Source organism: Falco peregrinus, chromosome 15, assembly GCF_023634155.1.
Source record: "Falco peregrinus isolate bFalPer1 chromosome 15, bFalPer1.pri, whole genome shotgun sequence".
Taxonomy (NCBI): domain Eukaryota; kingdom Metazoa; phylum Chordata; class Aves; order Falconiformes; family Falconidae; genus Falco; species Falco peregrinus.
Window position 1 is genome coordinate 146731 of NC_073735.1, and position 69344 is coordinate 216074.

At 52.2% G+C, this 69344-nt stretch overlaps 1 protein-coding gene and 1 long non-coding RNA gene across 5 annotated transcripts; both read left to right on the forward strand.

Annotated features, from left to right (window-relative positions):
* The first annotated feature begins 17414 nt into the window (after nt 1-17414).
* Nucleotides 17415-24034, forward strand: LOC106112833 (uncharacterized). Of its 4 annotated transcripts, XR_008749908.1 has the most exons (4): nt 20980-20994; nt 21755-21930; nt 23174-23237; nt 23884-24034. It is a non-coding gene; the product is annotated as an uncharacterized LOC106112833 (long non-coding RNA). The 4 variants fall into 4 exon arrangements; XR_008749907.1 differs by lacking the exons at nt 20980-20994; nt 21755-21930 and adding an exon at nt 17415-17523 and having other exon boundaries at nt 23884-24008; XR_008749906.1 differs by lacking the exon at nt 21755-21930 and having other exon boundaries at nt 20979-21034; nt 23884-24008.
* A 12336-nt stretch (nt 24035-36370) lies between these two features.
* On the forward strand, nt 36371-50754 carry LOC101920621 (hydrocephalus-inducing protein-like). The gene is made up of 5 exons (XM_055819392.1): nt 36371-36507; nt 36963-37127; nt 40392-40544; nt 48550-48788; nt 50440-50754. Exons 1-5 carry the CDS (start codon nt 36451-36453, stop codon nt 50492-50494), a joined length of 669 nt encoding a protein of 222 aa, XP_055675367.1. The 5' UTR covers nt 36371-36450; the 3' UTR covers nt 50495-50754.
* Nucleotides 50755-69344: the final 18590 nt, after the last annotated feature.

A 69344-nucleotide genomic window follows, 5' to 3' on the forward strand; every position in this document is an offset into this window, starting at 1 on the left:
TCAAGGGGAGCGGAACCGAAGGTCGCTCGAGATGTTACCTCGCCAGGCGTGCCTCGTGCTTGCGAGTCGGACTGCTGACTACGGAGGGATCCCTTTTGTAGCCGCCGAGGGCCCGCGAGGCTCCGTGTGCCCGCCGCTTCCGAGTGCTGCGCTGCGGCTCGGGCAACGGCCGGGGAGGAACTGTCGGTCCCTGGTGGTAACGCAGCCGGGCCTGCTAGGCGCTTCAAGCAGCGCGTCCGGCCGGGCAGTGTTGTTTTCCGAGGCTGTAAAGGAGCCCGAGGTATAAACCCGCTTGACGTTTCCGTACGGCGGTGCGCTTTGTCGGAGGGCTCGGCCGTACTGACGGAGCTGGCACAGGGTTCCCGCGGGACTCCGGCTTTGCCCGTCTCGTGGAAAGGCTCCAGAGCCTGCTTGGGAAGCCGCTTGACAAGGCACGGCTTTGCCGTGATTTTTACGCCGGAATTCCGACGGTAACGCCGATGCCACGTGTTAGCCTTTCTCCAGCAGCTATGAAAAGCAGAGTGAGCCTTAAGAATCGGACTGCCTTGTAACGAAATTCGAAACAAAGCGGCGGGGTGAAGCGGCTGGAAGCGTCCTGCCAGTCTGCCGTGGGTATCGCTGCCGTGCGTGTTACCTGCCTGTCTGCCGATCGCTCCTGCCTCTTGTTGTGCCCCGGTAATTCCTCTGGGGAAGGCGTTGGGCTCTGACTGCGGCGCACCCCGACTCCCTCCTGACCCCGGCGAGACGTGATCGGTGTTTGCCTTCCTCCCCTTTCACAGGGCCTCGGCTGTTGCGTGCAGAGAAGCTGTCAGCCTTGTGAGAGAGCACGCCGCCGGCAAGCGCGTCGTGGTGCTTCGGTACCGAGCTGAGACCGCAGGCGTCCGTCTTTTGTTTGCGAAAAGGGATCGCGAGGAAAGGTGCTGACCTCGGAGGGGGAGAGGTGGCGGGGGAACAGGTAGGAGGCAGCTCTTTCAACCGGTTTTAGGCTTAACTCCTGGGTGCCTGAGCACGGTTCTGGGCTTCGGGGGGTTGGCTTTCGGCTTTTCGCCTTCAGCGCGTCCTCCGTCACCGCTGTCGGCGCGCGCTGAGCTGCGGCTCAGGGGACCGCGGCGATACAGGCCGTGTGCGTGCCAGCCGTCCTCAAGGCTAGAGCTGTATTCTGCTTGTTACCCTGATGAAAGCGTTTCTTTTTTTCTAGGGGGCGTTCCCACAAGGCAGTGGTGTGGAGCCGAAGGGGACTGCGATTGGACGGTGACGGAGCCCGTTTGGACCGAGTCTTGAAGATAGATCTCTCGGTTTTTTGTCCGAGGAAACTTCGTCTCGAGACGGTCCTATCGCTCGCTGGCAACGTGGTAGGAAACTGCTTTGTTCATCTTGACGGCGCAGTGTGTTGGGAGTGTTAAGATTCCTCGAGAGCTCAGAAGCGAGTAGGTTGTTTCTCTAAGGGAAAGGGGAATAGGCCTGTATCGTTAAAGGAAAGACTCAGAGCGGGTTTTGCTTCTCTTAAGTACAAAGCGCCCCATCTCAAGTGATTGCAAAGTCTGAAACGATGGTTCAAAAGCAGACTTGTGCTGTTTGCAAAGCGTCTGTTGCACTGCTCAAAGACAAAAGGCGCTCACCCGAGAAAGTTTTTGGAAACCGATGTCCGATAGGCACGGGGAAAGAGCTGGAGAGGTTTACGTCTCGTCTGTCGAATTCTGTTCTCTTTCGTGCCCTTCCATTTTACAATAAAAACTTTCGTGACCCCTTTTCCCGTTCAGGCACTGTTGCTAGTGTTTTTATAAGGGGGAAAAAAAAGCGTAAGCCTGGTCTCTCGAGTGATTTTTTTTTTTTTTTCTTTTTTTCTTTTTCTCTAGACTAGTCGAATCGAGAATGTTCGCTGTAAGAACTTCATCCACCGGGATGGGAAGCCAGGCAACTTCCGAACGGGCCGTGGGCAGAGTTCCCTTCTTGATGCCGTGCCTATATAATAAACTGTGCAGTCTCGTTAGCTAGACGGGCTGCAGTACCCAATTTTTTTCGCCAGGCGGCAGCACCGCGCCTCCCAGGCGGAGTAAGGGCAGCGCATGCGCAGACGCGGCCTGACGCCGAAGGGGGCGGGGCTTCCGGCCCCGTGCGTCCGGGCCGATGACGCAATCCCGCTTTGGCGCATGCGCAGAAGGGCTTTCTGGCCAAGTAAGGTCAGCGCATGCGCAGAAGCGGCTTTGACCCTCAGGGGCGGGGCTTCCGGCCCCGTGCGTCCGGGCCGATGACGCAATCCCGCTTTGGCGCATGCGCAGAAGGGCTTTCTGGCCAAGTAAGGTCAGCGCATGCGCAGAAGCGGCTTTGACCCTCAGGGGCGGGGCTTCCGGCCCCGTGCGTCTGGGCCGATGACGCACTCCCGCTTTGGCGCATGCGCAGAAGCCTTGCTGGCCGACGGAGGGCGGCGCATGCGCAGAAGCGGCTTTGACCCCCCCTAGGGGCGGGGCTTCCGGCCTCGTGCGTAGGGGCAGAGGACGCATCCGGCCCGGGAAAGGCGGGTTCACTGCCGGCCCGCGCGGCGCGCTGGAGCGGCCGTGGAGGTGCGGAGCCTTCGCCGGTAGCCCGGGAGACTTTCGGGCCGGGACGTGCGGCGGCGCGCTCGGGCTGAAGGGCGGCCGGGGGCCGGCGGGCAGCGGCCCGGTCGGGGGGGATGTGGCGGCCCGGCGCTCGGCCGCGGCAGGGAGCGCCTGGTGCCGGCGGCGGGCGGGCTGAGGCAGGCGGGCGGCCCGGCCCGGCACCGGCGGGGCTGCCGCCGGTTCTCGTCTCCCCGGCAGGGACGGTGGTCAGCGGGCTCCTCACGGGGCTGCCCTTGTCTGGGTGGGTGGTGTTTTGTTTTGGTTTTTTTTTTCTTTTTTTTCTCGGAGCCGCGCCGCTACCTCCGCGAGGAGCGGCGGCGGGGCGGCCCCGGTGCTCGCTTGTGGCGGCGGCGCCCGGGAGAGAGGGGTCGGCCCGCGCCGCCCCGCCGCCCACCCGCCGCCGCCTCCGGGCTGCCCGGGCAGCCGCCGCAGCTCTGCGCGGGGCTTTGTCTTTCCCCCAGCCGCTGGCCTGAGCCGTGGCAGCCGGCTGGGGCTGCCGGCTCCCGCGGGCCGCAGAGAGGCTGCCTCGGGGCCTGCGGTAACGCTGTCGCGGCCGGGGGGGGGGTGTGTGTGTGTGTGTGTGGCTCAGGAGCCTCTTCCCGCCCCTGCGAGCGGGCCAGAGCAAGAAAAGGCAGCCGGCAGCGGAATCCCCAGCCGTCGCCCCCGACTGCTGCTTTCTCCGCAAGCCTTTTAACTGCCAGGGAGGGCTGGGAGGCAGCGGCAGCTCAGGTGTCTGGCTGGTCTTGTGTCGTGACAGTCAGCTCCGGGGCCGGAGCAGCCGAGGGGAAGAGGCCTTTTGGTTTGCTTCCCAGCGAAACGGGGGTCTTTTGTTTTCCCTTTGTCCCTAGGTTCGTCCGGAAGCGTCCGTCGACAAGTCAAGGGGAGCGGAACCGAAGGTCGCTCGAGATGTTACCTCGCCAGGCGTGCCTCGTGCTTGCGAGTCGGACTGCTGACTACGGAGGGATCCCTTTTGTAGCCGCCGAGGGCCCGCGAGGCTCCGTGTGCCCGCCGCTTCCGAGTGCTGCGCTGCGGCTCGGGCAACGGCCGGGGAGGAACTGTCGGTCCCTGGTGGTAACGCAGCCGGGCCTGCTAGGCGCTTCAAGCAGCGCGTCCGGCCGGGCAGTGTTGTTTTCCGAGGCTGTAAAGGAGCCCGAGGTATAAACCCGCTTGACGTTTCCGTACGGCGGTGCGCTTTGTCGGAGGGCTCGGCCGTACTGACGGAGCTGGCACAGGGTTCCCGCGGGACTCCGGCTTTGCCCGTCTCGTGGAAAGGCTCCAGAGCCTGCTTGGGAAGCCGCTTGACAAGGCACGGCTTTGCCGTGATTTTTACGCCGGAATTCCGACGGTAACGCCGATGCCACGTGTTAGCCTTTCTCCAGCAGCTCTTCAAAGCAGAGTGAGCCTTAAGAATCGGACTGCCTTTTAACGAAATTCGAAACAAAGCGGCGGGGTGAAGCGGCTGGAAGCGTCCTGCCAGTCTGCCGTGGGTATCGCTGCCGTGCGTGTTACCTGCCTGTCTGCCGATCGCTCCTGCCTCTTGTTGTGCCCCGGTAATTCCTCTGGGGAAGGCGTTGGGCTCTGACTGTGGCGCGGCGCGCCCCGTCTCCCTCCTGACCCCGGCGAGACGTGATCGGTGTTTGCCTTCCTCCCCTTTCACAGGGCCTCGGCTGTTGCGTGCAGAGAAGCTGTCAGCCTTGTGAGAGAGCACGCCGCCGGCAAGCGCGTCGTGGTGCTTCGGTACCGAGCTGAGACCGCAGGCGTCCGTCTTTTGTTTGCGAAAAGGGATCGCGAGGAAAGGTGCTGACCTCGGAGGGGGAGAGGTGGCGGGGGAACAGGTAGGAGGCAGCTCTTTCAACCGGTTTTAGGCTTAACTCCTGGGTGCCTGAGCACGGTTCTGGGCTTCGGGGGGTTGGCTTTCGGCTTTTCGCCTTCAGCGCGTCCTCCGTCACCGCTGTCGGCGCGCGCTGAGCTGCGGCTCAGGGGACCGCGGCGATACAGGCCGTGTGCGTGCCAGCCGTCCTCAAGGCTAGAGCTGTATTCTGCTTGTTACCCTGATGAAAGCGTTTCTTTTTTTCTAGGGGGCGTTCCCACAAGGCAGTGGTGTGGAGCCGAAGGGGACTGCGATTGGACGGTGACGGAGCCCGTTTGGACCGAGTCTTGAAGATAGATCTCTCGGGTTTTTGTCCGAGGAAACTTCGTCTCGAGACGGTCCTATCGCTCGCTGGCAACGTGGTAGGAAACTGCTTTGTTCATCTTGACGGCGCAGTGTGTTGGGAGTGTTAAGATTCCTCGAGAGCTCAGAAGCGAGTAGGTTGTTTCTCTAAGGGAAAGGGGAATAGGCCTGTATCGTTAAAGGAAAGACTCAGAGCGGGTTTTGTTTCTCTTAAGTACAAAGCGCCCCATCTCAAGTGATTGCAAAGTCTGAAACGATGGTTCAAAAGCAGACTTGTGCTGTTTGCAAAGCGTCTGTTGCACTGCTCAAAGACAAAAGGCGCTCACCCGAGAAAGTTTTTGGAAACCGATGTCCGATAGGCACGGGGAAAGAGCTGGAGAGGTTTACGTCTCGTCTGTCGAATTCTGTTCTCTTTCGTGCCCTTCCATTTTACAATAAAAACTTTCGTGACCCCTTTTCCCGTTCAGGCACTGTTGCTAGTGTTTTTATAAGGGGGAAAAAAAAGCGTAAGCCTGGTCTCTCGAGTGATTTTTTTTTTTTTTTCTTTTTTTCTTTTTCTCTAGACTAGTCGAATCGAGAATGTTCGCTGTAAGAACTTCATCCACCGGGATGGGAAGCCAGGCAACTTCCGAACGGGCCGTGGGCAGAGTTCCCTTCTTGATGCCGTGCCTATATAATAAACTGTGCAGTCTCGTTAGCTAGACGGGCTGCAGTACCCAATTTTTTTCGCCAGGCGGCAGCACCGCGCCTCCCAGGCGGAGTAAGGGCAGCGCATGCGCAGACGCGGCCTGACGCCGAAGGGGGCGGGGCTTCCGGCCCCGTGCGTCCGGGCCGATGACGCAATCCCGCTTTGGCGCATGCGCAGAAGGGCTTTCTGGCCAAGTAAGGTCAGCGCATGCGCAGAAGCGGCTTTGACCCTCAGGGGCGGGGCTTCCGGCCCCGTGCGTCCGGGCCGATGACGCAATCCCGCTTTAGCGCATGCGCAGAAGGGCTTTCTGGCCAAGTAAGGTCAGCGCATGCGCAGAAGCGGGTTTGACCCTCAGGGGCGGGGCTTCCGGCCCCGTGCGTCTGGGCCGATGACGCACTCCCGCTTTGGCGCATGCGCAGAAGCCTTGCTGGCCGACGGAGGGCGGCGCATGCGCAGAAGCGGCTTTGACCCCCCCTAGGGGCGGGGCTTCCGGCCTCGTGCGTAGGGGCAGAGGACGCATCCGGCCCGGGAAAGGCGGGTTCACTGCCGGCCCGCGCGGCGCGCTGGAGCGGCCGTGGAGGTGCGGAGCCTTCGCCGGTAGCCCGGGAGACTTTCGGGCCGGGACGTGCGGCGGCGCGCTCGGGCTGAAGGGCGGCCGGGGGCCGGCGGGCAGCGGCCCGGTCGGGGGGGATGTGGCGGCCCGGCGCTCGGCCGCGGCAGGGAGCGCCTGGTGCCGGCGGCGGGCGGGCTGAGGCAGGCGGGCGGCCCGGCCCGGCACCGGCGGGGCTGCCGCCGGTTCTCGTCTCCCCGGCAGGGACGGTGGTCAGCGGGCTCCTCACGGGGCTGCCCTTGTCTGGGTGGGTGGTGTTTTGTTTTGGTTTTTTTTTTCTTTTTTTTCTCGGAGCCGCGCCGCTACCTCCGCGAGGAGCGGCGGCGGGGCGGCCCCGGTGCTCGCTTGTGGCGGCGGCGCCCGGGAGAGAGGGGTCGGCCCGCGCCGCCCCGCCGCCCACCCGCCGCCGCCTCCGGGCTGCCCGGGCAGCCGCCGCAGCTCTGCGCGGGGCTTTGTCTTTCCCCCAGCCGCTGGCCTGAGCCGTGGCAGCCGGCTGGGGCTGCCGGCTCCCGCGGGCCGCAGAGAGGCTGCCTCGGGGCCTGCGGTAACGCTGTCGCGGCCGGGGGGGGGGTGTGTGTGTGTGTGTGTGGCTCAGGAGCCTCTTCCCGCCCCTGCGAGCGGGCCAGAGCAAGAAAAGGCAGCCGGCAGCGGAATCCCCAGCCGTCGCCCCCGACTGCTGCTTTCTCCGCAAGCCTTTTAACTGCCGGGGAGGGCTGGGAGGCAGCAGCAGCTCAGGTGTCTGGCTGGTCTTGTGTCGTGACAGTCAGCTCCGGGGCCGGAGCAGCCGAGGGGAAGAGGCCTTTTGGTTTGCTTCCCAGCGAAACGGGGGTCTTTTGTTTTCCCTTTGTCCCTAGGTTCGTCCGGAAGCGTCCGTCGACAAGTCAAGGGGAGCGGAACCGAAGGTCGCTCGAGATGTTACCTCGCCAGGCGTGCCTCGTGCTTGCGAGTCGGACTGCTGACTACGGAGGGATCCCTTTTGTAGCCGCCGAGGGCCCGCGAGGCTCCGTGTGCCCGCCGCTTCCGAGTGCTGCGCTGCGGCTCGGGCAACGGCCGGGGAGGAACTGTCGGTCCCTGGTGGTAACGCAGCCGGGCCTGCTAGGCGCTTCAAGCAGCGCGTCCGGCCGGGCAGTGTTGTTTTCCGAGGCTGTAAAGGAGCCCGAGGTATAAACCCGCTTGACGTTTCCGTACGGCGGTGCGCTTTGTCGGAGGGCTCGGCCGTACTGACGGAGCTGGCACAGGGTTCCCGCGGGACTCCGGCTTTGCCCGTCTCGTGGAAAGGCTCCAGAGCCTGCTTGGGAAGCCGCTTGACAAGGCACGGCTTTGCCGTGATTTTTACGCCGGAATTCCGACGGTAACGCCGATGCCACGTGTTAGCCTTTCTCCAGCAGCTATGAAAAGCAGAGTGAGCCTTAAGAATCGGATTGCCTTGTAACGAAATTCGAAACAAAGCGGCGGGGTGAAGCGGCTGGAAGCGTCCTGCCAGTCTGCCGTGGGTATCGCTGCCGTGCGTGTTACCTGCCTGTCTGCCGATCGCTCCTGCCTCTTGTTGTGCCCCGGTAATTCCTCTGGGGAAGGCGTTGGGCTCTGACTGCGGCGCACCCCGACTCCCTCCTGACCCCGGCGAGACGTGATCGGTGTTTGCCTTCCTCCCCTTTCACAGGGCCTCGGCTGTTGCGTGCAGAGAAGCTGTCAGCCTTGTGAGAGAGCACGCCGCCGGCAAGCGCGTCGTGGTGCTTCGGTACCGAGCTGAGACCGCAGGCGTCCGTCTTTTGTTTGCGAAAAGGGATCGCGAGGAAAGGTGCTGACCTCGGAGGGGGAGAGGTGGCGGGGGAACAGGTAGGAGGCAGCTCTTTCAACCGGTTTTAGGCTTAACTCCTGGGTGCCTGAGCACGGTTCTGGGCTTCGGGGGGTTGGCTTTCGGCTTTTCGCCTTCAGCGCGTCCTCCGTCACCGCTGTCGGCGCGCGCTGAGCTGCGGCTCAGGGGACCGCGGCGATACAGGCCGTGTGCGTGCCAGCCGTCCTCAAGGCTAGAGCTGTATTCTGCTTGTTACCCTGATGAAAGCGTTTCTTTTTTTCTAGGGGGCGTTCCCACAAGGCAGTGGTGTGGAGCCGAAGGGGACTGCGATTGGACGGTGACGGAGCCCGTTTGGACCGAGTCTTGAAGATAGATCTCTCGGGTTTTTGTCCGAGGAAACTTCGTCTCGAGACGGTCCTATCGCTCGCTGGCAACGTGGTAGGAAACTGCTTTGTTCATCTTGACGGCGCAGTGTGTTGGGAGTGTTAAGATTCCTCGAGAGCTCAGAAGCGAGTAGGTTGTTTCTCTAAGGGAAAGGGGAATAGGCCTGTATCGTTAAAGGAAAGACTCAGAGCGGGTTTTGTTTCTCTTAAGTACAAAGCGCCCCATCTCAAGTGATTGCAAAGTCTGAAACGATGGTTCAAAAGCAGACTTGTGCTGTTTGCAAAGCGTCTGTTGCACTGCTCAAAGACAAAAGGCGCTCACCCGAGAAAGTTTTTGGAAACCGATGTCCGATAGGCACGGGGAAAGAGCTGGAGAGGTTTACGTCTCGTCTGTCGAATTCTGTTCTCTTTCGTGCCCTTCCATTTTACAATAAAAACTTTCGTGACCCCTTTTCCCGTTCAGGCACTGTTGCTAGTGTTTTTATAAGGGGGAAAAAAAAGCGTAAGCCTGGTCTCTCGAGTGATTTTTTTTTTTTTTTCTTTTTTTCTTTTTCTCTAGACTAGTCGAATCGAGAATGTTCGCTGTAAGAACTTCATCCACCGGGATGGGAAGCCAGGCAACTTCCGAACGGGCCGTGGGCAGAGTTCCCTTCTTGATGCCGTGCCTATATAATAAACTGTGCAGTCTCGTTAGCTAGACGGGCTGCAGTACCCAATTTTTTTCGCCAGGCGGCAGCACCGCGCCTCCCAGGCGGAGTAAGGGCAGCGCATGCGCAGACGCGGCCTGACGCCGAAGGGGGCGGGGCTTCCGGCCCCGTGCGTCCGGGCCGATGACGCAATCCCGCTTTGGCGCATGCGCAGAAGGGCTTTCTGGCCAAGTAAGGTCAGCGCATGCGCAGAAGCGGCTTTGACCCTCAGGGGCGGGGCTTCCGGCCCCGTGCGTCCGGGCCGATGACGCAATCCCGCTTTAGCGCATGCGCAGAAGGGCTTTCTGGCCAAGTAAGGTCAGCGCATGCGCAGAAGCGGCTTTGACCCTCAGGGGCGGGGCTTCCGGCCCCGTGCGTCTGGGCCGATGACGCACTCCCGCTTTGGCGCATGCGCAGAAGCCTTGCTGGCCGACGGAGGGCGGCGCATGCGCAGAAGCGGCTTTGACCCCCCCTAGGGGCGGGGCTTCCGGCCTCGTGCGTAGGGGCAGAGGACGCATCCGGCCCGGGAAAGGCGGGTTCACTGCCGGCCCGCGCGGCGCGCTGGAGCGGCCGTGGAGGTGCGGAGCCTTCGCCGGTAGCCCGGGAGACTTTCGGGCCGGGACGTGCGGCGGCGCGCTCGGGCTGAAGGGCGGCCGGGGGCCGGCGGGCAGCGGCCCGGTCGGGGGGGATGTGGCGGCCCGGCGCTCGGCCGCGGCAGGGAGCGCCTGGTGCCGGCGGCGGGCGGGCTGAGGCAGGCGGGCGGCCCGGCCCGGCACCGGCGGGGCTGCCGCCGGTTCTCGTCTCCCCGGCAGGGACGGTGGTCAGCGGGCTCCTCACGGGGCTGCCCTTGTCTGGGTGGGTGGTGTTTTGTTTTGGTTTTTTTTTTCTTTTTTTTCTCGGAGCCGCGCCGCTACCTCCGCGAGGAGCGGCGGCGGGGCGGCCCCGGTGCTCGCTTGTGGCGGCGGCGCCCGGGAGAGAGGGGTCGGCCCGCGCCGCCCCGCCGCCCACCCGCCGCCGCCTCCGGGCTGCCCGGGCAGCCGCCGCAGCTCTGCGCGGGGCTTTGTCTTTCCCCCAGCCGCTGGCCTGAGCCGTGGCAGCCGGCTGGGGCTGCCGGCTCCCGCGGGCCGCAGAGAGGCTGCCTCGGGGCCTGCGGTAACGCTGTCGCGGCCGGGGGGGGGGTGTGTGTGTGTGTGTGTGGCTCAGGAGCCTCTTCCCGCCCCTGCGAGCGGGCCAGAGCAAGAAAAGGCAGCCGGCAGCGGAATCCCCAGCCGTCGCCCCCGACTGCTGCTTTCTCCGCAAGCCTTTTAACTGCCAGGGAGGGCTGGGAGGCAGCGGCAGCTCAGGTGTCTGGCTGGTCTTGTGTCGTGACAGTCAGCTCCGGGGCCGGAGCAGCCGAGGGGAAGAGGCCTTTTGGTTTGCTTCCCAGCGAAACGGGGGTCTTTTGTTTTCCCTTTGTCCCTAGGTTCGTCCGGAAGCGTCCGTCGACAAGTCAAGGGGAGCGGAACCGAAGGTCGCTCGAGATGTTACCTCGCCAGGCGTGCCTCGTGCTTGCGAGTCGGACTGCTGACTACGGAGGGATCCCTTTTGTAGCCGCCGAGGGCCCGCGAGGCTCCGTGTGCCCGCCGCTTCCGAGTGCTGCGCTGCGGCTCGGGCAACGGCCGGGGAGGAACTGTCGGTCCCTGGTGGTAACGCAGCCGGGCCTGCTAGGCGCTTCAAGCAGCGCGTCCGGCCGGGCAGTGTTGTTTTCCGAGGCTGTAAAGGAGCCCGAGGTATAAACCCGCTTGACGTTTCCGTACGGCGGTGCGCTTTGTCGGAGGGCTCGGCCGTACTGACGGAGCTGGCACAGGGTTCCCGCGGGACTCCGGCTTTGCCCGTCTCGTGGAAAGGCTCCAGAGCCTGCTTGGGAAGCCGCTTGACAAGGCACGGCTTTGCCGTGATTTTTACGCCGGAATTCCGACGGTAACGCCGATGCCACGTGTTAGCCTTTCTCCAGCAGCTCTTCAAAGCAGAGTGAGCCTTAAGAATCGGACTGCCTTTTAACGAAATTCGAAACAAAGCGGCGGGGTGAAGCGGCTGGAAGCGTCCTGCCAGTCTGCCGTGGGTATCGCTGCCGTGCGTGTTACCTGCCTGTCTGCCGATCGCTCCTGCCTCTTGTTGTGCCCCGGTAATTCCTCTGGGGAAGGCGTTGGGCTCTGACTGTGGCGCGGCGCGCCCCGTCTCCCTCCTGACCCCGGCGAGACGTGATCGGTGTTTGCCTTCCTCCCCTTTCACAGGGCCTCGGCTGTTGCGTGCAGAGAAGCTGTCAGCCTTGTGAGAGAGCACGCCGCCGGCAAGCGCGTCGTGGTGCTTCGGTACCGAGCTGAGACCGCAGGCGTCCGTCTTTTGTTTGCGAAAAGGGATCGCGAGGAAAGGTGCTGACCTCGGAGGGGGAGAGGTGGCGGGGGGAACAGGTAGGAGGCAGCTCTTTCAACCGGTTTTAGGCTTAACTCCTGGGTGCCTGAGCACGGTTCTGGGCTTCGGGGGGTTGGCTTTCGGCTTTTCGCCTTCAGCGCGTCCTCCGTCACCGCTGTCGGCGCGCGCTGAGCTGCGGCTCAGGGGACCGCGGCGATACAGGCCGTGTGCGTGCCAGCCGTCCTCAAGGCTAGAGCTGTATTCTGCTTGTTACCCTGATGAAAGCGTTTCTTTTTTTCTAGGGGGCGTTCCCACAAGGCAGTGGTGTGGAGCCGAAGGGGACTGCGATTGGACGGTGACGGAGCCCGTTTGGACCGAGTCTTGAAGATAGATCTCTCGGGTTTTTGTCCGAGGAAACTTCGTCTCGAGACGGTCCTATCGCTCGCTGGCAACGTGGTAGGAAACTGCTTTGTTCATCTTGACGGCGCAGTGTGTTGGGAGTGTTAAGATTCCTCGAGAGCTCAGAAGCGAGTAGGTTGTTTCTCTAAGGGAAAGGGGAATAGGCCTGTATCGTTAAAGGAAAGACTCAGAGCGGGTTTTGTTTCTCTTAAGTACAAAGCGCCCCATCTCAAGTGATTGCAAAGTCTGAAACGATGGTTCAAAAGCAGACTTGTGCTGTTTGCAAAGCGTCTGTTGCACTGCTCAAAGACAAAAGGCGCTCACCCGAGAAAGTTTTTGGAAACCGATGTCCGATAGGCACGGGGAAAGAGCTGGAGAGGTTTACGTCTCGTCTGTCGAATTCTGTTCTCTTTCGTGCCCTTCCATTTTACAATAAAAACTTTCGTGACCCCTTTTCCCGTTCAGGCACTGTTGCTAGTGTTTTTATAAGGGGGAAAAAAAAGCGTAAGCCTGGTCTCTCGAGTGATTTTTTTTTTTTTTTCTTTTTTTCTTTTTCTCTAGACTAGTCGAATCGAGAATGTTCGCTGTAAGAACTTCATCCACCGGGATGGGAAGCCAGGCAACTTCCGAACGGGCCGTGGGCAGAGTTCCCTTCTTGATGCCGTGCCTATATAATAAACTGTGCAGTCTCGTTAGCTAGACGGGCTGCAGTACCCAATTTTTTTCGCCAGGCGGCAGCACCGCGCCTCCCAGGCGGAGTAAGGGCAGCGCATGCGCAGACGCGGCCTGACGCCGAAGGGGGCGGGGCTTCCGGCCCCGTGCGTCCGGGCCGATGACGCAATCCCGCTTTGGCGCATGCGCAGAAGGGCTTTCTGGCCAAGTAAGGTCAGCGCATGCGCAGAAGCGGCTTTGACCCTCAGGGGCGGGGCTTCCGGCCCCGTGCGTCCGGGCCGATGACGCAATCCCGCTTTGGCGCATGCGCAGAAGGGCTTTCTGGCCAAGTAAGGTCAGCGCATGCGCAGAAGCGGCTTTGACCCTCAGGGGCGGGGCTTCCGGCCCCGTGCGTCCGGGCCGATGACGCAATCCCGCTTTGGCGCATGCGCAGAAGCCTTGCTGGCCGACGGAGGGCGGCGCATGCGCAGAAGCGGCTTTGACCCCCCCCCCCTAGGGGCGGGGCTTCCGGCCTCGTGCGTAGGGGCAGAGGACGCATCCGGCCCGGGAAAGGCGGGTTCACTGCCGGCCCGCGCGGCGCGCTGGAGCGGCCGTGGAGGTGCGGAGCCTTCGCCGGTAGCCCGGGAGACTTTCGGGCCGGGACGTGCGGCGGCGCGCTCGGGCTGAAGGGCGGCCGGGGGCCGGCGGGCAGCGGCCCGGTCGGGGGGGATGTGGCGGCCCGGCGCTCGGCCGCGGCAGGGAGCGCCTGGTGCCGGCGGCGGGCGGGCTGAGGCAGGCGGGCGGCCCGGCCCGGCACCGGCGGGGCTGCCGCCGGTTCTCGTCTCCCCGGCAGGGACGGTGGTCAGCGGGCTCCTCACGGGGCTGCCCTTGTCTGGGTGGGTGGTGTTTTGTTTTGGTTTTTTTTTTCTTTTTTTTCTCGGAGCCGCGCCGCTACCTCGGCGAGGAGCGGCGGCGGGGCGGCCCCGGTGCTCGCTTGTGGCGGCGGCGCCCGGGAGAGAGGGGTCGGCCCGCGCCGCCCCGCCGCCCACCCGCCGCCGCCTCCGGGCTGCCCGGGCAGCCGCCGCAGCTCTGCGCGGGGCTTTGTCTTTCCCCCAGCCGCTGGCCTGAGCCGTGGCAGCCGGCTGGGGCTGCCGGCTCCCGCGGGCCGCAGAGAGGCTGCCTCGGGGCCTGCGGTAACGCTGTCGCGGCCGGGGGGGGTGTGTGTGTGTGTGTGTGTGGCTCAGGAGCCTCTTCCCGCCCCTGCGAGCGGGCCAGAGCAAGAAAAGGCAGCCGGCAGCGGAATCCCCAGCCGTCGCCCCCGACTGCTGCTTTCTCCGCAAGCCTTTTAACTGCCGGGGAGGGCTGGGAGGCAGCGGCAGCTCAGGTGTCTGGCTGGTCTTGTGTCGTGACAGTCAGCTCCGGGGCCGGAGCAGCCGAGGGGAAGAGGCCTTTTGGTTTGCTTCCCAGCGAAACGGGGGTCTTTTGTTTTCCCTTTGTCCCTAGGTTCGTCCGGAAGCGTCCGTCGACAAGTCAAGGGGAGCGGAACCGAAGGTCGCTCGAGATGTTACCTCGCCAGGCGTGCCTCGTGCTTGCGAGTCGGACTGCTGACTACGGAGGGATCCCTTTTGTAGCCGCCGAGGGCCCGCGAGGCTCCGTGTGCCCGCCGCTTCCGAGTGCTGCGCTGCGGCTCGGGCAACGGCCGGGGAGGAACTGTCGGTCCCTGGTGGTAACGCAGCCGGGCCTGCTAGGCGCTTCAAGCAGCGCGTCCGGCCGGGCAGTGTTGTTTTCCGAGGCTGTAAAGGAGCCCGAGGTATAAACCCGCTTGACGTTTCCGTACGGCGGTGCGCTTTGTCGGAGGGCTCGGCCGTACTGACGGAGCTGGCACAGGGTTCCCGCGGGACTCCGGCTTTGCCCGTCTCGTGGAAAGGCTCCAGAGCCTGCTTGGGAAGCCGCTTGACAAGGCACGGCTTTGCTGTGATTTTTACGCCGGAATTCCGACGGTAACGCCGATGCCACGTGTTAGCCTTTCTCCAGCAGCTCTTCAAAGCAGAGTGAGCCTTAAGAATCGGACTGCCTTTTAACGAAATTCGAAACAAAGCGGCGGGGTGAAGCGGCTGGAAGCGTCCTGCCAGTCTGCCGTGGGTATCGCTGCCGTGCGTGTTACCTGCCTGTCTGCCGATCGCTCCTGCCTCTTGTTGTGCCCCGGTAATTCCTCTGGGGAAGGCGTTGGGCTCTGACTGTGGCGCGGCGCGCCCCGTCTCCCTCCTGACCCCGGCGAGACGTGATCGGTGTTTGCCTTCCTCCCCTTTCACAGGGCCTCGGCTGTTGCGTGCAGAGAAGCTGTCAGCCTTGTGAGAGAGCACGCCGCCGGCAAGCGCGTCGTGGTGCTTCGGTACCGAGCTGAGACCGCAGGCGTCCGTCTTTTGTTTGCGAAAAGGGATCGCGAGGAAAGGTGCTGACCTCGGAGGGGGAGAGGTGGCGGGGGAACAGGTAGGAGGCAGCTCTTTCAACCGGTTTTAGGCTTAACTCCTGGGTGCCTGAGCACGGTTCTGGGCTTCGGGGGGTTGGCTTTCGGCTTTTCGCCTTCAGCGCGTCCTCCGTCACCGCTGTCGGCGCGCGCTGAGCTGCGGCTCAGGGGACCGCGGCGATACAGGCCGTGTGCGTGCCAGCCGTCCTCAAGGCTAGAGCTGTATTCTGCTTGTTACCCTGATGAAAGCGTTTCTTTTTTTCTAGGGGGCGTTCCCACAAGGCAGTGGTGTGGAGCCGAAGGGGACTGCGATTGGACGGTGACGGAGCCCGTTTGGACCGAGTCTTGAAGATAGATCTCTCGGGTTTTTGTCCGAGGAAACTTCGTCTCGAGACGGTCCTATCGCTCGCTGGCAACGTGGTAGGAAACTGCTTTGTTCATCTTGACGGCGCAGTGTGTTGGGAGTGTTAAGATTCCTCGAGAGCTCAGAAGCGAGTAGGTTGTTTCTCTAAGGGAAAGGGGAATAGGCCTGTATCGTTAAAGGAAAGACTCAGAGCGGGTTTTGTTTCTCTTAAGTACAAAGCGCCCCATCTCAAGTGATTGCAAAGTCTGAAACGATGGTTCAAAAGCAGACTTGTGCTGTTTGCAAAGCGTCTGTTGCACTGCTCAAAGACAAAAGGCGCTCACCCGAGAAAGTTTTTGGAAACCGATGTCCGATAGGCACGGGGAAAGAGCTGGAGAGGTTTACGTCTCGTCTGTCGAATTCTGTTCTCTTTCGTGCCCTTCCATTTTACAATAAAAACTTTCGTGACCCCTTTTCCTGTTCAGGCACTGTTGCTAGTGTTTTTATAAGGGGGAAAAAAAAGCGTAAGCCTGGTCTCTCGAGTGATTTTTTTTTTTTTTTCTTTTTTTCTTTTTCTCTAGACTAGTCGAATCGAGAATGTTCGCTGTAAGAACTTCATCCACCGGGATGGGAAGCCAGGCAACTTCCGAACGGGCCGTGGGCAGAGTTCCCTTCTTGATGCCGTGCCTATATAATAAACTGTGCAGTCTCGTTAGCTAGACGGGCTGCAGTACCCAATTTTTTTCGCCAGGCGGCAGCACCGCGCCTCCCAGGCGGAGTAAGGGCAGCGCATGCGCAGACGCGGCCTGACGCCGAAGGGGGCGGGGCTTCCGGCCCCGTGCGTCCGGGCCGATGACGCAATCCCGCTTTGGCGCATGCGCAGAAGGGCTTTCTGGCCAAGTAAGGTCAGCGCATGCGCAGAAGCGGCTTTGACCCTCAGGGGCGGGGCTTCCGGCCCCGTGCGTCCGGGCCGATGACGCAATCCCGCTTTGGCGCATGCGCAGAAGGGCTTTCTGGCCAAGTAAGGTCAGCGCATGCGCAGAAGCGGCTTTGACCCTCAGGGGCGGGGCTTCCGGCCCCGTGCGTCCGGGCCGATGACGCAATCCCGCTTTGGCGCATGCGCAGAAGGGCTTTCTGGCCAAGTAAGGTCAGCGCATGCGCAGAAGCGGCTTTGACCCTCAGGGGCGGGGCTTCCGGCCCCGTGCGTCTGGGCCGATGACGCAATCCCGCTTTGGCGCATGCGCAGAAGCCTTGCTGGCCGACGGAGGGCGGCGCATGCGCAGAAGCGGCTTTGACCCCCCCCTAGGGGCGGGGCTTCCGGCCTCGTGCGTAGGGGCAGAGGACGCATCCGGCCCGGGAAAGGCGGGTTCACTGCCGGCCCGCGCGGCGCGCTGGAGCGGCCGTGGAGGTGCGGAGCCTTCGCCGGTAGCCCGGGAGACTTTCGGGCCGGGACGTGCGGCGGCGCGCTCGGGCTGAAGGGCGGCCGGGGGCCGGCGGGCAGCGGCCCGGTCGGGGGGGATGTGGCGGCCCGGCGCTCGGCCGCGGCAGGGAGCGCCTGGTGCCGGCGGCGGGCGGGCTGAGGCAGGCGGGCGGCCCGGCCCGGGAGCGGCGGGGCTGCCGCCGGTTCTCGTCTCCCCGGCAGGGACGGTGGTCAGCGGGCTCCTCACGGGGCTGCCCTTTTTTGGGTGGGTTTTTTTTGGGGTTTTTTTTTTTTTTTTCTCTCGGAGCCGCGCCGCTACCTCGGCGAGGAGCGGCGGCAGGCAGGGCGGCCCCGGTGCTCGCTTGTGGCGGCGGCGCCCGGGAGAGGGGTCGGGCCGCGCCGCCCCGCCGCCCACCCGCCGCCGCCTGCGGGCTGCCCGGGCAGCCGCCGCAGCCCTGCGCGGGGCTTTGTCTTTCCCCCAGCCGCTGGCCTGAGCCGTGGCAGGCGCCTGGGGCTGCCGGCCCCCGCGGGCCGCAGAGAGGCTGCCTCGGGGCCTGCGGTAACGCTGTCGCGGGGGTGTGTGTGTGTGTGTGTGTGTGTGTGTGCGGCTCAGGAGCCTCTTCCCGCCCCTGCCAGCGGGCCAGAGCAAGAAAAGGCAGCCGGCAGCGGAATCCCCAGCCGTCGCCCCCGACTGCTGCTTTCTCCGCAAGCCTTTTAACTGCCGGGGAGGGCTGGGAGGCAGCAGCAGCTCAGGTGTCTGGCTGGTCTTGTGTCGTGACAGTCAGCTCCGGGGCCGGAGCAGCCGAGGGGAAGAGGCCTTTTGGTTTGCTTCCCAGCGAAACGGGGGTCTTTTGTTTTCCCTTTGTCCCTAGGTTCGTCCGGAAGCGTCCGTCGACAAGTCAAGGGGAGCGGAACCGAAGGTCGCTCGAGATGTTACCTCGCCAGGCGTGCCTCGTGCTTGCGAGTCGGACTGCTGACTACGGAGGGATCCCTTTTGTAGCCGCCGAGGGCCCGCGAGGCTCCGTGTGCCCGCCGCTTCCGAGTGCTGCGCTGCGGCTCGGGCAACGGCCGGGGAGGAACTGTCGGTCCCTGGTGGTAACGCAGCCGGGCCTGCTAGGCGCTTCAAGCAGCGCGTCCGGCCGGGCAGTGTTGTTTTCCGAGGCTGTAAAGGAGCCCGAGGTATAAACCCGCTTGACGTTTCCGTACGGCGGTGCGCTTTGTCGGAGGGCTCGGCCGTACTGACGGAGCTGGCACAGGGTTCCCGCGGGACTCCGGCTTTGCCCGTCTCGTGGAAAGGCTCCAGAGCCTGCTTGGGAAGCCGCTTGACAAGGCACGGCTTTGCCGTGATTTTTACGCCGGAATTCCGACGGTAACGCCGATGCCACGTGTTAGCCTTTCTCCAGCAGCTCTTCAAAGCAGAGTGAGCCTTAAGAATCGGACTGCCTTTTAACGAAATTCGAAACAAAGCGGCGGGGTGAAGCGGCTGGAAGCGTCCTGCCAGTCTGCCGTGGGTATCGCTGCCGTGCGTGTTACCTGCCTGTCTGCCGATCGCTCCTGCCTCTTGTTGTGCCCCGGTAATTCCTCTGGGGAAGGCGTTGGGCTCTGACTGTGGCGCGGCGTGCCCCGTCTCCCTCCTGACCCCGGCGAGACGTGATCGGTGTTTGCCTTCCTCCCCTTTCACAGGGCCTCGGCTGTTGCGTGCAGAGAAGCTGTCAGCCTTGTGAGAGAGCACGCCGCCGGCAAGCGCGTCGTGGTGCTTCGGTACCGAGCTGAGACCGCAGGCGTCCGTCTTTTGTTTGCGAAAAGGGATCGCGAGGAAAGGTGCTGACCTCGGAGGGGGAGAGGTGGCGGGGGAACAGGTAGGAGGCAGCTCTTTCAACCGGTTTTAGGCTTAACTCCTGGGTGCCTGAGCACGGTTCTGGGCTTCGGGGGGTTGGCTTTCGGCTTTTCGCCTTCAGCGCGTCCTCCGTCACCGCTGTCGGCGCGCGCTGAGCTGCGGCTCAGGGGACCGCGGCGATACAGGCCGTGTGCGTGCCAGCCGTCCTCAAGGCTAGAGCTGTATTCTGCTTGTTACCCTGATGAAAGCGTTTCTTTTTTTCTAGGGGGCGTTCCCACAAGGCAGTGGTGTGGAGCCGAAGGGGACTGCGATTGGACGGTGACGGAGCCCATTTGGACCGAGTCTTGAAGATAGATCTCTCGGGTTTTTGTCCGAGGAAACTTCGTCTCGAGACGGTCCTATCGCTCGCTGGCAACGTGGTAGGAAACTGCTTTGTTCATCTTGACGGCGCAGTGTGTTGGGAGTGTTAAGATTCCTCGAGAGCTCAGAAGCGAGTAGGTTGTTTCTCTAAGGGAAAGGGGAATAGGCCTGTATCGTTAAAGGAAAGACTCAGAGCGGGTTTTGTTTCTCTTAAGTACAAAGCGCCCCATCTCAAGTGATTGCAAAGTCTGAAACGATGGTTCAAAAGCAGACTTGTGCTGTTTGCAAAGCGTCTGTTGCACTGCTCAAAGACAAAAGGCGCTCACCCGAGAAAGTTTTTGGAAACCGATGTCCGATAGGCACGGGGAAAGAGCTGGAGAGGTTTACGTCTCGTCTGTCGAATTCTGTTCTCTTTCGTGCCCTTCCATTTTACAATAAAAACTTTCGTGACCCCTTTTCCCGTTCAGGCACTGTTGCTAGTGTTTTTATAAGGGGGAAAAAAAAGCGTAAGCCTGGTCTCTCGAGTGATTTTTTTTTTTTTTTCTTTTTTTCTTTTTCTCTAGACTAGTCGAATCGAGAATGTTCGCTGTAAGAACTTCATCCACCGGGATGGGAAGCCAGGCAACTTCCGAACGGGCCGTGGGCAGAGTTCCCTTCTTGATGCCGTGCCTATATAATAAACTGTGCAGTCTCGTTAGCTAGACGGGCTGCAGTACCCAATTTTTTTCGCCAGGCGGCAGCACCGCGCCTCCCAGGCGGAGTAAGGGCAGCGCATGCGCAGACGCGGCCTGACGCCGAAGGGGGCGGGGCTTCCGGCCCCGTGCGTCCGGGCCGATGACGCAATCCCGCTTTGGCGCATGCGCAGAAGGGCTTTCTGGCCAAGTAAGGTCAGCGCATGCGCAGAAGCGGCTTTGACCCTCAGGGGCGGGGCTTCCGGCCCCGTGCGTCCGGGCCGATGACGCAATCCCGCTTTGGCGCATGCGCAGAAGGGCTTTCTGGCCAAGTAAGGTCAGCGCATGCGCAGAAGCGGCTTTGACCCTCAGGGGCGGGGCTTCCGGCCCCGTGCGTCTGGGCCGATGACGCAATCCCGCTTTGGCGCATGCGCAGAAGCCTTGCTGGCCGACGGAGGGCGGCGCATGCGCAGAAGCGGCTTTGACCCCCCTAGGGGCGGGGCTTCCGGCCTCGTGCGTAGGGGCAGAGGACGCATCCGGCCCGGGAAAGGCGGGTTCACTGCCGGCCCGCGCGGCGCGCTGGAGCGGCCGTGGAGGTGCGGAGCCTTCGCCGGGAGCCCGGGAGACTTTCGGGCCGGGACGTGCGGCGGCGCGCTCGGGCTGAAGGGCGGCCGGGGGCCGGCGGGCAGCGGCCCGGTCGGGGGGGATGTGGCGGCCCGGCGCTCGGCCGCGGCAGGGAGCGCCTGGTGCCGGCGGCGGGCGGGCTGAGGCAGGCGGGCGGCCCGGCCCGGCACCGGCGGGGCTGCCGCCGGTTCTCGTCTCCCCGGCAGGGACGGTGGTCAGCGGGCTCCTCACGGGGCTGCCCTTTTTTGGGTGGGTTTTTTTTTGGGGTTTTTTTTTTTTTTTCTCTCGGAGCCGCGCCGCTACCTCGGCGAGGAGCGGCGGCGGGGCGGCCCCGGTGCTCGCTTGTGGCGGCGGCGCCCGGGAGAGGGGTCGGCCCGCGCCGCCCCGCCGCCCACCCGCCGCCGCCTGCGGGCTGCCCGGGCAGCCGCCGCAGCCCTGCGCGGGGCTTTGTCTTTCCCCCAGCCGCTGGCCTGAGCCGTGGCAGCCGGCTGGGGCTGCCGGCCCCCGCGGGCCGCAGAGAGGCTGCCTCGGGGCCTGCGGTAACGCTGTCGCGGCCGGGGTGTGTGTGTGTGTGTGTGTGTGTGCGGCTCAGGAGCCTCTTCCCGCCCCTGCCAGCGGGCCAGAGCAAGAAAAGGCAGCCGGCAGCGGAATCCCCAGCCGTCGCCCCCGACTGCTGCTTTCTCCGCAAGCCTTTTAACTGCCGGGGAGGGCTGGGAGGCAGCAGCAGCTCAGGTGTCTGGCTGGTCTTGTGTCGTGACAGTCAGCTCCGGGGCCGGAGCAGCCGAGGGGAAGAGGCCTTTTGGTTTGCTTCCCAGCGAAACGGGGGTCTTTTGTTTTCCCTTTGTCCCTAGGTTCGTCCGGAAGCGTCCGTCGACAAGTCAAGGGGAGCGGAACTGAAGGTCAGTCGAGATGTTACTGTTCCACGTGTGCCTTGTGCTTGTGAGTCGGACTGCTGACTACAGAGGGATAACTTTTGTACTCGCCGAGGGCCCGCGAGGCTCCGTGTGCCCGCCGCTTCCGAGTGCTGCGCTGCTGCTTGGGCAGCGGCCGGGGAGGAATTGTCGGTCCCTCGTGGTAACGCAGCCGGGCCTGCTAGGCGCTTAAAGCAGCGCGTCCGGTCGGGCAGTATCATTTTTCTAGATTGTAAATCTAGAGCCTGAGGTATAAACCCACTTACGTTTCCGTACGGCGGTGTACTTTGTCAGAGAGCTCAGCCGTACTGATGGAGCTGGCACAGAGTTCCCTTGGGACACCAGATTTGACTGTCTCGTTGAAAGGCTCCAGAGCCTGCTTTGGAAGCCACTTGACAAGGCACAGCTTTGCCGTGATTTTTATACCGGAATTCTGACTGTAATGCCAATGCCACGTGTTAGCCTTTCTCCAGCAGCTATGAAAAGCAGAATGAGCGTTAAGAATCTGATTACCTTTTAACTAAATTCAAAACAAAGTTGTGGGATGAAGTGACTGGAAGCGTCCTGCCAGTCTGACGTGGGTATCGCTGCCGTGCATGTTATCTGCCTGTCTACTGATCGCTCCTGCCTCTTGTTCTGCCGTGGTAATTCCTTTGGGTAAGGCGTTGGGCTCTGACTGTAGTGCATCCTGACTTCCTCCTGACCCCTGCGAGATGTTATCGGTGTTTGCCTTCCTCCCGTTTCACAGGGCCTCGGCTGTTGTGTGCAGAGAAGCTGTCAGCCTTGTAAGAGAGCACGCCGCCGGCAAGCGCATCGTGGTGCTTCGGTACCAAGCTGATACCACAGGCATCCATCTTTTGTTTGCGAAAAGGGATCGCGAGGAAATGTGCTGACGTTGGAGGGGGAAAGGTGGCGGGGGAACAGGTAGGAGGCAGCTTTCAACCAATTTTAGGTTTAACTCCTGTGTTCCTGAGAATGGTTCTGGGCTTCGAGGGGTTTGCTTTTGGCTGTTTGCCTTAAGCGCGTCCTCCGTCACTGCTGTCGGCGTGCGCTGAGCTGCTGCTTAGGGAACTGTGGCGATACAGACTGTGTGCGTGCCAACCGTCCTCAAGGCTATAGCTGTATTCTACCCTAAGAGAAGCTTTCCGTAATACTATGCTTCCGTTAGGACGCAATTTTCTCGAGTTCCCCCCACCTCAGGGTGATTTTCCCACACACCTGCAGGCAGCAGGACTAACGTCAACTCCTTTTGCCCGCTTGGGCTTGGACTAAAATCCCTTCCCTGACTATTCTTTAGCTTTTACAGCCTTTGAGCCTTCCCTTGGGCCTGGCTGATAGTCCTTTGCCATTTCACCCTGTTCACAGTCAGCGTGACTCTAGGTACCGACTATATCGACGAATTTCAGTTACACGATAAACCTGCTGTTTTGTAAATTAAATTTAGCATTTTAATTGCTTTCAAAGGGAACTACAGGAAATCCTGTCCGCGTGGTGGCCTAGCGTAAGCGATGATGGAAAGGTGCATCAGGTGTTACCTCCGTGTCAGCTCAGCGTGCCTCAGACAGACTGCATTTGGCACTCCGTGGCATGCTGCGCAGCTCCAGAAATTAATGCTAGGGGAAAAAAAATGGGCAAAAATAATAGTCACGTAGAAACACGAGTTGGGAAGAAATGCTATAAATTAGGTCTTTCTGTTGATGGAGGCAGTTGATCTTGCTTGTGGATCTTTGGGGTATGAACTTGATGCCAAACAGCTCGTTTTTCGTTTTGACATGCCTTGAATTATTTTCAAAGAGAGAGAAGAGAAGCTTATGAAATAGGATAGGTTATTGAGTCTTCCTAAAACGCTCACAACAATTATGTATAAAGCCGAAGTGAAGGACGATGGAATAAAGTTCTGTGCTTTATAAGTAAATACAGTACACTTAAAATGGATCTCCGTGCAGGGTCCTAGTTATTTCTGTTTTTAAAATCAAAAAGAAGTTTTAAGAAGTGTCTCAGCGGTTAGTAGTGTGGGAAATAACTGGCTCTTCCACAAAAAATTCCACATAAGCAAGGCTCTTTGAACAATTCTTCTCGAAATCGGTTCTAACTACAGCCAGTTAATGGTTTAATGTTGAAATGTATACTTGCTCTCCTATAAAGCAGTATTTCATTTGCATTTCAGTCCTGTTGGTCATGACGAATTTGGGAAGAACCCGAAGGAAACTTTTCATCCTGGGATACAGAAGGTAGGAGGTGACTTTTTTTTGTTGTTGTTGTTTGGTTGTGGCTTTTTATTCTTTTCTGGAAAAATAAGTCGTTACGTATAAATGCTAGTGGTTTGTTTTTTTCGGTAGCAGGATAATAATGAGGAGTAGTCGCAGTTAGAAAATCAGCTGTCTTTATCGGTTGAACTGGCTGCTTTGAAATTAAACAAATACAGGAGTACATTACAGGGGGCTTTGCGCTGTGTCTTCAGTACCGGTGTGCTAAAGACATTGCTTTGTTTACAGGATTTATTGGCTCTTGAAGAGCAAGAGGTAAATGTAAACTTTTCACTCCTAGCGCTCACTCGGTGACGTATACCGACTTAGATATCAATTGCTTATTGCAGTAAAAAAAAATGTGGTGTTTCTGTGCAACATCTGAGATCGAAAATCATTTCAGGCACTGGCATAATATATCCTATTGATAGACGACCAACTTAGTAATATCATAAAAAATTGTAATCTGTGATCAAAAGTAAAGTATTAGGTATCTGCTACTTGAGCGTGTGATGGAGCTGGTATGAAGCGTATATTGCCGTGTGTAGGTCGTATGCAAAAGATGTATATAAAAGTCCTTAGAGGAAACATTACTTTAGGTCTTTTGTTTGATTGTCTGTTTATCCTGTAGTATTTGGTTTTATTTCTCCGGGACCTGTGAATTTTGAATTTGGAGTCCTATATGCTGAGGACGGGCAGCTTACAGGTGAGGAAATGTTTGGCGCTGGCGAGTTTTTCACCTTTTTCTTGGCTGAGGGTTGCATAAGACGTTGAGCTTCACGGCGAGTACAAACATTCACAGGCCTGACCCTCTTAGAATTCTATCTTGGGAGCCTTGAAGATTTGTATACCAATCAAATTGTTACCCTGAATAAACTGTTTCTTTTTTTCTAGTGGGCGTTCCCACAACGAAGTAGTGTGGAGCTGAAGGGGACTGCGATTGAACGGTGATGGAGCCATTTGGACTGAGTCTTGAAGATCTCTTCGGTTTTTGTTGGAGGAAACTTCGTCTCGAGACAGTCCTATTGCTCGCTGGCAAAATGGTAGGAAACTGCTTTGTTGATCTTGACGGCGCAGTATGTTGGAATATTAAGATTCCTTGAGAGATCAGAACCAAATACGTTGTTTCTCTAATGTAAAGGTGAATAGGTCTGTATCATTAAAGGAAAGACTCAAAATGGGTTTTGTTTCTCTTAAGTACAAAGTGCCCCATCTCAAGTGATTACAAAGTCTGAAATGATTGTTAAAAAGCAGACTTGTGCTGTTTGCAAACCATCTGTTGCACTGCTCAAAGACAAAAGACGTTCACCCGAGAAAGGTTTTGGAAACTAATGTCAAATAGACATGGGGAGAGAGCTGGAGAGGTTTATGTATTGTCTATCGAATTATGTTCTCTTTCATGCCCTTACATTTTACAATAAAAAGTTTCATGACCTCTTTTATCGTTAAGACAATGTTGCTAGTGTTTTTATAAGGAAAAAAAAGTGTATGCCTAGTCTCTCGAGTGATTTTTTTTTTTTTTTTTTTTTCCTTTCTTTTTCTCTAGACTAGTTGAATCGAATATGTTCGCTCTAAGAACTTCATCCACCGAGATGTGAAGCCAGGCAACTTCCTAACGGGCCGTGGGCAGAGTTGCCTTATTGATTCCATTCCTATAATAAACTGTGCAGTCTCTTAGATGGACGGGCTGCAGTACCCAATTGTTTTCGCTAGGCGGCAGCACTGCCCCATGCGGACTAAGGGCAGCGCATGCGCAGACGCGGCTTGACGCCGAAGGGGGCGGGGCTTCCGGCCCCGTGCGTCTGGGCCGATGACGCAATCCCGCTTTGGCGCATGCGCAGAAGCCTTGCTGGCCGACGGAGGGCGGCGCATGCGCAGAAGCGGCTTTGACCCCCCCTAGGGGCGGGGCTTCCGGCCTCGTGCGTAGGGGCAGAGGACGCATCCGGCCCGGGAAAGGCGGGTTCACTGCCGGCCCGCGCGGCGCGCTGGAGCGGCCGTGGAGGTGCGGAGCCTTCGCCGGTAGCCCGGGAGACTTTCGGGCCGGGACGTGCGGCGGCGCGCTGGGTGAGCCTAACATTTATAGTGACAAAATGTTCGAAGGCACACCCCATGCACAACTCCACCGGGGCAGGTGCCAGAAAGGAGTTCTGTTGGTAGTTCTCACACTGTCCCGGTAGCCAGTGTAAAGACACAACAAAATTTGGGCTACCTGCTTTCTGGGCTGAGATGGGGAACCACTGACTTTTGGACTCGGCCGGAGACAAAATGTTCCAAGGCACACTGCATGCACAACTCCACCGGGGAAGGTGACAGGAAGGAATTCTGTTGGTAGTTCTCACACTGCCCTGGTAGCCAGAGGAAAGACACCAGAAAAGTTGTTCTACCTGCTTTCTGGGCTGAGATGGGGAATGGTTGATTTTTGAACTCAGCCGGAGACAAAATGTTCCAAGGCACACTCCATGCAAAACTCCACCGGGGAAGGTGACAGGAAGGAATTCTGTTGGTAGTTCTCACACTGCCCCGGTAGCCAGATGAAAGGCACCACAAAAATGGAGCTACCTGTTTTCTGGACTGAGATCCAGAACCGCTGACTTTTCTACTCGGCTGGAGACAAAATGTTCCAAGGCACACCCCATGCACAACTCCACTGGGGAAGGTGCCAGGAAGGAATTCTGTGGTAGTTCTTACACTGCCGCGGTAGCCAGAGGAAAGACACAACAAAAGTTGGGATACCTGCTTTCTGGGCTGAGATGGGGAACCGCTGACTTTTGCATACTTCATGCCCAACTCCAGCAGGGAAATGTGCCAGGAAGGAATTCCTTTGGTAGTTCTTACACTGCCCCGGTACCCTCCATCTAAACCTAGCAACCAATCAATAACTGTTGACCTTCCGTCAAACCCTAGCAACCAACCATCCAGTGTCGCCCCTCAGTGTACCCCTAGAACCATCCATCCAGTGTCGCCCCTCCATCTAAACGAGAAACCAACCAACCAGTGTCGCCCCTCCGTCTACCCTAGCAACCAAACAACCAGCGTCGCCCCTCCGTCTGCCCCTAGAAACCAACCAACCAGTGTTGTCCCTCTGTCTACCCGTAGTAACCAACCAACCAGCGTCGCGTTTTCCGTCTACCTCTAGAAACCAACAAACCATCGTCACCCCTCTGTTTACCCCTAGCAACCAACCAACCAGTGTCGCCCCTCCATCTACTGTAGACGAATGCTGAACTCAAGAAAAGATCCAATTCTACAGCGTTGGTCTGGTGATAATCGTGATGCTGTTTTGGAGGGAGAATGGCAGGTGACCAGCTCGTTAGCTTGTCCAGTACTGATTAATAATCTTGATGCACATAACTGGGACATGATTTATGGAAGATTAATGATCAGATTTTAGTGATGGGAGTATTGCAGCCTGCTCTTCCACCTTTTTATGATGATCCCTCAGATTTGGCAAATTGTTGTGATAGACTTGAAAGACTGTTCTTTTTCACGATTCCCTTACACCCTGATGACACACAAAGAGACTTACTAATGGTGATTTGCAACTTTTCTGATCCTGGTTGCATGGCACCGAAGCCAACAGTCCTCGAACTTGTTCACCAGAACAGCAGGCTGCCCTGAAAGTTGTATCCCGCAAGATTCAGACTGACTGGTGTGGTCACCGAACGGCAAATCATCCATTATCTTTATTGGTTTGTAATGTTGCCACTTCACCTTTTGCCCTTATTTTGCAATGGCAAAAGAAAAAGGGGGAAAATATGGCGATCATTTTAGAGTGGTGGTTTTTGCCATTGCAACCCAGACATCATATTTTAAGTCGCCCTGAAGCAGTAGCGGCCTTGGTGAGAAAAGGAAGAGACAGGATTGTTGAAATTGATGGGACTGAACCAGCAGATATCAATATTCCAATCCGTGGTGATGATTATGAGTGGCTTCTGAGACATTCAACAGCCATACAGGAAGCCTTGATGGGTTATGCAGGTGTTGTACGCAACAACCAGCCAAAAGGACCTCTCTGGAAGATGTTAGAACATTATCAGTGGATTGTGAGACCGTTATGCTCAAAAAGATCAGTTGACAGGGCAACGGTGTTTACAGATGCAGGACAGAAGATGAAGAAGGCTGCGTGTGTTTGGCAATCTGATAATCAGTGTCAGAAACAAGTGATCACCGGTGAACCACGGGACAACCTTCAAACCTTAGAACTGAAAACAGTTGTTGTAGAGGGAAAACCGTACCCTGAAGGATTATCTTCAGAGACAGAAAGTATCGCAGGACATAGACGTAACTAAACAGTCGACTAAGGTGTTATTTACCTTAAACTATCTCTCCCTTACAGAGGATAGAGAGGGACCACCTGTTGTTATACATCACCAAACAGCACGAGGGAACCAAACAACTACAGTTCCTGGTTTGAATGTTCTGTATAAAAATATGGCTTCAGGTGTATGGGAAGGACCTAATCCGGTGTTATTTATCGGTAGAGGTTATTTTTGTATCTCCACAGATAAAGGACTTATATGGGTCCCTAGCAAGTTTGTGCGACCTGTATGTCAAGATCAGAAGACAGAAGAGAAGACTCAGAGCGAGCAGACGGAATCAACTGTCTATGTTATAAGGGATGTAACCCACGGGTATTGTGCCGATGTATGCTGTGTGGGGTAAAACGGTTCTGTAAGCCAAAGCTTAAATGTAAATGGTGTAAAGAGTGTATGTGTTTGATTAGTAACTGGGCATGAAACAAGGGAAAGCATACGACTAGCGTAATACCATGCTGATTGGAGACAGCATACATCATCAGAATCTGTGAAAGCACAGATTTGTGGGGTGGAATGGAAAAAAAAAAGGGTGGAAATTGTAGGACTAAAGGTCAGGATCCAGAGGCTTTTGTTTCAGCCCTAGATGCACTGCGCCCTGGTACCCTGGCGGTTAAAAAGCAGCTGGAACAAACGTGTTGTGTTCCAACTCGAGTCCGTTGCAAACACCTTTCCGTGAAGCGCATCCTGCTGGTTCCTGGCGCCGGAGGGAAGCCGGCCAGCCTCCCCGCGCACAGCTGCCCACGCAGGCACCGGGAGCGCTTTCCCTGCTGACCAGCCTCCTGCCACCCTTCAGACCTGGTGCCCCTCTGGCTCTATGAACAGAGCAGGGCAGTTCTGGAAATGAAGCAGAGGAGCTTTCTGCGTATTTGCCTCCCCCCGCCGATGGTGGCAAGTTTTCTCAAAAAAAAAAAAAAAAAAAAAAAAAAAGATACAGACCTAGAAAATGAGGCAATACAACATGCCAGACACTTTCAAAAGCTTGACTGTTGCAGGGAAGGACACGTTAAGGTGTTTTCTTACCAAAATATTGTGCGCTGTATGCATTTTTTAATGCTGATTCTTTATTGATTCTATATATATCAATGTATTGGTTTCATTACTGGAGAAAATGTGAATAAGTAGATGATACTGTAAGTGCTGTATTAAGTAGCCAGACTGGAGGTAAACCTCAGTGTAGGATCCCTAAGTGCAATTTGTAATTAAGGTGTAAAACATATGAGTAGTTTCCAAGTTACCAGTGCAGAATTTGAATACATGAATGTTTTCAACAGCAGCTGCAAAATTAAAAAAATAAGGGCTGTACCTCTGCTTCTGTCTCAGTTTTTCTGACAGGTTTTGCGAGGACAAAAATTAGGGAAAATAACTGCCAAGCAGGTAGATAAGTCCACAGAAATGGCAGGATTTCACCTGCAGCCTTCAGAAACTGTAGAGCTTTGCTTTGGGTAGGTTTGGTGACCACCAGTGTGCTGATACTCACAGGCAGGTGTGGGCATTTCTTGCTGAATCTCAGCAAATGCTGCAGGATTGTGTAGCTTGTTGGAACAGTAAATAATGGTAAATTAGTAGATCGTGGCTGTGAATATGAAAGAGATTTTTTAGAACAGGTGGAGCTGCCATGCACCTCATTCTCATCCTTTCTTGACATGTCTGGTTGAGCAAAGACAAAGAGACTCTCAGATTAAAGAAGAGAATAAAATGTGCCCCACTGACGTACCCTAGCAGAGTCGGGGAGTGCTGCTGACGCTGGTTATGGGGCTGTCCCAAGGTATTTTCTACATCCAGTAAACTTGCTGGCTGTAACGGGAGCTGAATGTGTTTTGCCCTTGGCAGGACTGGGCTCATCTGGAGCGGGAGCAGTTAGGTGACGATTCGCTGTAATGCTGCGACCGCCCTTTGCTGCTCTTTGGGGCAGGTCTGCATCGCCTTGGTGATGCTGAGCACATCAGCCCTGCAAGTCCAAGCGGACTGCTCTGTGTCAGTGGAATAAACCCAGAGTGACTCTGTTTATGTGAAGTTATCACTGTTTTGCATGCAAAAACCCAAAGGCAGAAACTGTCCTGTTGTGTTTTCTTTGGCTTCAGCCAAGCAGCAGCACACAGCATCTTCTGCCTTTTGTAGGTGTTTAATTAGAAAACAAATCAGCTTTCTGTAAGGAAAGAAGATTCCTCATGTATTTTCATTTTGCTTTCTTGCTGCTGCAGGTGATCCTTTTTAACAAAGGAGTCATCGATGCCCCCTCCAAGTTGGTCCTTCCAGCGACCGCTCTGGGCTCCTGCTTCTCCTTTCTCCCCCAGGAGGGCATCGTTTTACCAGATGTCCTCCGAGTCATCCAGATCTCCTTCAGTTCCACCATCCTGGGGCAGTTCACAGAAGGATTCCGGTTCAGTGTGGATGGGTCCCCTGAGCCCGTGACCTTGACCGTCAGGTGAGGAGGGTTACAGGAGCCTGGGGGGTGCCTCCACAGTAATTCCCACTGCAGACTCCTCTCCTCGAGATGGCATCTGCCTCCTTGCTTTCTGTCTTGCCTTTGTTCCGAGGACCCCTGTCCAGCCCTTATCTCTCATTCTCCAGCCCCACAACTCAAGCTGTTTGTTTCAAATGCTTTTGAGATGCCCACCCACCGGGGCAAGCTGAGCCTCCCTCTTCAGGGGGGTTGTGCACTGGATTTAGTTCTCCAGGGAGGAAAAACTCCCAGTTCTTTTGAGTGGAGATGAGCTGGCTGGTGGGACACGGGGCTGCAGAGGAAGGAACAGCGGTGGGAGTGCAGGTGGTTCCTCTCCTACCTTGTGCTCCTTCCTGCTCTGCAAGGACCCCGATCTCCCTTCAGAAGCACTATTGGAAGATGTGGCTGTTGCCATAAAGACTGCCCTCTTCCCCCGTTCTCTTGCAAGCTGCGCTGTTACCGGCTGTAGCGCACAGGGCTCTGGGCTGGCTGCTTGGCCGAGCCCTCTGGGCAGTCCTTCAGGTCTGACTTCCTTGAGCACAGCTCCTGTGTGCTCAGCAGAAACGGCAGTTATTTCCCCCCTCGCTGCAAGGCTCACCCTTGGCAGTTTCCCAGTGTGAGACCCAGTTGTGGTTGGTTTGGAGGCAGTTTTCTATCATCTTTTGGCAAGTGCTATTACGGAAAGCATGTCTGCTCCCTTTGCTCCATCCAGAGTAGGATGCTGGGGCTTGGCAGGTTAAGTCTGATTACGTGAGGTCCTTGGAGAGGGAACCTCATTGTCAGAAGGGATTTGCTACCTAACTTGTTCTCAGGAACTGATTCAGCTCCAGGAATCGAGAATTAGCATGGGGTTGAAACTCCTGAAAGTCAGATTTTGAGTGCTTTTTGATTGTGCAGTCAGAAGATGCCCAAACCATAGGTGATCACTCTTTACTCGGAAACAGACCTGACAAGGTCCTGAGCAATTATTCTTTTGCTATTTAGAAAGGGCTGCTGGAACTGGGACACCACAGGTGAGTACAGGTCCCTCCTGCGGGAGGCTGGGGTCTGTTCATGTGTACGAGAGACCCGGTGGCAGTCCTGTGAATAAAACTAGGAGGCACGGGTCACTGTGCTTCTTGATTTGTATTTGGTTTTTTAACCAAGAGGCAGAGCTTGCATTGATTGGCATCAACCATGAAATTAATGAATGTTGTGCAGCTTCAAGTGATGATTTCAGTGGATGTTGGTGAGTTTTGGAGTTTGGAACCTCTCTGAATTTAGGGATGGGCGAGCTGGTGTGGTGGCTTCAGGACACTCATGTTCGGTGGTGCAAATAGTCTTGCTCTTGGATGTGTCAGCTGGTGCACTGGTGACAAGCTGATACTTTCCTCCAAGATTCCACCATCCACTGTGTAGAACTTGTGCTGCGTTTCTCAGTAGATGTCTGGGGCTCCTGTGGATTCGTGCCTCAAAATCCTGCACGCATAATGATAGTGTTGAATAAGGTCTGAGGAAGATGTCCATCTAGCCCGTGGAAAGGCCAGTTCCAGCAAAGAGATACCAAAGCAGGGAACCTGTGGCTGAGAGGGCTAGTTACAATGAACCTGCTTCTGCATGGACAGCTCTGCCCGTCACATGACAGATGGGGAAACTGAGGCACAGAGCCATCACTTGTTCAGGGTCCTTCACTGGGCCAGCAGCAACCTGGGGGTGTACCCTGCCTGCCCTGGTGCCCTGAGCCACCTCAGCAGCTGCCACCTGCTGACCACGTTGCTTTGGCTGCCTCCTGTGCACAGGGATGCTGTGCCGAGCGCAGGGGTGACGGGTTGATTTGAAACCCACCGTGCTGCTGAGACCAGCTTCTCTCCGTCCCGGTGGTAACGAAAGCCGAACACTTTGCAGCTCTTTTTGACCAAGCCAGTTCCTCCTCTGCCTTTGTCCTTACAGGGGCTGTGTCATCGGACCGACTTTCCCTTTCAATGCACCTTCCCTCCACTTTGGCGACGTCTCCTTTGGTGAGTGTGCCCTGGGCTTGGACCGCCAGTGGGGAGGTCTGTGCCTTACTGAAATGAAGCGCTTTGGGAGCGTCTGTCGCTTGTGTTCCTCCACAGCAGCCTTCAGGGTGTTAGAACCAGGGCTGCTGCTTGCTCAGGTGGTATTTTGCTGCCATGAGATCAAACAGGACCAAAGGAATAGAAAGTCAGTATTTTTCTGGTGCCCTCAGAGCCTGCTCAGCCCCAACCTCCCAATCCTTGGCGGCAGAATGATGGTGAAAGCCCTTGTCCCAGAAGGGCCCAGGGGATGGGGCTGCAGGAGAAGGGAGTTGGAGCCACACGCTAGCCTGTGGCTGCTCAGGGTGAACATTCCTGTTGCAAGGCGAGGACACCACTTACCCACTTGACCTTTGGTGTGAGCTGTTAATTTGTGCTGTGAGGGCTCCTCGTTATCACCTGCCCGGTAATAAGCCCAGGCAGTAGCTCGGCATTGGTTTGGGCAGTGATGTCTCCAGAGGTGTGGGCTCCTTCTCCTTCCCCAGCCGAAGCACTGCTCCACTGACGGAGCCGGTGGCTGAGCACCCAGAGCATCTCCACTGAAATGCAGATTCTGATTCTCCATCTCGAGTCTCAGAGAAAAGGCTTTGTACTGAGATGATCTAAAGTTTACATGTGAAATCAGTTGTGGATTGATTGAAGGGCCATGATCATTCTGTGCCCAGGATGCCTCTGTGTTTTCATGCTGTTCGTGGACTTTCTAGGAAATCTCAGTACTTTCCCTGAGCCACTTCCCCCTCTCCCTGCATCACCACTCGGCCACTTCTCTGCTTCCTTTTGAATAAATAGACCCACAAGAAGCGCACCAGCAGAAATGCGGTTGTGTAATAGGAGGTTCATCCTACTTTAATCTGATTTCATTAACAAGGCCTTTTCAGCTGAAGGCAGCTATTGTATTTTTGCTTCTTGTCACTGTGCTGCTGGGTGTTGTCTGCATCTGGTGACTTCGGTCCCATTTGGGGCTGTGCAGTGGGTCAGTCGGTGCATGTCCTTTCTGTGCCCCACCCCCGCCTCCCTGCCGGAGTAATTGCTGGCGGTGGGCAATGGTCACTGCTGCTGGGCACAGAGGAACTATCTGCTGTGCCTGCAGGTGGTTTTCCTCCCTGTCTGTATTCAAATAGCACTTGGTAAGCAGGGCATGGGAGGTGTCTTCTGGCAGAGCTGGTGTCCGCTCCAGACCAAGCTGCGGGCTGGTGTCCTGCCTCTGCAGAACAGCCACCCCCTCACCCAGTGTGGTTGTACCACTGGTTTTCCATTGTGGAAAGCAAGTGTCAGAGCTGAAGCGATGTCAGGCTTTGTGGGCAGTAATCAAAGGCAGTGTGGATGTGATGTCCCCATTTGTTAGGTAAGGTGAGACACAGTTCCTGCTCATTTCTAAGGAAGCATCAGGTTTGCCTGCAGTGAGGTGGGCTGAGTTGTCATGTGCTCAGTCTGGTTGCCCAAAACAGGAGGTGCCTTAAGGGTCCTGCCTAGAGAAACTGCATTAGAGTGCAATGCATCATGTTGTAGTGCCCAGTTTCATCCTTTCTTTTCCTGACATGACAATGCCCTACTTTCATATATTGAAAACTGGGGGAATGTTCATGGAATTAATGGGGGATTTTACAGACTGAATTTTCAGAATAAATGCTCTGTCTGGATGCACACTGATCAGTGAGAAAGAGTTGGGGCTGGTTTGGGAGCAGGTGAGAGAGCTTCTCACAGGTAGAGACAGCTCTTCAGCACCAACGGCACTGCCCATTGCCAAGGAAGCAAGCTGTGCCATCCATGGAAAAAGCAACTTCAGTCACAACTCACTCCTCCCTGAGCTTCTCCATTACCTCTCATTCACACTGAAAAGAGATAAACAACAAGCACCGGTCTATCCTAACAGGAGAGTCACACCAGGAATCATGGGATAATTGGTGACTTAACTGATATTTGTCTCATCTTCCCAGGCTTTCCTCGCACCCTGCTGTGTCGCCTCACTAACACCTCCTTGGTTCCCATGACTTTCAACCTTCGCATCCCTGGTGATGGCTCAGGACACCGCAGCGTCACCAGTTTTGCTCAGATATCAGACAACACTTGCCCGTCCTGGAGAAAGGGAGCCCAATGTCACATCAAGCCAACTGAATTCACCATAATGCCCTGCAAGGGGACCATCCGCTCCCAAGGAGCCCTGGGTATCCAGCTATGGCACGAGCCTGGCCATATGTGCTTCAACAGGTGGAGCTGAAGCTTCACTGGTGCGCAGGAGGGCTGTAGTGCTGCTGGCTTTGGGCATAACGCAAGTAAGAGATCGGTGTTCGTGTTAGGTTTTTGTGAGCTGGGGTACTCTGGGGCGGAGCACCGTTTTGTTTCCAAAGTTGTAAGCCAAGGATCATGTACCCTACGGTCAAGCACAGAAGCCATGCGTGTGTGTCTGAGCTGCTTAGAGCAATTTGATTTAAAGTGGGCCGAGGAAGGATGGGGACAGAAGGTGACTGTTAAAAGAAAGATGTCATTGCATAAAGCAGTTTGCTATTCTTCCCGCTCTTATCTTTCCTCTCGTGTTGAGCAGAATGGTTGCATCCACTGCAGCGAGGACTGGAGAAGCTCCAGCAGCCATGAGCTGCACAGCTGCTGCTGGGCCACGTTTTGCCCTCGGCTTCCCACTGTAAAGCTGGACTCATTCTGTGAAAGTCAACAGATTTCCTCTGGATTTATGTTATTGTAGTCGAGAGTAAAAATTGGTCCCAGTGGCAAGCAGAACATTAATTGTGCTTTAATTTAGCTTACATATGCCCTGGTATGCAAGGTGTACTTAATAAATCGGATATCGCCAGAAGAGTTTTGTTACTCGGAAAGACAGTGGTCTACACGTGGACCAGCAGGAGAACTAAGGCAAAATATTGCTCCCTTGCCTGACCGTGGGTGAGAGCCAGAGGACACCACGCATGGCTGATGGCTTCTGGCAGTGATTAAGTATCTGACGCTCTTCTCCTCTACCAGGTCACCCTGTGTTCCAGCACGGTGAGGCGATACGAGCTGGCGCTGGTGGTGGGCGTGGATGGTGTTGGCCAGGAGGTGTTGGCGTGCCTCTCACAGCCAGGTACCGGCGCTTTCCTTGCAGCTGGCCACCTTTCCCCGCGTACCCATGCCCAGCATGCTGCCTGGCGTGGGGTGTCCTGGCTTCAGCTCCAAATGAGAAATGTTGCTTAACGAGCTAGTTCTGCCCAGCTCGCTGTGAGCACAGCCGTGCTTTGAAAGCAGCCCATGTTGAGAAGCACCTGTGCTCAGTGCTCAGGGCCATGCCTCTATATTTTTTTTTTATTTTATATTTTTTTAAGGGAGCAGTGATTATATTCACTATTGGCCTGTTGTCTGGGACTTGAGGAGTAACGAATCTGCAAAGGGCTGCCCCTGCTTCTCCCTGCAAGCGGTGGGCTTGTGCTGGGTTGGCCCAAAATGCAGCATTTGTTTGGAAGGCAGCGAGCAGCCTGCTGAAAGCTGGGGTCTGGCTCAGTTAATGAAGGCGTGTGCAAATGGGAAAGGGGCTTACGGCAGGAGTGGTGAGGGGAAACTAGTCCTTAGTGTGGCAGGTGAGCTCAGGTTTCTCTGGTTCTCTTGAGCATGAATGTTCCCAGACTCAGGCCAAAAGCTGCTCTTGCTGCAGCCACGTTCAGTCCTGTTGCGCCGCAGCAGGTGCCAGTTTAATGACGAGAGGGACGCAGTTCGCTGGTGCTGTTCCCTCTCCCCGGCAGAGTCACCCACTGGGTGCCTGGGCTGCAATTTTGTAAAACGAGTGGGAATGGGAAGAGTCAGTGTGTGAGCTGGTGGGTGGAGGACCCAGGCAGCTGCAGGAGCTGGGAGCGGCTGGTCACCCACTGCGAGAGGCAGGCGGTGCTGGTGCCCTCCATCGCGGGGGCAAGTGGCTGAGGTTTCAGGCAGGGCGAGAGCGGTACGGGAGAGGAGGGAGGTGCTTTTACTGAGATGCGGGAGTCTTGTTTTCCTTGAGCTTTGGGGAGCGCTGGTCCTCAGCGGGAAGGCTCCCGCAGAGCTCGTGCCTTGCTGGGACTGTGGGAGGGTCCTTGCCGGCCTCCTGGGGCAAGGGAGGGGCAAAGCTTGATGAGAGAGCACTGGGGCAGGGCACTGGGCAGCCTCTGCCACGGGAGTCTGGGGCTGCCCCTCCTTTACAAGAGGCTGTTGAGTAAAAAGAAGTCAGAGGTGATCAATTGCCGTAGAGGTAGGAAATGTCTATCTGGCAGAGACAAATGCGTTGTGTCTGTTTCATGCTGTTTGGGGAGTAAACAACTTCTACATTCTCTCAGTGTCTCTAATTCCCTTTGGTCATCTCTTCACCCAGATGTGTCGTTCCTCCGCTGCACGTGCTCAGCCCTGTTCTGAGATTCGGACGGTGCTTTCTGAAATTCCCTTACGAGCGGATGCTGACCCTTGTGAACGACAGTGATCTTCCAGGCTGCTATGGAGTCCTTCCTCAGGTTTGGTTGTGTTTGCCTCCTGCCTTCAAACGTCATTATCGAGGGGTTTATTAGGAAAAAAACGTGGTTTGGATAAGACCTTGCTGTTTTATATTCAAACCTAAAGTTTTGGAGAGAATGGGAAGCTACCTGAATATGAACTTCAGGAGTGGTTTGAACTCTTCAAAAAGCAGTTTCGGTTCTAGTCTTTGGGGTGCTTTCATGCAGGAGGGTTGTGAAAAGCTGCTGCAAGGAGGCCGCCAGCACCGGAGTGGGCGTTTGTGGGTGCAGCAGCTTTTGGACCCTGTGAGGATGCTAATTAGGCCCGTATAAATCTTGCACCTTGTGTTGCACCTTTCTGCTTTCTCCTAGGGATTTTTAAAAATGTGGGTGAATTGCTGTTGTGGTAGATGTTAAGGAGCTTGAAGTTTCCTCAGAGGTCACTCTGAAGTTGTCTTTGATTCTGTCCCTTATAGGAGCACAAGGAGGATGCTGCTGTGTGGTACTCCAGCCCTGTGCCGTGTGGGATTATCCAGCCTCACAGCTCGGTGGAGATCCCGTTTACGCTGGAAGCCCAGGCGATAGGAAGGCAGGACACTGTGGCTAGTGTCTCAGTGTCTGGGAATGAAAGATCCCCGCTGGTGAGTGCTAGGCCAGATGCGTGCCTTTGTGTGACTCATCTTGGTGGGGCATAAAGTGTACAGGGGTTCTGCCAGGGAAAAGGAGAACATCATAATATGTGGCTGGTATGGACACGGAAAGAAGGGATTCATGGCATAAGTAACAGCTAATGCCTAGAGAAGGGTGGTGTCCTCTTAGGGGGAAATCTGAGTGTCTGAGATGGTGTTTAATTATGGACGTGTGAGGCGGGATAACAAGCCCAGCCTGAAACCCGGAACAATTCCTGGGTCTCTCGCTCTCCTGCATTATTAGATGAGCAGCAACTGCTGCTTCATTAGAACTCTTGTTCGGGAGCGCACGGGGACATCGCTGAATGCCGCTAAAGCAAGAGCGGTGTAGGGCGCCGTGCTGAAATGATGATTTCTGTAAAGCTGGATTTAAGCTTTCCTGAAAGTCAAGTCCATCCCGCCTGAGAAATATCCATCGTATCTCTTTGCCAAAAGCCTCAGCCAAAGACATATGAGACTCCACACTACTTGCATCTGGAGCACAGACTTTTTTTTTTTTCTTTGTTTTTTTTTTCCCTACCAAGCTTGGAAAGGGGTGAGGCAAAGCATTCCTGGACTAAAGCCTCCTGCAAGACATTTGCATTCAGGCATATACAGCAGCAACAACAAAGTGTAGACAAGAGAATGTTGTATGTGGTGTCCTGGCTTCCACTGGCTGAAACCGAGAACAAATTTAGTTAATTCAACTTTAATTTAAAAGGATATTAACTTTTGAAGCAGCTGTTTTAAAATGTCTTGTCCTCTCTCTGAGCACAGAAGGGGATATCAGAGGATTCCTGAGAACCTGAAGCTTTCTGTAACAGAAAGGAAGGCTGACATTTTGAAAGCAAATGCAGGGATATAAACTTTTTATAAAATGAATTGAAACGACGATGCCAAATCCCCTGGATGCCACTGATCATCTCAACCCAGGCTGCTGGGGATGTGCATGTAAACCAGTCAACAGCAAGGCCAGGCAATGCAGGCTTTGCAGGGAAGTCTTAAGTTTGACAAAAGAGTTGCTTGCAAACAGAAGGCATGCTTCCCCGAAAGAGGAGGGTTTCTCCCCACTGGAATAACCAGTCAGCTGGTTTTTGAACTACAGGTTCCTTGAAAAACTTTTACCCTTGGGCTAACAATTTATAAATTGAAAGTTGACCTTACCTTAATCTTTTCTATTTGGATGTGAATGTGTCAATGTTTTGCCCAAAGGGTGAGCATTTCAGCTGGAAAAGCGTAGCTGTCCCTAAAGAAAGGACTAGATGCGTTGCATTTTCTATAGGTCTGTCTTCTGGTTGCAGTGCAGTTCCAGTAGTTCCCTGGTAGCTGACACACCCAAAGCTTTCCAGGCTGGCAGAAGAGCTGGCTGTCTTGTTACATGTCCTGCGCTGGTGGCAGATCCTACCCGTACGGCTGCAAGTCTGACCTTGGGAATCGCTGCAGCGTGTTCCAATAGAACTTCAAAGCTCGTTCTTGCCTTCGGCTGGGGTGCCCAGTGTCGATGCCTGGTCTTTACCACCGTTTCAGGTGGAACGTGGTACAGATCTTTCATCCAGGTTGTGCAGAGTCCCTCCACAGCTCTGTTGTTGGGTATTTTGTTTGCAGGTGACCGCGTGCCAGCTCCAGTCTGGCGTGTGGCATCTGCATGAAGGAGCTGGTAAATCCCAGCGCTGGCGTTACTGGTGCAAGGCAGCCTCGTGTGCCGCGGGCAGGGGTTTGGCAGCTGGCTGCTGTCGGAATAAGCAGGCACTCGAGCACAGCTGTCCGCCAGGGTCAGATGCTCTTCGTTCCTAAGTGATCAAATGTGACATGACCTACCTATTGACAAAGCCAGCGGTGCTGGGGGGGGGTGGCTGTGTCTGTAGCTGTGGCGATAATGCCGATGGCAGAGCTGCCATCGCTTCTTGCTGCCTTTCCCTGTGCCATGTTGCCTGTAACACTGTTGAGTGGCATTTTCCTTGTCCCTTTTAGAATCCTGTAGATGAAGGGGTTGGGGTTTTTGAAGCCCTCTCCTTGGCGGTGAGGATGCGTCGTGTTAGTACACAGTCTGACAGAAGGCAGCTCTCCTGGGCATCCTCCAGATATTGTTCTGCTCATCTCCAAAGGGCTCTGCCCTGCTTTTTCTGCTGCTGTCCCGTTGTCACCGGGAAGCTGAGCTGGCTGGCGAGGCGCAGCTCTTCCCTGCAGCTCCTCCTTCCTGGGAGCTTTGGGCAGCATCGCCCAGACATGCATCATCGTGCATGGCTTCAGCTCCTTATTTTGGAGGCCCCAGCCTTGGTAGGTGATGTTTTTTGGCTCTTAGTTGCACACAGCAGTGCCCTGTCAAGGGATGAGCATTTCTGGATGCTGCTGCTTCTGGCTGAGTTGGGCTGGTGATTCTGACAGCGGTCAATACCACTTCCTTGAGCCAGACATCATTAAAGGTTTTACATCGTGGAGGCTGGTTTCTTTTTCGGTTAAATCGTACTCTGTGCCCTCCAGTGAATCATATGGCGTCTGGTCAGTGTTGGGAGTTTTGTGCATTCAGATCCTGTTGAAGCATTGAGGTGTTTGGAACCAGTGAAATCCACAGCAAGACTGGACAAATTCTCATTTTTAATGACGTGGGAAGGTGGTTTAGCAAAGGGATCTGTGTTCCTCCTCCAGTAGTCTGTGCCAGTTCTGCAAGGAGAAAGCTTTTGGGTCTGACTGTTAAGAGAAAAAATACCGCTTGAATGATGTAATTAATAATTAATGCCTGTTGTTCATGTCATACCAGGAATACACCTAGGCACACATCAGAGGCAAGTAACTTGCACGATCTCTGCTCTGAAGAGCCTGATTCACTTCTGGCTTGTGCTGGTTTTCAGAGGTGCATTTTTGGGAATGTCAAAGAAGTAACTGTCCAAGTGTCGCTGTGCAGCAGCAGCGGTCAGGGAGGTTTGGGGCTCGGCTGAGTGGCAGAAGGAGCGGGAGCAGGCACAAGGCAGAGAAAGGAGAGCTAACTGTGGAGGAGGTCTGGAAAGGAGAGCGTGGGACCCAGGGTTTCTCTGTCCCCTGAGAACGGGAGCTTGAGGCTTTCAGATGGGGTCACTCCCGAGCCTGCACTTGCCCCAGGCCTTCTGTTTCAGCCTTGCAACACTGAAAACTTCCAACAGCCGTACTTATCGCCCCGTCGAGGAGGACCCTTATAGCTGTCTCATATTTTTTAACTTCCCCTGTTTTTCTTTTTTCTTTCCTACCTGCTTCCTGGAGCAGAATGTCTGTTTAGTGAGCGTTGGAGAAGGACCGATTGTCTACGTGCATCCGAGTGAGATAAATTTCGGCAGTATTGAAGTTCTACAAGATGCGTCCAAAACTCTCCACCTCTCCAATCAGGCTGTCATCCCTGCTTCCTTCTGTGTAGAGATGGTAAGTATCTGTGGGGCTGTTTCCCAATGAAAATTGTCTGGTCTGTAGCGGCCTGTGGCCTGATTTTTACATGCAACGTTTCCATATTGCTGTCTTGGAAAGAAAGCAAGATATTCCGTCCCAACGCAGCGAGAGGAGCCTGGCTCTGGGGGCAGTTTTAGCTGGGGCACCCCTCAGTAAAATAGACAGCTTGCATAGACGTTTGTGCAGAAATGAGTCTGGATCATCTTTACAAGTTTTCCCTTTGTTTTTTGGATGGTATTTAACGGAGAGTCGTGTCTTTGGAGCTCTGAGATCAAGAGGCCCCTGTGGCCCTTTGCTCCTGGAAGGGCATGGATTTCCCGACACTTTCCCCATTAGGTCTGCGTTTGCTTTGTGTCAGACTGCTGTTTGTGACAGAGTCTGGGGTGTGAAGTTTGTCCTCAACCTGCTTGTGGTGAGGTGAGTTTCACACCTGCTGGGGGCCCAACCAGCTGTGGTGTTGCACAAAAATATAACTGTAAGGGTTGTGTAGCTACGGAGTCTGTGGGCTGTGTCGCATTGCAGAGCATCTCCAGAGGCCAGCCGCAGGGAAAGGCTGTTTAACTGATGGAGGCTGCAGCTGACAAGCTGCGTGTCAGGAGGAGGTTGGGTCGCTGCCCTGGCAGGGGGGGGCAGGGCTGGTGCAGCCAGGGAGGGCTCCATGTGGAGGCTGGGTGGGATGTGCTGCTCACTGGAGGTGGGATCTGTGAGGGGCTTAAGAACAGGGTTGGGAGGAGGTTTGTTCTGCTCCACGTTAGGTGGGTTGGATTTGTGGAGCTGGTTCACCCAGGCCTGGCTCTGTGGGCTTGGTTGGGTCTGCGGGTAAAGCATCAGGCAGCGTGCGAGAGGCCAGGCTCAGCCTCCTGGGCCAAGGAGGAGGGGGGCAAATTTCTCCCTTGCTGCTCTTCCAGCTGTTTGGGGGACAAAGGTAACCCCCAAGTGGGGGAGGGATTCCCAGGGCAGCTTTCTTTGAATCCACCATGAAAACCCGCTTTCCATCTGTGGCGAGAGCAAGCCACCAGGGATGGCTGGTACTGGTGTTGAAATGATGGGTTTGCATGCCTGTCGCAGGCAGTGACCCGCAGAGCTGTTCAGGTCCTGCTGTCCCGGTGCAATGCCTCCCTCCTCCCCGGGCAGCTCGCGGTGTAGCCGGGGGGCTTGCAGGGTACATCTGCCCCTCCGTTGCCTCAGGGCCCTAACCCATGGGACTGGGCAATAAAGCCTGTCGTGCTTCACCGCCATCTCTGCCAGTCCTGGGGCTGATCAGTCACTAGAGCAGTAATACGAGGCGGCTCAGGGACGGTTTCTTTCCCTGCAATAAAGACGGGCTCTGCTTGAGCCGTGGCTTGGACCAGATGATCTCCAGAGGTCTCGCCAGCCCCAGCCGCTCTGTGACTGTGTGTGTGATGATCCCCCCTGCTGACTCCACGGGGCCGAGTTCCCCCATGGTGAGCATCTCTGCTTTTCAGGGCAGCTGCTGCTCTCATGGAGACGTGCCAGGAGGCAGGTCCTGGGAACCTGCTCCATCAGCCGCTTCACCAAAGGCTCTTCAGACAGACTCCGGGCACGGTGCTGCTGAGGCTGCCTGATGGGAGCAGCGCGGGCGTGGGCGAGATGTGCCCGAGCTGCGCCCTGGCCCTCAGCAGCTGCCTGCTCTGCTGCTCTTTTGCTGCCCCAGTTGAAGTTTTGCCCTTGGCTGCCTTACGCTGCCTGGCAGCTCCTTGACGGGAAGCAGAGGGGACTGAATAATTGTGGAGATAAAGCCTGGGATGCAGTCGGGCGTCAGGGTGACGCGCATGTGTACATCTGAGAGCGGAGCAGGCTGGGCTGTGCCTTAGCCCAGCTGATGGGTGACACGGGCATCCTTCATTCCCCCGTGTCCCTGAACCCAAGCCTTGTGTCCTGTAAAGCGCCAAAGCCGCTGCTCTGATTCCTGCTTGGAGGTTGCTGCAGGGTGGTGAGCCGTCATTTCCCTGTCTCCCATTTGTTGGCCAATCTGCAAACGGTGGCTGTGAGGCTCAGAGATCATGGTCTCCAATTGAAAGGGCGAGTTATCGACTGAAATCTTCACAGGAGCGTTGCATCGGGAATGTTATGCAGACTGACGGACAGCTTGACAAACTGAATGAGGTTAATTTAAGGGGCAGCAACTGGGCAAATGAAAGGCTGGTGTCTTGTTTGAAACAGAAAAGGAAAATGCTGTAATGCAGGTGGCCGTGCTGCCACCTCAATGGTACTCTTAACTGTCAAGTGAAAATTGCTCTTCCTGTTAAGGCAAGCTTGCTGCTCGCTTTGGGGGAGACAAGATCATTACCTGAGCACGCCAGGATGATTTGTGGTGAACTTCACTTTGGGATAGTGACTTCAGGAATTACTTGCAGTTCCCCTCAGGCACCAGCTTCCCTCTCCTCTCTGCTGGGTGAGTTGTGTCTGTTCTATTCTCAGTTGCAGGGAGCAGCAGGGAGCATCTCTGCCACCAGAAGAAAATAAGTAAAAACCTGCCAAATCTGTCTGTTGAGATGGGGCTTTTTGGGTTGGAAGAGGGGTGTAGGGACTGCATACCTGCGTCCTCGGTTGGCTTATCCCTGCTTGCCAGGGTGTCTGCAGATCTGCGACCCTTGGGACCAGTGTGCTGTCCTGTGCTCACACTGTCAAATCCTGTGTCTGTCGGGTGTGATTTTCCCTGTCAGATTTCTTTCCCAGCTGCCATCCTCTGGATCCAGCAAGGGGAGGATTTGCGTCTGTCTTGGGTAAAAAAAGACTGGAGGAATGGGTCAACATGAAGAAGCTGTTGCAGCTTAGCTGAAGGCTGATGTAACCTGCTGACAAAAGTGGCTGTTTCTCCTCCTTGCTCCACTGTCATCTTCTTTTCCTGCCTCCCTAAGTGTCTGATTTTTGCCATATTGACAAGTGCCAAAGGCTTGTTATGGACTGATGGAAGTGTTTGCTCTCCCTGCAGAAAGGAAAAAGCATCATTTTTAGATCATTTCCTACTTTTTCTTTGTCATGCTGTCTTCTCGGAGATCTTTTATGTGGCTGCTAAGATTGACATCTCTTGGCATCACAGAAGGCAGCTGCATGTCACGTCTCTGTGATCAGGAAAGAAAAGACAGGCCTAGGGTGTAAGTTTTCTTAATCAGTGGCAGCTTTTTTCTGCCTGCATAAGCCCCGTGCTGGGTCTGTTATGTGCTGCCACAGGGCGCAAATGGTTTCCCAGCGCCTTGTAACGAGGGAGGAGGCAGAAGACCTTCCTTGGGATTTCCTCTTCTCATGACAGTCGTAATGCGGGGTCCTGTCTCCTTCAGCCTGGTCCCTGACCTCCCTGATCCAGAGCCCTGTGCTCCAGGTGAAGCTCGCTGCTGCCTGGTTTCCAGCAGCGGTCGTACAGCCAGCTGCTTCGTCTTCAGGAGGGTGCCTGGTGGCTCAGTGCAGATCCCCTTCGGCGTTCCCAGGGATGCGCTGCTGCCACATTCAACTGGAGCTGACCTTGCAGAAGAGACCAAGTTTTGTTTGTTTTTTAAAAAAAGAAAAAAAAGCTGTAACTATTTATCTTGTCACTGGGATTCACAGCAGATAACTGATTTTTCAGGCAATGTATAAAGGCTCTTGGTCAGGTGTGGTGTAAGCAAGGGCAGAACACGCAGTTCCCATTCCCATACTGGCTTCTCCCCTCTAGCACACAATTTTTTTCATTTACTAATTTAATTGTTTATTACCTCAAGCTTTTGGCAACACTGCCTTTATTAACAAAACAGCCATATGGAGAGACAGCAAAACATGGAGGAGATAAACTTAAAACCAGTGCCGATGAGGGGATGCTGCTTTAGTGGTTCTGTTCCTTGTTCTGGCTGATGGACGATTCTGTTGCTCTCTGAGCAAACCGTGCAGGCTGCGGGCAGTGAAGGCTTTGAAGAGCATGTCAGCATTGACTGCAGTTCTCCCCAGCTGCTCTCACTGAAGTCTGGGCAGACTTGAATTGGCAAGAGGGTGGTTTTTAAATCTACTGCAAATTACCCCCACCACCACCCCCAAAGCAGCTGAATAATTAGCCAGCGGGTCAGTGTTTGCTCATAGTGAGACAGAGGCAGACAGTGCTGTGCCCTTCAAATGGTATCTGCAGTGCTATTTAGAAATTAGGGTTAAATTAACCTTCCAGGGTACGGGCAGCGCTAGCCCTGCATATGTGGCCTCTTCCAAGGTGAGCAGAAGTTTTGAAGATGGATAGGCTTAACTCTTTCCTGAGCTGTCCCACCAGAGCCTCATGGTGCTCCAACAGCTGACCTTTAGAATTAAACCCTTGGTTTGGGTTTAAAGGCTGTGTTGCTTATACAGCAGTACCAGTTTCTGATTTCCACCTGGTTTGGTTTTGCCAGAGCTGTAGGGAGCTAAAGGTTTGGAGGAGACCTTGGAAAAGGTGCCTGAAACTTGGCCACAAGGAAGAGTGGCCAAGTTTTTATCGTGTCCGGTATCTTCTACGAGTTCATGGTCTTTCAAAATTGCTGTGTTTCAGTAATCAAAGAAATTGTTATTCTGCTCATCTAGGAAAATGAAACTTGTCGTGCTGTGCTGCACCTGCTGGCCCACAGCATTAAAGAAGGGTAGAAGTCTTCAAGGCAGTTATGCTGCTACAAGCAAGAGTGACTCAGCTGAGCTCTCTTCCCAAAGGCAAAGCAGGAGGATTTTGGTTATTAAATATTGCGCTTGGCAGCAGCTGGCCAAGCTGTGGCCATGTCCTGGCTGGAGAGCCCCTGTGTGCAGAGTGGTGGCACTGGTCTCCCCAGCCCAGAGGGGAGGGCAGATGGGATCTGGAGGGCTGAGCGATGGCCAGGGGACACAAATGGAGACAAACTTCATCAGCTCACTGAGCAGCCTGCTGTTAGCTGAACCAAGGGTGACAAATTAGGCTCTGCTGTCAGTGGCAGTGAGTGCCACACTTCTATTTCTCTCTCTCTCTCTCTTTTTTTTTTTTTTTTTTTAATGGCTTTAAAGGCTCTGCCTTGATTTCATAAAACATCTCCTTGATGGTGCTCTGGGGCAGAGGCTCAACCAAAGTAGTGCCCCTGCTTTTGCCGAGGAGATGCTGGTGCCGAGGTGCCAGGAGGAGGCTGGTTGCTGGTGGGAGCATCCATCCAGCCTTGTGCTCTGATCCCCACCCTGTGGGCCTTAGGGTGCTTCTGGGCTCTTTCTGCCACTGGCAGTTTGCGCGGATGAAGAGTAACTTTGCTAATGAAGAACACCGGTTCCTGCCCCTTAGGACAGCTAAGCCACCTGGGACAAGGCACAGTGCACAGCCGATGTGGCAGGGGGTTATTGCCCCTTCGTGCATGACCTCCGCAAGGCACGGTGGATCCACCTGACCGGGTGTGAGCGTTGTCTCGCTAGAGCTATGGCTTGGTAAGTACAGCTGCATTTTTAATGTTGAGTTCTGCTGCTTCTTTCCTTGCATTCTGTACAAGGCCAGAATGACCAGATCACTTCAATTAACTAGCTTTAAGTAACTTCAAGATGGCAGTGTGGTCGCCTCTCAGTCATCCCTTAAAGCAACCACCCCTTTAGCCATCCATCTCTGATGCATGCTGATGTCTGCTAGAAACCAGCTTTGGCAGCTCTTATTCACAGTGAAAGTCTGTCCCAGGAGAAGCTAACAGTCTCAGCGCTGAACTTCTCGAAGCGGTTGATGCCATCCCTTGCCTGGCGCTTGGATCTGGCGTCCAGCGGTGCAAGCTCCTGCAGGGACAGAACTGCCCAGTGCGTGCAGCTATTGCATCGTGTTCTGGAGCATTCAAGCCTAAGCAAGGAGCAGGGATGTTATCAGAAGTTAGGTTTTGGTCTTCAGAGCTGGGGAATGGATTTCTTGTCTCTGGGACACAGCCTGGACTGGTGTAGGCAGAAGCTGACCTAAAAACCTGAGCAGAGCTGGTCCAGCAGAGCCTTTTGGTCCTGGCAGGTCTCCAGTGGTGCACTGTGCTGCCCCTTGGACCCATCCCAAATGCTAATGGAAACAATGAGGAACGATGCAAATTGTGCTCCTCCGGAGTGGGCTGTTGGCCTGGCAGGGCACGGTGGGTCTGCGCTGGGTCACCCTGGGACACTGAGAGTCTGGCTCCATCAAGACAGCCTGTCATTATTCCTCAGTAATAGTTCCTTGGGTACAATTTACTGCCCGGCTTGTTGCCAAGGTGTGATAAATGGGCTTTGGCAGATAACAGACTTGCATTTCACCTCTGGAGCAGAGCTATCGGGTCTCCTTTTGAAGCAAGCTACCCTGTGTCAGCGTGAATCGGAGGAAAAGTTGTACATTAATGTCAGTGAAAACCTAATGCCCACTGTCTCAGTGTGAATGTGCTGGCTGCGTAGCCCTTGGCTGGCGGCAGCGCAGCCGATGCCCCCGAGGCCAGCGACCAGCTGCGCGTGGGCTTCAGGGACCACAGGGGAGGGTTGGTGGAACTCCTGCGTGGTCAGTGAGGGCCCCAGTGTTTACCCCGTGCCAGCCACCTGCCTCCATCCCAGTCTCATCTTGATTTTTGCTTCTTTTTATTTTTTTAAGACTTTCTTTTAAAGCCCTAGAGGACAAATTAAATGGAGCTGAGCGTATTAGTTTTGCCAGTGCTCAGAAACATTTTGATGCCTTTGGCATGCTCCATTATGGGATGCAGGTATGCAGCCCTGACCTGCTCTACACGGAGGGCACAGCCAGCCTAAGGAGTTATCATAGCTGGGGCACCTACGCTTGCTGCTGGGACCTTGAATGCTCAGCAAATTATTGCTTCCCTGACTTTCAACTAGCCTTAACCTTGTCAGCAGAGGTCATTTTTGGGGGGTATTTTAAATGCTTCCCGTGACTTTGAAGTGCTGCTTGGTTTGCTCTTCTCCCTTGGGCTGGCTGGTGTCCTGTTAGAGCTGTTAGTGCTGCCAGCCTGATGGACAGAAACATGAGCTAACTTCACCTGGATCGAGCACTTGCTTTCATCATGTCAGGCCTCCAAGCACGCTGTTGTTTTCTATTTTTAAAAAAATAAAATAGGGAAACAAACCCTCTTCTCTTACAATACTGTAGAGTTTTGGATGAGTGGTGCCTGTTGTCCCAAACACAGCACTGAACTGCAATGCGTGTCGCACTGACACTGTGGTGGACACTTCGAAGCCATGTGTCTGCCTCCTAGTGCATTTCCTGCTGGCCAGGGAGCATTGCGTGCATTTTTCTTCTGCAAGCTTGCACCTTGTGCATGTGGCTTTGGATGGGCTGGAAGGGTCCAGCACCTTTATTGCATCATCTGTAGAGGGAGGCCCAAGGAACTGGAGGAAAAGAGTGCTTGGGAAGCCCAGGCCATGCCCACAGGGCACGTCTTGTGGTTTTCTTTCTGCTTATTGTTTTACTGCCCTGCTATGAACATTTACAGCTGACTTTGCCAAAGCAGAGGGCCTTGGGGCACCTCACTGCGGGTGATGATCAGTGGGAACAGAGTGCTTCATCCCTTCAGGGGCTGTTGGGAAGCACTACCTGACTCTTGGAAAAGAAGACTTCGGGGTTTTGATCAGCTGCTTTTGCAGAGTTATTCTTCAGGGTCTCAGCAGTATTCCCCAGCCGTGTGGCTGCTGTGGGCGGACTGGAGCAGTCCTGGCTTCCTCTGGCCTTGAGCCTTTATGGCAGAGCCGGCCACCGTTGTCGGGAAGCCAGGGGATATAAAGTAGCTTCCCTTGGTGTGCGCTCCAAGAGGGAGGCTGGAGGGACAGTAGCATTCTCCTGGGAGTGAGCATCCCTTGGGTCAGACAAAGCTGGGTTAACAAAGTGAGTCTGTTGAGGGAGGGTAAAATAGAGGCTGTATGAGCTCCTGCACGGGTGCTGTTACCAGGCACTGCAGCTTAGAGTTAGGGAAATTAAGCCTTTATGGTTTTACCCTTGTCTCTTTAGTCCTTTCTGCATCCCACAAGAGACCAGGGCCCATGGTTTCCATCCTAAGTTACTCTTTGGCTCATCTTACAGGCTGGCAAACGCTCGTGCTGGAGGATTGAACACAGTAAAGGAGTGATCCCCCCTGAGAGTGAGGTGTCTGTGGCCGTCATAGCGAACTTGGACAATGCTGAGAAATTCAAGGATGAGGTGAAGGTGTTCATAGAAAACAGCCACACCTACATCATCCCCATCCAGGCTGTCGGCACTGGCACAACAATTGTCATCAACAAACCTCTTGCTCCAGAGCTCAGCTGGGGACCCCGCTTCAGGTACGGATCTCTCAGCTCCCGCTTCCCACGTGGGCTCGGCAGGGAGGAGTTTTGCTGTAGTCCTTCAGGTTACTTCTTCTTGAGTGCTCAAGGTCCTGGCTGTGCTTCACTGAAGCCACAGAAATTCCTTTAGGAATATTTTATGGCCTATTGAAAGTCATTAGATACCCTCAGAAGACACCAAAATGGAAACCAGTTGCTAGATTGTCACTGAATTGTCTTTAGTTGGAATATATTTATTTCCTTACTTTATCAAGTAAAAATTTGGAGGAAAACAGCAGGTCCCAGAAGCCTCCTGCTGGAAGATGCTACGTTACAAGTATAAACATATTTCTGCTTGCAATAACGCTGCTTGCTTTTCCATTCGCTATGGAATATTATCTCACAACAGCAGAAAACCTTGGTGGTAGCTTGTTAGGAACTCCGACTAAATCAATGGTGCTGGTTTATTTCCCTTCTGCCTGGGAGTCCTGGAGGAGCTGCAGTTTCTTTGCCCTGTATCATCCATCACTTTGCTCGTCTTCCCCGGTTCCCCTGCCAGACTGCTCTTTATTAGAGGCAGTCGCTCTTTCCTCGTTTCCTCTGCCTGCTTGCCTTGCTGTCTCTGCTGTTAGTGCCATGGCGGCAGCCCAAGGCACAAGCAAGCGAGGGTGCCTGCAGGACCAGCTCTGAGTGGGAGAGGAGGAGAAGCTGGCTGAGGTTGGGTGGGATAAATTGAATGGGCTGTGTGAAAGAGCTTAGCTTGAAAGACGGGATTCGCGGATCCTGATGCATGTGTCTGAAAGTGGCCACGTTCTTATAAATGGGAGAAAAAAATAAGGCTTTTTAAAGTGCTGTTGATGTCAGAGACCTCTTGGGATGAGAATAATATGTTTCTCCAGGTGCCTGTTCCTTTTGCTGGCTGCAAAGAGGGTCCACAGTGCTCTGATACCCAAATTTTGGGGTAGAAAGAGCAAGTTTCTTAATGCCTACCTTAAGCGTTTAGGCTAGATTAGCAGGGAGTTACATATGCACCCACAAGCCATCCAGCACCTGCAGGTCTCGCTGCATCAGGCACTAAGCTGGTCTGCCCTGGCTGCAGGTGGGCGCAGGAACAGCGTGCTGCAGCACACGTGCATTCTCTCTATTTCAGACACTAGGTAATATATTGCCATGCTTTTTTTCTTCTGTTTATTCACCTTTATTATTAAAAATGGAAATTGATGAACCACTCGGGGGGGGGGGGGGGGGGGGGGGGAACAAAAAAACCACACACAGCCCCCGACCCCACTTTGGATCAGCTTTCTCTTTTGAAGATAATTATGAGAGGGAAAGCAGTTCTGAAACAATGGACGGCAAAGTGTAATGCTTATAACTACAGGGCACAACATACTTTTCCACCCCACGGTTCAATATTGCAATATTCCTCTTCTCTTCTGTTTTCTACTTCCTGTACAAAACATGCTTCCAAAATCAATTTTTTTTGCTCTGAACCGCTGCAATGCACAGCAGGATGCCTGTCAGAGTAAAGCATCACTAACAGAGGATACCTCAGAGGATCCAGATAGCAAGAGGAGTTCAGACTGCAACAAGTCTGGAGTGAGAACGCAGTGCCTGAACCCTGGCTGGTTCAGCCACGCAGGGCAGCTCCCATCTCCCCTTTTCTTCACAGGAATGGCCTTGTTCCCTGCCTGGGCAGGTGCGCCAAGAGGATTGCGGTTCTCTGAAGGCAGTGTTGGAGGATGAAGAGCAGCTTCGTTCTCATACTGTACCTGCAAGATGTTGGGGACTCTGACCCTAATGCACCAGAACCAGCACACCGCTTTGGACCAGCCATGTACAGAAAACCCGCAGAGGTGCTACACTGCCCACATAGACTGAGTGCAAATTTGCTCTGCATGTAACTTTTAACTACTGCAGCTGACAATTAATGTGTAAAGGCGTGATTCCCATGTTCCATTTGCAGAAATAAAATCGTCAAAATTAAACATTAAGGCAGGTCTTTTAACTTAAAGATGAAGAATATTTCCTATGGAGCTGCTCAAAATAGTAAACAGCACTCATCCTGTCCTGCAGACCATGCAAGGCAAGAGGAAAGCTCTTCTGGACTGAGCAGTGTTGAGGTCTGTTTCAATCTCTCACAATCACTGGACAACATACTCAATAAATTCAACTATCTTTTAAAAACACAAAGGGACACCACAGAAAAACACCTGGCAAACAAGGGCTCAAGCCCCTTCACACACACTAGTCTAACACGTGAGTTCACTGTGTCATCACTTAATTCATTAGATTTTGAATTCACAGCTTATCCAATTCATACCTGGCAATCTGTAACTCGTAACTTGTGCATGTTCTGCATGCAGAGCTTGCTTTGTCTGAGCAAAACAGCTATCGAGCCAATGGTGACAGTGCTCATCCACCCTCCTCCGTCACGGTGCTGGTGTCCACCGGGTACACCAGGATGCACCAAAGCCTCAGTAGCCCAGCTCCTCTCTTGGAGCCACTTCAAAAACTTACCTTTCACTGTTCCAGGGTGACCACATGCTTTATGCAGGACCTTCGCTGATGTTGGGAATAAACCCTTTAACTCCAACATACCATTAAGAAGCAGGCTTTCTCTTCATTGCAGCGCGGGATGCACGGGGGAATCACTCCACTCAACATGCACTGTATTGCACTTGAGCAACCCACTGAGCTGGTCATGGGTATGCATTATATGCGGTAAGTGTATCTTATTTTATTATAATTACTGCAGTAATTTCCATAGTGCATTACATGGTCATTTTACTGACAGGATCGGGGGACCCATGGAGAGGGGACCCCATACTGGAGCAGTTTTCCTGGCAGGACTTGGGACACCATGGGGATCCCATGCTGGAGCAGTCTGTTCCTGAAGGACTGCATCCTGTGGAAGGCACCCACACTGGAGCCAGGGAAGAGCGTGAGGAGGCCTCCTGGTGAGGAAGAAGAAGAAACAATGTGTCATCAACTGATTGTAACTGTCATTCCCTGTATGCTGGGGGTGGAGGGAGACAGGGAAAATGGGAGTAAAGTTAAGCCCGACAGAAGTGAGGGCTGAGGATAAGATGTTTTGAAGATTTGCTTTTAGTTCTTATTCTTCTGCCACGATTGAGAGATGGGACACAGCTTGATGCAAGCAAATGTCACTTAATTAGCCTAGTAGCATGATTATATACACATGAGCAATTGTTACATCTTATTCTGATTGGTCCAAAAACTTACTTATGCTATAACTATGTGGCAACTCCCGCAAAGATCTCACGCTAGCTATTTAGCAATTCAGCAATAGTTAAAGACAATGTCTGCAGCTTTTGCACCACATCCTTGAGCAAGCTGACAAATCGACCACCTTATTCCTTGTATAGTCTCAACTTGATACTTAGTCCCTGTTTCTATACCCTTCAGTAATTTCTCATGTCCCTTATCACCAGGGCTTGTGGCCCACAAGCTGGAGCACATTCCTTTCAACTAACTGTTTGTTATTTGTGGTCCTGCTTCCCAGGCCCCCTCCTGCATTCTCCTACTCTGATTTGACTGCTAAACAGTTGAAATGATTTCTCAAGTTCAGCCTCAAGTTTTCCCCGTTTCAGTAATTGCTGAGTGATCTCCCCATCCTTACCTCAACTCATTAGATTTTCATTATATTTTCTCTCCCCTGTCCAGAAGAGTGATTAGAACAGCATTGGTCCAGCCAGGGTCAACCAACAACACCAAAATAAACCTCACAGCAACACAGGAAAGAGAAGGGGCCAAAGGAGGGGCAGGGAAGGCCTAGGACACACAGGAGGAGATACAGGGCTCCAAGGACCCAGGACTCACTGCAAATCTTACTCTTGGCACAGCTGAGAGAATTTGACAGTTCAGAGGACTTCTTCTCCCCTCCCTTCCTCCTCTGTAACTAACCCTGACAACAACCCCAAACCTAAGTGTTGCACAACAGGGCTTGAGCTACCTTCTTTCTGAGCCAAGGGAACAGCCTCGGCACAACTCCTGCCTGGTGCCTCGCCTGCGGGACCAGGGGACAGACATTCCCATCTGTGGCCAGGGTGCCCCTGGTAGAGATGAGAACACACTGGGGCCATTCCCTCGGCTCAGAAAGCAGGTAGCCCAAGTTTCCCTGGGTCCCTCCTGGCATGGTAAGAGCCAGCAAGAAAGTTCCTTCCTGGCACCCTCTCTCAGTGAGAAGTGGCTGGACATTTCCAATGTGGCCAACAGGCTCCTTCAGAGTGGGAAAATGAGGTATCTTGAAGCGGAGAGCTACCATAGTATTTATGGAAGGTCTGCTTTATTTCTGGAAGATTGTACTGCATACTGCATAATATTTGGGTACTTTTTTGACAAATAAAAAAACCCCACAAATCCAAACACATAGTTTTATAACAGATGAGGTGCACGAGATCAGGCATCCTTATACTATATGCAGGCAGATGCCTGTCTTCCTCTCTCAGCTCTGGATTTGACACCATAAGGAAGGCAGACTTAAGAGCTGGGATCAGCTTCCCTTACTTAACTATGCTGAAAGGGACTTCTGACACTGAATATTGTATGGAAATATTTTCCAGTCATGTCTTTAAAAGACTGGGAGTTGCACTGCTGAAATTTATCTGTCTCTGTGCTGAGATGCAGTTACCTGTTCAGCAAATGTTCCTCTAGGGCATTCAGGTATGGACTTTCTTTCTATTCTTGTGTGAGAGACCATATGTCAAACTGACTGTCTCAAAGCTTGTTTGCTGAGCTCCTGCAAGACTTAACAGTTGTGAACAGATAAGGAGCCAACAGCTGCCTGACATCAGTTTTCAACCAGGGTCAAGGAAAGGCCATGCCACTGTGAGGGATGTGCCTAGACATGGATGATCACCCCTACCTATGCAGTAATCACATGTGCCCCATGGAGGGATGCAGTACATGCCATTGTCTGGGAAATGACCCTCCTGAACACCCTATAAAAGACTGTGCCACCAAACACTAAGTGGTGATCCAGAGACCCCCACCACTGACATGAAGGGCGATTGAGGACCAGAGGGATGCCGCAGGATCCATGGTGGTGACTATCTCTTGCAACTCTATCCCGACTGCTTGCTAGATTTCCTTCTTTCCTATCTTTCCCTCTCCTTCCTCTCACTATTTTCTTACCACAACACATGGATGTTTTGTTTATATAAGCGCACAATAAATTTACTTAATTAGTGGCATTTGACCTCATTTGTGTTTCAGTCTCACTTTGGGCATAACAAAGAATCTTCCTGGCTTGAGTCTTCCCACACTGGAACATCTTCCGACACAAAATAGGTTTGCTTGATGCTATTTAGTGTGCACCATTCTGCTCTCAGCTATTGATTTGGAGAAGGGCCGAAGAGTAATTTTCCAGCAGGTCAGGTAAAGAGAGATGAGATAATTTGATTTTAATGCTGGCCTCAAATGACTAGTTTCCATTTATCCTTCTCCTTGAATGCCTGGCAATTATTTATTACAAAACAAGGAAGGGAAAAAATGAATCGAGGTACAGTATCTGCAGGCCAAATGTGTGACTGAAGATGAGGTTTTCAGACATGACATGAGACTTTTAATGCGATTCCATTAGTATATTTAGCTGGAGTGGATCATAAGCCACATGCTGCCTCTCAGAGTACTACAAGGTGCTTTGGTAGTGGGGGAGAGAGAGCTGCAGCTTGTTAGCAATGAATTGCCATCCTTGGAGGTACATGAGAGCTTTCAGCATAGAAATAAGGAAACCAAGCTAGTCTGAGCCACAGGCAAGGCAAACTAAATTAACTGGCTTCATTCATCTGTGCTCTGATTCAGTCCTGGGAGTAAGCCTTCAGCCTGTTTGTCAGTCCCACTGAGTTTGGACTGAACATTCTTATTCTCTGCCTTAAATTTATCCTTAATAAAAAGTTAGCGTACTTCTGACTAGGAGCAGCTGCATTTCAGTAGTGAGATGTACAGGATTACAGTGAGTCAATTTGTTCTATTTTGTATGTGAATGCATTGTTTTCAAAAAGTCTGTTTGAAGTGATGAGTCACTGCAGAAGGGGGGTGAAGGCACAAAGCAAGTTGAAGGAAGTAAAAAGTTAACTGTGGTGCCAGGTTTTGCACAGGTGTTCAGTATAACAATAATGAGCAATCAGGCATCCAGCAGAGACCAGAGCTTTGCTATAAAAAGAGCTTCAGGGACACAGCAAATGTTTTAGTAAGTCAGATCTTTTTGGCTTTGGAGAGTGGAAGGTCACTCAAACTGAGGGTTTGTTCATAGAGATTTGTCAAGTTTTATTTCATTTCTTTTAAAGTGGTCTTGTTAAAGCATGAAGAAGAAAAGAAGCATTTTGAGGTGTGAAAATTTCATTAATCAGCTGCTAATTCTGGATGTGGCTTGATGGCCTTTCCATTGGAGACTATGGTAATTGAAAAGCTCATTTATAGTATGTGGTTATGTTATTTAATTATGTACAGACTGGGGGTCAATGGCCACTCTAGGTGTTGCAGGAATTGCTAGGAGGAGAGAGAGATGGGATGAGTGTGCCTGTGAAGGCTTGATTACTGGTCTGGGACAGTAGGGTTTGGAGTTACGGTGCAACTGGTAATGGGATTTCAGCTTGCAAAGCCTACCTAATCATCATCTTCCAAGTGTTTTCCAGAAAGATTTTGGGAGAAAGGACCCTCCCAGTGTGTCAGCAATCTTGAGTTTCTTTCTGGATGGTCCATGGGAGATCAGTGAAAGCTTATCCATAATTCTTACTCATTTCTAATAGGCTTTGGATCAGGATTGTGTGCTCTGTTTTGTGGCCTCCCTGAGTCATTGCATCATTTGTTGACATTGTTGTGTGTGAATTCCTGTGTCCTGCAAGTATGAAACCTGGAGGAGGTTGCTTGCTTTGGCAGCGTGTTAGTGAATATATGTAACCTGTTCCTATTCTGTACCTGAAGTTGCTCTGACTAGAGTATCGTGATCACTCTGTGAAAGGCAAATATAGGACAGCTGTGATGCTGAAGGGGGAGAAATGCAGCTTCCGGAGCAATTGCTTATGAAGCGGATCATACTGAGACCCTCAGCCAGGGTCATCAGTATAGTTCCCCTGGGCGTGAAGAGAGTTACTCCATACACGCTGCAGCTGAGCATGAAGCCCAGCCTAAAAACATTTCCCAACACCAACATTTTCTAGACAAAAGGCTTTCATATTACCAAAGCAGCAGGGCCTTAAAATGAAGGCAACAGTCCAAGCTCAGCAAATGACTTGCCCCATCAAGCTATGTAAAATGTTTGTGAGGGAGGGAAATGTTAGGCAGGGGATGAGTTGAGGTCCTTTAGTTTCCCCCAGCTACTTTCAGCTTCTTTGGAGCCAAGGGTTTGGGTGGTGTTCATGGCATTTATAACAAAGTTGTCAGTTGGGGCAGTAATTTGTTGTGGACCTACACTTCTTCAAAAGATCATGTCCCTCCTTCCTCGGCAATGTCACAGCAGTGCAAAGGAGCCCCCACGCATCAGCCTCATTGGAGGATCCCTTTCCTAAGTGACAGCTTTAACATGGAGGCTGGGTTTGGCCAGGTTATTTAATTCCAAGCTGTAGTCGTTCAGGCCTGGCAGGTCAGCATGGATGTGGGGGGTACGGGAGCACAGCCAAGGCACTGGGCTGCCTCAGCCTGGAGCAGTTTTAGAAGCACAAAAAGCAGTTTAGCACCCAGAGCTCTTTCTGCCCTGGCCTTCTCCTTAGTCTTATGGGCAGGTGAGACTGTGGTGAAAGGAGCACCTGGAGAGCTTTTTTAAACATAATACAGCTTTTTGCCCCATCTAGTGGGTATGCTATGTATTGAGCCTGAAGTTGTGTTTTAATTCTAGCATTCAACTTACCTAGTGCAGCTCTCGGCCCCTGATCTTAGTTTTGCCTTCTGGCTGTTTGAGCAATACTTGTACATGTTAAATACACAGAGAAAGTTACTTCTCACACAGAGAAATAGATTAAACATTAGTTATTGAAAGGAAGCAGTGAGTGAATAGGACACATTTTTTGCAGAATGAGATTACAAAAAGAGCAGCTTGGAAAATGTCAAGGTTTTCTAGGTGAGAGCACGGGGTTAAGAGGATAGGCATTCAGCAATGGGAAAGAACAAAACAAAACTTAAAGAATAGAAAACATGCCAATCTGAAACCCAACACATTTCTAAGGAAGAGTTCTCTCGGGTGGATTTTTTAATCAAGAATGTTCAAATGGCAAATTCTTGGTGGCTGTGGTTATAACCTTGCCAGGGTGGCAACACTCTGGTGTGTACCACATTTGTATGTGTTCTGCTTTTGAAGAAATAAGGGTTTGCTGTGCCTCAGAGTGGAAGGCAAGACAAGGTGAGGAAAACAGGGACTTACTGTAGACATGAAAAGTGTATTACATGTCTTTCCCTGCCCTCCTGCTTGCAGGGGAGATGAGAACTGCGACCATGAGGCCGAGACTCCTGGATTTTGGCCAAGAGGGTGAACAAGCAGGGTGTGTGGAAACCTTTCCATGTTGCTGACCTCTGCCCAACTGTGAAAGAAGTGCAGCTGAGCTCTGATGCTCCCTTGGCCTTGGTAGATGTCATGTGTGACATGACAGTCCTGTTTATTTACTACAAGTATGCGGCTTGTTGAGGAGGAGCTAGTAAGTCCCAGGAGACCCTAGTGAAGGACAGAAAGGGGAGAGGACAAGGTAGCTGTTCCTGGGCTGGTTTTTGTATCAGTGCTGCATGTTCTCCCTAGTGTGATGGATTGGAGAAGTCTTTCCCCTTCCTCGCTCCTTTGCCAGAACAATTTCTCACATGGAGAAGCTCCCTTCCTTGAAAAGCTAATGCTAAGGTCTTATTCATGTTGCAGTTTTAAATGGCACAAGGGGACTCTTCAGGATGCGATATAGCAGATTCTATGGCATATATGAGAATAAGAATAAAATGGTTTTCTTAATTGTTAAGCAAATTCACTTGGATCTGACATGAGGTATTAAAATGCTGGCACAAAATCAGCCTTGCTTTCTTGGGGGTGCCACAACTGTGCTTAATGTCTGAGATACCTATCTGACTTCAACATTGTTTGGTATTTTTCAATACCATTATGGAACTGACATCTGAGACCTGAAGGCTCCTCCTTATCTTCTGCATCACTGACTCCCTCTAAACTTCTCTGTGAAGCTTGTAATGGTCCTGTGCTCCAGGAAACCCCTGGCAGGGCCAGCCTGTAGCAGTGCCAAGATGTGAATTGTATGGCAGCTCTGCCATCTGCCAGGAGGGAGAAATAAATTTCAGACCTCAGTAGAGAGCAAGATATTTTGTAAGAAATTTTGTTGACACGTTTAGCTACTAGGCCAAAGAAGGCAGTTTGTAGTAAAGGGACATCTGGTTTGAGGATCAGTAGAAGGGTTTAGATAGAAGAAACTGCATAATCAGTGTGGTACAAGAGTTGAGGGTAGTGACTGTCTTATAGGTGGCTGTGGGTTAGGAGTACAGCTTCGCTTCGAAATGCATGTTAAGGACACCACTATCACTGGATAGTAACATGAACTGCAAGGTCTCAAGACATTCTGAGAACAGAACTGAAGCTCCTAGTTCAGCTGTGTGCTTTCCAAAGTGTCTCTGCTCTGCTAATGGCTCAGTAACACTTGCAAATTTGGCATATTTCCTACCCAGCAGAGTGCATAGAGGATGTAGTGTTGTGTACAGTGGCCAACTCTTTGTGTCTTGACTCCGAGTGGGATTATCTCCTACCTGGTAGATATTGAGTCCTAATTTAATACATGTAAATTATTATTACAGTTCTTGGATTTACAAGTCAGAATAGTAAGGGAACAATTATTATTTCATTTACTCTAATATGCTAAAAGAGATAAGTTTTCTTCCAGGCTCACTTTTAATCTGGTTACGTATTGGACACAACACACCATAAGGGTAATAACAGTGTTTCAACAGGAAAAAGCTGGAGGAATGAGAATTTACTATTATAAAATGCAGTAACTCTGAATTTGTTCTGGTTATGTTAATCATTCCTTGCTGCTTAGGTCACTGCCTTCTCAGCTTTAGAAAGCTGCAATTTTTCTGCTTTCTAAAAAAAAAAAATAAATCTGAAACTGTTTCAAAACCATGATCTGTCCTAAAACTAGTATTTTCAATTGTTGCCAACAGGAATAGGGAATGGAAATAACAACGTAAGGTCTTTAGAGGGCGAGACAAATTTATACGTAGATGCTGGACATGTCCTGCTTTTCCCTTCTCAGACCCTGTGCTCAATTTTCAGTTGCCCGAAGGCTGATTGTTGGGAAGGCATGCTGAACATATAGCCAGAGCGTTTCCCGCCCCCCCCCCCCCCCCCCCCCTTCACTGCAAAAGTGACATAAAACTTGCACAGCATCCAGCTTTCTACTTGATAGGGTGGAGAACAAGATCAAATGAGAGATGAGCAGCACAGAGAGAAGTGTTGTGTTTTACAGGGACCTCAGGAACAGCCTTGAAAAACCATTCTCCTGGAGCTTGGACCATGCCCTGAGCTGCTCCAGCTTGGAGGAGGTGACATATACCTCCCATTGTGGTGTTAGTTGGCAGTGGAGTAAAGGAGAGTGGGACTGCTTCCATTTGATGGCATATAGTTTCTTACTTGGTGAGAGGGACTTTGTCAGATTCCTTATATGCTTATTTGTGACTGTGCCATGTGTTTTCCATGCATCTCCGGGTATGTACAAAGTACTTTGTACTTTGGTTGCCTACCTTGCAGGGGTCTGAGAGTGATGATTAATAAGTGATTGCAAAGTGCTTTGAGATCTCTGGATGGAAGGAACTATAGACATGCAAACTATTATTATTTTCTTATATTTATATTATTGTGTATATATATAATATTTATATTATTGTAGACAAGTAATTTTCTTTTTCTATTTTATCCTTGCAAATGAATGTGAACAGAAGACAGCAGCAATTACATTGATGGGATGGAAAAAGTCTTTCCAACTTCTCTTGGACTATCTCTTATCTTCATTTTATATTCACTTTGAATTTCCTTTGTGGTGGCAAGTTCAGTTTTAACCTGGTGTAACCTCTGTCTGAGAAAATCCCTGAAGTGTCTGCATCCACAGCTGGAAAGACAAAGCATGGAAAGATCTCTCTGTACATATCCTGTTCTTCTATTTTTCCCTGACACCATGGTCATACAGGACACTTGGACTAGATGGGCTATTGATCTGATGTGCATGGTATCTCTTCCATGTACACACCAGCACACGTTTGCCTGCATTCTGTCTCTTGGGAGGGGCAGATGCAGCATCTGATCTGGGCTGCCTTCAGATGAAACAACCATAATTCTTTGGTCAGATATCTTCCATGTAAACCTAACTCTTTTTCCTGTACTGGAAGTTTGAGGAGGAAAAATTTATGCTGTCTTAAGATTGCTTAGCAGTAGCTGGTGGTGTCTGTTAGAATGTGTTACAAACTGTTCACATGTCTATTGTGAACATCATCTATTGGAAAAGGTGATAAACATCTATGGTTGTCTGGAATCAAAGAATGACAGGTTGCTTAAAAAATCCTGAGGTTTTATCACTTTCTTCCATCCAGATGTGAGACTAAGCCATGATTTTTAGAAAACTATCATAGGGAAATGAGACTCCTCAAACAAAGCAGCTGCTGGCCCAGTGGGCCAGGTTCTCACCTGGGATGCAAAAGGCTCCAAGTCTGGGTCAGAAAACAGATCTGAAGTTGAGTGTTGCATTTTCCAAATAACAGAATCAATCACAGGGGTGTTTGGCTGGTTAGGGGTCAGTGTCTCCCTGAGACTATGCTCCATCCCATGATTTGGTCCCAATAGAGCATATCCAACCCAACGTTCTTCACAATTATATTTTTTTTTTCTGACAAACTAGTATTTCTCAATGAAAAATGTAATAAAAAAATCCATACCAGCTGCAACAGCTACTGCCAACTGTGTATTGCCGTGGTAGTTTTGATGATAGGGACACAGCTGCTAACAGAAAACAAACAAAAAAAAATCCACAGAGGCTTGACTGTTCATTTACATTTACCTGGAGTGTGGAACTGTAATTCTGGATTTAAACCAGTTCTCATATGTTGGTGGACAATGGCATTCAGGTCACTAAAGATATGTTTTTGGATTTACAAAGTATTTGGTGTATCTTTTTTTGTCCTTAGACATTCTTTTGAATCTGGGCAGTTGCAGGGGGCATAAAATCAAACAGCAAAGAAGGTTACAATAATAATTACAAAACTCTCTTTGTTTCATGGTCTGATAAAACATACAAGATTCAAGGGATATCCTTGATCAAAGTTCAGTGCCTTACACTTATAGTCAACTCTAGGACAGAGGTGTAGTTCAGAAGGCTCCACAGAATTTCTGGTTCATTCCTCATCAGTCACAAAATATTCCTAACAAACTGAAGAATTTCAGTAAAGGTGTGACAAATCACAATCATAAAGCACTGCACACAAAAAAAGAAAAAGGAGGAAATCAATGCTATTGCCAATGTCCTAAGGTCTTTCCATTGATTGTGTATGCATTAAATAAAGCTCCCAGATTATCACAAGTACTGGAGCATGGTCTTAGATAAAGAGATGTCATTAACACAATACTGAAATAGTATACCTATGGTCTGTACAACCAGCTATATTGAAAGCCTGTGAACTTGAAGAAAACAACAGAAATGGTGGAAATTAATTCTGTGCTTCAGAGCATGGCAGATGGGTCACCTCTATTGTAGGTCGTTTCTCACATTTGTGGCCAGCATGAAGCAGGCTTGGAAATGTCAGTGTGAGGTACCTGCAAAACTGTTGCATGCAACCACAAATTCTTTTTTCACAAATGTTACAGGTTTTCACTCTGTTATCTGAGATTGGAGATCCATTGTAACAGGCTTCCTTGCAGTGTGTAACAAAAGATATTGTCTCTTCTCAGGAAGGTGAATATAAATAGCTCAGCAAGTGGTAGGCATAGCAGAAGCAATAGCCTTCAGTTACTGATGGATGGATGAGGAACATGGAGGTAGCTAAGGGCTGCCATTTGAAAGATATAGCTGTAGATACCTTTAAAGCATGGTGCTCTAGGATTTATTCAAGGTCATGCAAGGAGTTTGTAGCAGAGCCAGGGCATGCATCCAGATCTGTCAGCTCTGTGTGATGCCTTAAAAATAAAGGCTATCTTTCATCTAAATTAAAACCCCACAATTTTTTAGAAGCTTCAGGGCCTCTGTCTAATCTATTCACACAGCATTCACTACCATGGCATCTAGGTGCCACTCTTGTAATCTCTTAACCTTGCCAGAGTCTATCATGAATATTCTGAGCATCTATATGGATTTCCAAATGAGATGAACACACTCTTCCACTCTCTACTACTTCAACTCTCACTTTACACAGCCAGGTTATATGTCTGATAAACAACCCCATATAATATATTTAAAAAACAAACAAACAAAAAAACCCCCACCAACCAAACAGACAAAACCTGAAGAGGCTGTCCAATTAGCAAATATCGCACTTAACCATATTTTGGAGCATCTCTTCCCCCTTCCCTATTAGGACTTACGCACTATAACACAGCCTGTCACTGTGCAGCCCACCAGCTGCATAAAATCAAGGCATCAGGCTTTTTAAATTGAATGCATAATGAGTTGACTGGCAGGTTTAATTAACAAAACTCATCCTGTGCATGCACCTGGAGGTGAAAATAAGTTTAATCAAGAGGAGCTGGCAAGTGCCAACAGCTCTGTCATGTTGTTTTGGGTTTTTTTCCCTCTTTTGTTTTGGGTTGTTTCAACCAGGCTTTGCTTTTGCAAAAATGGCTCTGGGTGCTGATTAATTATCTTTTGCCCAAGACTGATGAGTTGTTGCAGCCTGCCTTGTAATGAGAACTACTCCTGGAAAAGCTGCACTGAAAGTTTTAATAATTAGTCTGCCTTAGATAAACTACTTATGGCAAACATTCAAGGTGTCTGAACGTGGCCCTATCATGCTAACCCTTGAGGACCTCATCCATGTGAGAAAACCGTGTTCTTAAAATGTATTGGCTGACATATTATTGCTAAGAGAAGGTGGATTCCTGGTGAAGATGGTAGTGTGTAGCTTTCTCAGAAGTCACAAGACTGAGGCAGAAACCATAAGGAATGTAGTTACTTAGGCTTAATTACTTCTGTTTTGAAATGGCAACTATGAAATGAAAAGGCATCTTTGGTGAGACCTCTATGTTGGTTAACAGTCATAGCTAGAAGGTAAAAAATGCCTTCTTTCCTCCTGAACACAAGGCTAGAGGATATGTTCTTAAGCCTAAGGTCAACCTGTGCTAGCCTTCCCCCTGTCTAGGATCCTCACATTCTCAGACATCCACTTTGGCCCTTCTGAATGCAAGCTAAAAGTGCAAAAGCGGGGAGAGTGGAGATGGAGAGGTGGATCCTAGAGGGTCTATGGGTGAATGCATCTCCCCTGCCTACCAAAACAAGACCCTGGCCAGCGGAGGCCTCTAGGCGTGCCTGCGGCAGAGCTACTGGAGTCTACACTCCTCACCCAGTGTGTGGAAGGTATCTACCAAGCCAAGTTCTAGCAAAGATTGTGGGCGTTCTACGGGGAGGTTAATGCATTCAAGCTGTCAAAATATTCTTCCTGCTGTTCACCCAGTTAACATGCCCTCTCTTTCTTTTGCCTGAAAAGGCATTTGCTATGGTATTCTAATACATGGTCTGTGTTCAAGATGTTAGTGACAGCTGTTGTATGACTACAGGAATCAAATTATGACTCCCTAATGATAACATGTCATGGCATGTCTCTTTGCTTTTCTTTTCCTTTAGATGTACATTTATTCTGCCAATGTCTCCATCATTGCACACATGCAGTTAATTGTGTATCAATGACATGTATACCATGTTTTGAGATCAGAGCTTTAAAAAAGAATCTTCTGAATGCTTCTACCATGTCTTTAAATAATGTGGAGCTGCCAGAGAAGATGCTCCATGTAGTAACCTGATCCTTTGTACTTTGGGATGCTTCGTATCTGAACATCAGTATTGCCATCCAGCTTTCCTTAGGGATGATAGAGCTACAATATCTTCAGTTAAGGATCAAGCATTCAGGGTAATGAATGTGTGCACTCAGGTATACTGTCAGTTTAATCTCTTATGTGACTTTTATGGCTTTACCCTGATAAATTCTGGAAAGGCTGATAGCTGTTGGAGAACAAGCCAACAAGAACATGTGGAGGTGGCTGTCTGGATGGGGCACCACAAGCCCCTCTCTGCTGTGTTTCAGCGGTGTTAGAACACCTTCAGCCTTTGCAGGGTATCTTGTCAGAGAAGTTGTAATGAGTGACCAAAAAAAAGTCTTTTGCATCTGCTTTAAGGAACTTCACTGGAGTGACGAGTGTGTTTAACCTAGTTTTTAATTCCCTTGATGTGGGAAGGTTTCTGTGCCCGGGCAGAAGGCCCAGAACGGTTATGCATCATTTACAACCCAATGTTCAAAATGAGGAGCAGGCTGGGGACAGGTGGGAGTGAAAAAGTAGGTTTATAATTCTCAGCTCAGCAGGAGCCACTGCTCTGAACAGAGGCAAAACCCAATTGATTAACAGCTTCTGGCAAGGGCAGCGGTTCTGTTCGCTCTCACTTCCTGCTGGCACAGCAGAGAAAGTGTCATTTCACTATGGCAAGTTACCACTCAGCTGAGTGTACCCTCTGCACAGCTTCTCAGGCATATCTGCAGCACTTTGGCAGGTTTTGGGGTCACCCAGAGCAATGCAACCCAACAGATATAATTTTGTTCTGTGAGACACAGTGGTCCCTGATGATTTCCCATTGCATCTAGGAGGCAACTCTTTGTCTTTGAGTGGTGTGTGGCTGCTGTTCAGTATAAAAGTCTTCTAATGCCAGGCCATTTTAAAGAGGATCCTAAAATATTTGAAACAAGGCAGGAACAGCAACAACAAAAGGTGTCTGGTGATATCGGGAAATGGTATGCTGTGTATAGTCAAACTGTGGTTGCTTGGAACATATGTGTGGCTCCTGTGTGCATGAGAGTCAGACAGTACAAGGCTGGGTACTGCTGAGCATCCCAGAGGGTATCCAAGTGTGTGGCTGAGGCCAGCGTCACCTGCTTGTGCATGGCTCAATTGTGTAGCCAGGTTTACCATAGTCCCAAATGGAGAAATTCCCTGGGGCATCTGCTGTCATCTTCCTCCTGCAAGGTGATCCCAGAGCCCTCCTCATCTTGGGCTCTTGAAGAGTCATGTGTCTTGTGACTGTTGTATGGGGTATTAGTCTTCTGCCAAGAGGTTGTCCCCTCTCCCAATGCGCTCTGTGATAATACCAGCCAGAAAACAGAAAACAAGCCTGCTTGCCAAACTAAGGCAGGTAATACCATGAACGCAGGCCAGACATTTTTTGAGTAGGACAGATCTTGACAGTCTTTACCATGGTGACCTTTTAAAAAGCACTTGAATTTGCTGTGGGATTCCTTGTTTCTGTGATTTCTCAGCTGTACAGCAGGTCAGCATGATTTCTCAGGTGGAAACTCATGGACAATCTGCATTTCTCTCCCAGAAGAGATTTTCATATTGCCTGTGGTATAAGAGCATAAGCTTGCAGGAAGGGAAAACACACCGTGGACATTGTTTCAACAGCTGGTAGCTGTGACAACCATAAAAACCCGAACAAGCTCCTTCCCACTCTATTGCTAAGAGCAGTATCTATGGGAATGACTGTACATCCTGGCTTCCCCAAGACCCCCTTCTAACACAGGCAAGCTGCCATTTCTTCTTCAGTTTAGGCAGTCATGAGAAAAAACAGAAATTACTTTAACATTGCCACTGAAATATGGATGGAATTCTGTTTGTAGATGACTGTACCAGGGCTCTGCACAGTGCAAGCCTTATTGTGTAGAAATACATGTCTTTGTTCCTCTGTCAGGGAGTAGGTTTATGTCCTAAAGGTAGTTTTTCTTTTGGGACTGATGCCAGGAGTTGAGTGAAGGCAAGCTTTCCTTCATCCTCTCTCGAGTGATAGGCACATGGAAGATAATACAAGTAGAGAGATGTGCACAGAAGGAGTTTTTCATCCTTTTTTGCCCAGGTAGCATGAACAATCAGCTGGCCGGAGGAGAAGGGAAGAGCCTCCTACTCGCTGCTCTGGGTGGTGGCTGAGGAGCAGCAGCCACAGGAGGTCAGTGTTGCACCGCGAATGTAGCTGCAAAAAGCACGGCCTTGGAGGAAAACCTGACCCAGGAGGGAGGGTTAATTCGTCTTGGGCACTTCTGGGTAGTTTGCCACCCTGGTTTGCTTCTGTGTTCCACAAAACAAGGTGCTAGTGAAGAATGTGTTCCTGGGAGGAACGGGAATTTGTTGCAAGTGTGAAAGAAAAATTGCAAAAGGAGCGCAACCCGGCTTGCATGCCTTTGTGCAGGCACGCAGCTGGGAACAGACGCTAGATGGCTCAGGTCTGGATTGATCCGAAGAGCTGCAGGCTTTCACCTCCAAATCACTGCCTTGGTTTTGGCCCAAAGTATTTCCTTGCAGCCTCTGACAGCTGTTTGGTCGAGGTGAAGTGGTTTGGCAGACGTGGGCCAGCTGGAGTGGAGGGTGTCCAACATCCCGGCACATGCGGCTGCTGCACAGGTGGCCAGCTTGTTGGCAGCTTTGCTCCAGTTATCAAGGCTGAAAGGCCCTCTATGCCTCATCTCGATTCCTCTGCCTGCAATTTATCCTTCCAGGGTGGTCCAGGGGCAGGTTGGTGCAGGAGGCATGAGGGATGCTTGCAGGGCTACTGTCAGGATTGTGTCTCCTTGCTGAAAGATTTGCATTCCAGGAGCATCCAGCCACTGCCTTCCCCCAGGGCTCAGTGCTCTGAAATATGTTTTAAGGCCCATTCCTAGGGAGCTCTGGCAGTTATTTGATGTGGTCGCAGTGCTTTTAGAGAATGGTTGGGACAATGACAGAAGTGAAACTCAAATATTCTTCAGTAGGCTCTGTGGTTCCTTCATTAAAAGCAGACAGATAAACAAATTACAGCTCATTATGAGCATGTCCTTCAGTTCCTCTTCAAACAGCTTTTTGCTGTTTTAAAAAGCCTTAAATAAGGATACAGCCTCCTGAGTCTTGGCCATAAACTGTTGGATTTAAGCTTTCCTTGTGCCTCTAGGTCCATTGCCTTTGCTGTCTTCTGTCTGATGTGAGGTTTAATTTGTTTGGCTTTTCCTGGTGAGAGGCTTCAGAGCAAGATTCCTTGTATGCAGTCTTTGATGTTACACCACAAAGAATCTCCCCTTTTTCCTAATGCTCTGCTGAACCCCCATAAAAAAAAAATAATTACATAACTAGACTGAGAGGAAGTGGGATGACCCATGCAAATAGTTTTTGTGTCACTTACAAAGGCTTAGATGCTATGGTGGTGGGTTCAGCAAAAAGATCTGAACTCATTTAGACAGGGCTGAGCTGAGATGTCTTTGCATTGCACTGGCTGAGAGTCAGAGGTGACACAGCTAGGGATATAAAGGTGTCCCTGCCAAGCTAGGCTAATACAGCCCATCCTTTCAAGTGCAGTGTGCAGACCTGACAAGTTTGCTGTCTCTTCTCTGCATACTTGCTTGTGGGTATGCTCTGGTAACACTGATTTTAAGAATTCAAAGGACCTACAGCCCCCCATCTTCAAAACATGAAGTGAAATACACTGTGAAAATTCAGCAAGAATTTTTCTTCCTTCAAAAGTACATGAATAGCTGTTTTGCTTCATTTGACGTTTAGTGGTTTCTGCTTTACTGTTTTGTTGACACCGGGCTCCTGATACTAGGACTCTGTCCTTATTCTCCATGTCTTATGTCTTCTAATGCATTTGCATTTGGGTATCCCAGATTCTTCCCATGTATAGCCTTCTTAAAGCTGAAGGAGAGATAAAATTATCGTCTTCATCACAGATTAAAGCTCTTGATTTTTATATTCAGTGTCTTTGCCTTTGCAGTCTGGATTGCTAGCTGAGGGCACGGAGCTTTGGGAGTATTTTGTTTGGGCCCCTGCTTGTAGTCTAAAAACAAAACAGGTGCCACCAGTGTAGCATGTGTAGAATCTTCAGCTTCATGAAAAGGCTTTGTTACAAGTGTGTTTTTGGAGAGCAGAAGCCTATGCACTGACCCTTTTCAGTATCATCTGATGCATGCACCATGATTAGAAAGAGTAGGGGAAGTTAAAAATAACCTGTGGAGGAGGCATTCTAATGAGCAATTATCATTCCTTTCCATTGACTTTTGCAGCAAAACTCTCCATGTGTTTAGTCTTCTCGAAGAACATGCCAGATGTTAGAGTGACTTGTTAAGTCCCTGAATACTATTCTTACTGGCGTACTGAAACATTGTTGGACAGGGTTTTGTAACTATTAAAATAATTGGGCCCTGAACATTCTGACCTGATAATGTGAAAGAATCTTGGCTGGCTTTCCTAGGGGTCACATTTGTGAATAAAAAACTCGGGGAGTGTTTGTCAGAACAAAGAAATGTTTCTCCATTCAAAGATCCTCAATAACTTAATCTGAGGTGGATTCATCTGGCTTCAGAAATCGTGCCTCCTGGCAAAATCTGACTTTTGCATTTCAACATCCTGAACTTCAGTCTTAAAGGAAGCTTTTGTGCTTGTGGGGTTCTGCTATTTTCCCAAAAGAGAGCTCTTTAGAACTGATTGATGGCAAGGCGAATTCTACCTTTGCAAAATTTTAATATGGGGAAAACAATGAGGAAAGCAGACATCTCTTTACAAAGTGACTGAAGCCCTTTGCTGTCCCTGCGCATGCGTAGGAATCTTAATTGGATTAAAATACAAATCTGTATATTGTGATTTTACATGCTATGGATCCCACCCTCTTGTTTTTAGCCACATTGGCCAAACTCAGTGAAGTGCATGGTCAATGTTTTAGCTTTGCCTTTGGTGTCCCTCAGTTGGAGCTCATTAAGCATTCGGGGAATAATAATTCTGGGACTTGAACTTTGATCTGAGGAATCTGGGAAAGAAAGGGCCGGAAATTGCAGCAGCCTGATTAGCTACCCCAAGTTGATCAACTTTTCTGCCAGATGCAGGCAGAGCTCCCAGAGGCTGAAAGACAATAGCACGAGCGAGGGAGAGCTGCCTTTGCTGTGTTGCGTCTGTACTCCTATCACATCCCATTACTGTCTCTAATGCAGATGGGAGTTTGAACCACTTCACACACACCTGCAGCCAACCAGAATCTTTGTCCAAAATATCTATTTGGCAGAAAAATAATTTTATTTTTTATAAACCCTAAGTATTTGTTTGCTAATTTTTCACACATTTGGGAGTTGTGTGATTTCATCTAGGACTTGAAACATCAAAATATCTTGAGAGAAGCTCAGCCAAAGCTCTGAGGGAAAGGGTATCTTTGGTCCAGCTCTGAATTTGTGGGGATTTCAGACAGCCACTATGAATTACAGTGTGTCCAGACCAGGATAGACAGTGTGTGCCCAGAGTAATACACAAAGAGCAGTACTTTACTCCTCAGGAGAAAATTTAGATTGGAGTATAAAACCTAAAATGCTTACATTCAGAACAAGGCAGAGTTT

Bases quoted from the DNA above. Each gene is read 5' to 3' on its own strand.
- LOC101920621 (XM_055819392.1), top strand. From the start codon at position 36,451: ATGCTGACCCTTGTGAACGACAGTGATCTTCCAGGCTGCTATGGAGTC. The intron at 36,508-36,962 runs GTTTGGTTGTGT...TGTCCCTTATAG, and splicing joins GCTATGGAGTCCTTCCTCAG to GAGCACAAGGAGGATGCTGC. The intron at 40,545-48,549 runs GTAAGTATCTGT...CTCATCTTACAG, and splicing joins CTTCCTTCTGTGTAGAGATG to GCTGGCAAACGCTCGTGCTG.